This window comes from Lucilia cuprina, chromosome 3 (genome assembly GCF_022045245.1).
Source record: "Lucilia cuprina isolate Lc7/37 chromosome 3, ASM2204524v1, whole genome shotgun sequence".
In the NCBI taxonomy this organism is placed as follows: domain Eukaryota; kingdom Metazoa; phylum Arthropoda; class Insecta; order Diptera; family Calliphoridae; genus Lucilia; species Lucilia cuprina.
The window spans coordinates 49,048,418-49,120,506 of NC_060951.1; the positions used below are offsets into that span (position 1 = coordinate 49,048,418).

Below are 72,089 nucleotides of genomic sequence, written 5' to 3' on the forward strand. Positions count from 1 at the left end.
AGCCTGCTCGACATGCTACATTTCTACAGAAAAGAAGCCTACTTGACCAGCAACTTTTCTGTACAAAATAAGATTGCTTGGCAAATATCCTTTTAATAAAAAGAAGCCTGCTTATCAAGCAAGAGAAGCATGATAATATATATAAGATAAACTCTTCCAGACAAGCAACTACTCTATAGAAAAGATGTCTGCTTAGCAAACAACTCTTCTATAGTAAAGAAGCCTGTTTAGCAAATAATAAAGAAATTCCAGCTTGGCAATCATCATTTCTATTTAAAAAGACAGGGAGCTAAAATTTAACAATATTCTTAAAATAAAATTTAACTCTCCGAAAATTTACATAAATTGCTTTATCTCTAACTAAATGCCGAAATTATCATAATTCAGTAAAATGTCATTTATAATTTATAAGGTTTGTTAGCAAATTTTCTATAAAGCTCTCTACAATCATTATTAATATTTAAATCATAAACGTAATTATCCTATGCTATTGACAATAAATAAATTTATTGTCTACTATTATAACGATAGGCAAAAGTACAAAAATATACAATTGCTATTTTTGTCTTAAAAAAACAAACATGCAAATTTTTACAAACTGACAAAAATATATATTTTACCAAAAACCTAACAAATGTTAGTTTTGCTGAAATAATCGACTACTGTAAAGTGTTGAGCCAAATAATTGTCATTTTAGTTTTTGTTCGTTGGTGTCAAAATGCCATAGAAAGAAAACCTAAAAACCAACAATAATATCGTAATTGTAAAATATTGTTGTTACTGTGATAATTGTAGTTGTTGTAGTAACGCCATTAACATAAATATGTTAGTAAAAATAAGACCCCCAGTTACAAATGTAGAGTGTATAAAGTTTCGCTTTATTACTGCTTTTAACTGTTAGCAGTTTCATGTTATTGTTGGTAATGGAAAGATAGCGGATTTTATTGTTTTTTTTTAGAGTCTGTTTCAATTATGAAAGCTGTGATTGTTGGTTCTTTTTTCTATTTAAAATACAAAATACAAATAACTGCAAAATACAAAACAGTTTTTATCTAACATTTGATAAAGGTAACTGCCATAATATTTTTTCAACTTTCATACACCAACAAGTACGTTTTTTGATGTTTTATCTCATGGCCAAAAAATATGTGTATTTTGTTTTCAAATAATTTCTATTTAAATAAAAATTTTGCGAATAATTTTCACAGAAATATTTTACGTTTTTTTTTTTTGATAATAAGAAACGATAGAATTTCATTGATAATGCTAATATGAGATTTTAATTCTTTTTTCTTAATACTAATAATTATTATTTATTATGTTAAAAACTAGCACCAAATTTAAAGACAAATCAAGTTAAAAATGTAAATGAAAGCTGTGATTGTTGGTTCTTTTTTCTATTCAAAATACAAAAAACAAATAACTGCAAAATACAAAACAGTTTTTATCTAACATTTGATAAAGGTAACTGCCATAATATTTTTTTTACTTTCATACACCAACAAGTACGTTTTTTGATGTTTTATCTCATGGCCAAAAATATGTGTATTTTGTTTTCAAATAATTTCTATTTAAATAAAAATTTTGCGAATAATTTTCACAGAAATATTTTATGTTTTTTTTTTTTGATAATAAGAAACGATAGAATTTCATTGATAATGCTAATATGAGATTTTAATTCTTTTTTCTTAATACTAATAATTATTATTTATTATGTTAAAAACTAGCACCAAATTTAAAGACAAATCAAGTTAAAAATGTAAAGACGCGCGGGTCCGACCATACGCGATTCTGAATCAAGGGATATAGTACTAATATTTGAATGTTTTGCAATTATTAAAATATTAGTATAACAAATAATAACCTTTCCACTATAGTAGTGTACTTGTAAAACGCTATTATATAGAAAACAGTAGCTTGCCAAGCAACTTTTCTATAAAAAAGAAGCCAGCTTGACAAGCAACTTTTCTATAGAAACGAAGCCAGCTTGACAAGCAACTTTTCTATAGAAACGAAGTCAGCTTGACAAGCAACTTTTCTATAGAAAAGAAGTCAGCTTGACAAGAAACTTTTCTATAGAAACGACACAAGCTTGACAAGCAACTTTTCTATAGAAAAGACACAAGCTTGACAAGCAACTTTTCTATAGAAAAGACACAAGCTTGACAAGCAACTTTTCTATAGAAAAGACACAAGCTTGACAAGCAACTTTTCTATAGAAAAGACACAAGCTTGACAAGCAACTTTTCTATAGAAAAGACACAAGCTTGACAAGCAACTTTTCTATAGAAAAGAAGCCAGCTTGACAAGCAACTTTTCTATAGAAAAGAAGCCAGCTTGACAACAAACTTTTCTATAGAAAAGAAGCCAGCTTTTTTCTATAGAAAAAAAGTTTCAGTTTTTTGTTTTAAATTTCAGCAAAAAATAATTTATTTATAGAAAAAACAACAAAATACTGATAAAACCGGATCAATGTAGTTTCAATTTTTTAAAGATAAATATTATAAATTAGTCAGCAAATCAAAACAAGAATTGGACCAAAGTATTTATTTTAAAATCATGACATTTTAATACACCCTCCCATTATTAATTAGCAAAATAAAAAAATACCTACTTCGTGATTGAAATTAAAATTTAATAACTGCTTACAATATAAAACAAAAAATAATTGTGATTGAAAAATGTTTTTTTTTTCTTCATGCTAAAAAAGACCTCTCTATTTTATGAAGGTAATTGTTTTTTATTAGTTATATTTACAAATTTTTGTTTTGTGTTGTTGATTGAATTGTAAGTTTATTTCAATTTGTAATTACCGTTATTTTATTTTAAAAAATATTAGTTGAACAACAAATAGTTTACCAAAAAAATTAAGTTAAATTATTGATGGATAATGCAACTGAAATGCTTTAACAACAAAACAAATCTTATAAAAAATAGTAAAAAACAACAGAAATTAATTTCAAAGTAAATTTACAATTACAAACAAAATAACAATTTAACTTAATGTAGTGGTTGTGTTTTTTTAAGTTGTATTGTTTTTGTGGCCTGTAATAAATTTTTAGTAAATAGTAAATGATATTTACAAAATTAAAAAAAAAACCTTGGGCTTCTGTTACAAATTGAATATTTTAAATTTTGTTTTCTGAAAAACCCAAAATAGTAGAAAACAAATGTTAGTAGAGCGGTCCTGGATATTTTTAATCTCTTAACAGAGTAAACTATGTTTTCAATAATGAAAACACTGCATTTTGATTTTATATTTTTCTGTATATTAAACTAATTTGTGACCATTCCAACTTCAAAACAAAATCTGCGGATGCAAATTACAGTGGCTAGTGGTAATTAATTTCCAAGAAATTAATAAAATAAAAGTTTTACCAAAAGAAAAACGCTAAGGTTTCTAAATAACATAACATTTGTAAAAACTTAAAAAAAACAAACAAAATTTGCAAGTATTATATTACTACATAAGAGCTACTCTCTTTTGGGCAAGCAGACAATGAAATTAAACAAACTTGGCCATATGGCTAACACGCTGGCAGTCTGGCCATTTAGCTAGCTGACTAATATATCTTCTTGTAAAACGATCAATGAACGTAAAAAAGCGTAAAAAAACAACATAAAATTCAATTTCATGCAAACATCCATGTTTCATACATACCACGAACGTTTAGCAGAAACAGCATGCCAGACAGAGCCAGCTTCGTAAGAAAATTTGTATTAGTCAGTGCTGGGTATTAGTATGTTTAGTAGTAAGTAAGTACATACTGCGGGTATTATGTACCAATCTCAGACAGTAGCAAATAACGTAACAAATTTAACATAACATCAAATGACTAATATTCAAACATTAATATGTATCTAAAATAAACAAATATTTTAAACTAAAAATTTTATTGTTGTTTTTTGAAGTTATTAGCCAGAAAACATTTTTTTTAATTAATTATATTATCTCTTTTTAATTCATGATTAATGCTGTTTTTTTCCTAATTTCTGTTTAAAAGAGAAACATGAACATAAAAAATGTGTTAGATCTATGTACGAATATTTAATTCGTTGTACCGGTAAAAGTTGTAATCAAAAAAACAATTAAATATAATTAATCTCTTACATATCATTTTTTTAATTATTCAACATCCTTTCAGTATAGATATGAACTTCATATTATCCCCACCTAATAGGTATACAGAATATTCTGAAAATGTACTTTGTGAGGAAGATGTCATGAAAAAGAAGTCTGCTTGACAAGCAACTTTTTCATAAAGAAGAAAATCAAATTTTTTTATAAAAAGAAAGTCTGAATGAAAAGCTACTCATCTATAGAAAAGAAGACTGTTTGTAAACAACATTTCTTTAGAAAAGAAGCCCGCTCGACAACTTTTCTATAGAAAAACAAGTAGGAAAGTTTAGTCGGGCATGGTCGACCATATAATACCCTACACCATGAGTATATTTTTAAAATTTTTACTTTTTTATAAAGAAACATTTATGTTGAATATTATTCCAAAATATTTAACCAATTTATTTATAAAAAAAACTAAAATTTCTAAATCAGGCTTTATATAGGTCAATATGGGCCGATCCTCGGTAAATAACAGTTAGTTTTGTTGAGTTTCGTTGCGATACAAATGGTTACAAGTCAATTTTAGACGTTTCAGACATTTCTTATGGGCCGATCCTTACGAAAATCTGCAGTGTCATTTGTACTTATAAAAAAAAGTTCAAATCGGGAGGTACGGTTGTATGAGGGCTAGGTGAAATAATGTACCGATTTCAACATGCTTGGTCCAAATTTCATCAAATTATCTTGAACATTGCGGCCTGTACCTTGCGCACAAGTTTTAGATGAACAGCCAGCCAGCCGGACGGACGGACCGACATGTCTTAATCGACTCAAAAAATGATTCTGAATCGATCGGTATACCTTAAGGTGGGTATTGGACCAATATTTTTGTATGTTACAAACATCAGCACAAACGTATAATACCCTCCCCACCATAGTGATGTAGGGTATAAAAACGTAATGGAAAATCAATTTTTAAAAGAAAAGAAGTCCGAATGAAAAGCTATTTTCTATGAAAAATGAGCATACCTACTTGGCAAGCAAATTTTATATAGAAATAAAGCTTTTTGACAGTCAATTCTCTATAGAAAAGAAGCCTCTTGTCAACATTTTTGTAAAAAGAATCATGCTGATTGATTGACTAGCAATTTTTCTAAAAAAATAATTGGTAAGATACCTACAGTCATATAGAAAATAAGCCTGTTATTCAATTGTCAGTGTGCTATAATCTTGGTCATAACTGTTAAGGAAGTGTAAAGGAGCGTTGGTCTGTATTTAGTTTTTTTCTATTTCGTTTTTTTTCCTAATTTTTGTTATTGTTGCTGCGGTTGTTTTAACAAATGTTTTGGGTTAGTTAGAAGTGCAACATTTGGTTGACTTCTCTTGGATGACTGGCTAGCTGGCAACAAGATACGAAGAAATGCAAAAAAAAAAACAAAAACAATTTTCAGTAATATGCAACAGGAATTACTCTACACCACAAAAGCGGGAAGACAACTTTCGCTCAATTATTAAAGATACAAAAAGTCAAAACACACAGTTAACAGCAGACAAAAAACTCCAGCCAAACGAAAGAAATATACAAAATCTCTGATACCGAAAAATAAGACATTTTGGGAATAAGAAAGAAAACGAATAATAAAGAAAAAAACGAACTATATACAAAACTTACCTATTGGAATTACAAAAAATACCATAAGTATTCTCCAGTTAATTTTTTTTTTTTTGTTACACCAATATTCCTTAGGGATTTAGAAAATGTAGAAACTACAGCACTCGGTTTCTGAATTTGTTTTGTTGTTTTTGTAATTTACAAACAAGTAAAAAGAAAAAAGCACTTTTAAAATATCTTTCAAAAAGCACTATTTAGTTATTTTACAATAATTTATTATTAAGTTGTTATGGTTAATTTTATCTTATTTTGTTATTAAGAATTTTTTTTCACTTTTGGGTAATAGCGGCAGTGCTAAAACAAATTAAGAAAAAAATAGTTTTTGTTTCATGCAGTTTTATCTTTCGTCACTGTGTATTCACACAGCCATACTCCCATCCACACACTCACTCACTTTTCGTTTTCTTCATAAATTCAATAATTTTATTACAATTCTTTTGCTTTTTCTATTTTTTTCGTTGTTTCCAATCAATTTCATGTACCTACGTTTAATTTTATTTAATAGATATTTTTGTTTAATTATTTTTCTTTCACTTTTTCGTAATTTTTCCGAAAATAAGAATTTTTTGTATTTATTTTTTTCTTTTTTTCACTTTTTATTCCTTTCTTTTGCACTCACTTTTTGACACTGGAAAATTAGATAGATGATGGTCGTGTATGGAGATGAGAAGTAATAAAGTAAAATATACGACGACGATGATGGACAAGAGTAAAAGAAAACCACAGAATTTTTCAATTTCAATACACCATCTTTTTTTCCATTTGGAAAATTTCGTTGTTACATTTGTTTAAAACTTAATTGCAGTATTTGTTGTTTCAACATTTGTTAAGTATATATTTATATTATTTAAATAGCACAATATTTTTATAAAATTTTTAACTAAATACACCTTTTTTTATAAATCGATTGCATGCGCGTATATATTGTACATGGCGTTTGCAAGGAAAGAAGAAAAACTTATGAACAAGAAAAGAAATGTGTGTGGAAAAAATCATCGAAAATGGGAATAAGAAAAATATCGACGAGTTTATGGCATGGCCATGTTCACAACAAATTATGTAGAAACGCCCATTGTTATGAAAACAACTTATAACAACGCTAAAATTACCAACAACAAGTGTTTTAAAGCAAACAGCTTTAATATATGACAAACAATTTTTGATATGGCAGTTCTTGCAGTTGTTTTCTGTATGGTGAATTTATTAAAATAGTAATGTCAATTTAAAAACAAGTATATGTATTTTAAACATTCAATTTAAATTGAAAATATTTTTGTATGAAAAATCTAAAATTTAGTCTGATTAAAACTGTGATAGTTTCAATTGATCACTCTTTTTTCTACCAAAATCTTTAAATTCTTAAATAACGCCCAAATTGAAATTTTTAAATAGTGCAAAAATCTTTGATTACTTTATTTCGCTGGAAATCATTATTAACGCACTAATGAAAAAGAAGAAATATTCTTTTTTCCAAAGTTGTTCTTTTTTAAATTTTTATTTTTGAAACATATTAAATACTCCCTCTATTAAATTATCAATAAATATTCATAATAAAATTACAATAATTTAAAATAATTTACATTTTAAAACGATTTGTGAATGATGGCTGTTTTTTTTATTTATTTAGTAGACATTACTTTCTTAAAGGGTGAATTTTATTTTTATACCCTACACCAATATAGAGAGAGTATTATGATTTAATCAGATTCTTCTAACCTTAAATCACCTTAAATGAATAATATTTTCAGATATTTAAGACATGTCACATACGTTTTTTTTCGTTCATAGAATTTTAAATTTATCCATTTCATTTTATATAGACCCATACAACTGAACCCCCAAATAGAGCGCTATTTATGTTAAATATTCTTTTTTTTATTATTGTTTATTTATTAATTAAATACATATTCAGATTCATAAATTTTATGTCTGAGCGTCCTATGGACATTATCGAGAAGAGTTGACAATTTATAATTACATAATCAAATATTTATTTATTTACATAAATAATTTAATTCAATTAAAGGTTTGTGTTAGAAAGTATCATATTAATAACATTTCAAGATTAGCTAATAAAAAATCTTTTATGGAGTGTTTAAAATTTGTTATTATATTTATATTTTTAATATTTTCCGGTAAATTGTTAAACTCCAAACTACCAGCATATTGAATATTTTGTTTCGTGGTTTCAAATGGATTGGATGCGCATGTCATCCCTGAATTCTACGAGAGGACTTCCCCCGGCTCGCACAGAGGCTAGGGAATTGTTATTAATTGACGCATCACTGTGATAATTTTTCGTTGTTAATGTTTATTATTTAATACAATTTTGTATTTTTAATTTTGTTTCTAGTCTATGAAACTGTGATTTTAACTGTTAATTATGATTTGATACTCAGTATTAGGTCTACCGACTTGTGATTTTTTTATATTTGTTCACCTTTTAAATTGGACAGTTCGTTTTACTCAGTGTTAATCTCAGTTAACATACTGTAATTTATCTGTTTTTTTATTTAGTTTTAAGTGTTGCCTATTTGTAGTTTTTATATACAGAATATAACTCTGTTCGTTAATGGTTATGCCGGGAGCAAGCATATGTTTAAAATTAAATGTAAAAATACTTTTTAGTATTGTATCTTCTCTGTCTAGCAAGTTGCTTTTTCATTATTAACTTTTATTAGAGCAAGATGTAAATAGTTCTAAGAATAATATTCTATCGTTTAGTAAAAAAAATCATTGTAATTGAAAGAAGAAAAGACTCAATAAACATTTTTACTTACTTACTTTCGTGGTTTCAAATCGAGTTCTAAAAACTGTCTGATATCTTTCAAAATGTATTATCACCAATGCTATAAAGAGATTTAAATGCAAACAGTAGTAATTGTAGTTTGTATAATCCATTAATAGGTAAAATATTTTTGACAACATCTTTATATAGAGAATAAGTTAAAAATTTTATTGGCAAATTGAAAACCGTTTTGAGTGCTTTGTTTTGTAATCTCTGTAAAGCATGCAACTCTGTACTGTTTTTAGCAGTGTATACCAAAGCCAAATAATTTAGATGACTTTGAATTAATGCTTGATATAATATCAATTTCGTACTTTCATTAAATTTATGTTTAAACTTATACAAAATTCCTATTACTGGATATATTTTGGACTTTATTTCCTGTATTTGTAAGTTCCAAGACAAATTACTTTGAAGATAAACACCCAAATACTTTGTAGATTGAGATTCAAAAATTTCCCTACCATCAACAAAAATACTAAAATTTTCATAATTTCTACTCCGATATGGATTAAATCTCATGACCTTGGTTTTAATTAGATTACTAACTAGTTTATTCAATCTTGCATATTCATCTGATATAAACGCTGTCGAATTTTCGACATAATTGGGCGACATTTGACCCCCGTTCCCATACAATTCACCCTCAGAAAAAGACTTGAATGTTATGGAAAACGAACAGCATATTTTTTTGTGTGTTTTTCTGTTTTGTAGTCAAATTTTAAAAATCATTAATTTATTTAATTATTTTCTGAAAAGAATGAATAATTTATATATCAGCGATTTTTAATATTAGCTATTTTTATATTCCCCCAAATTAACATTACTTTTAAGTATGGTGAGTTTTATTTTCTCTTTATATATTTACTGGTTTCTCACCTCTTTCCATTCATTCATTTTTTTGGTCAGACTAGTGTTGGACTTCGCCGAGAATAGAGACATAAATTCCGAGAACGACTACGTTTTCACAAAAACAAACGGGTGAAAATAAGAAAACAAAATAGAAAAAAAAAACACAATTTAGTGCAACACCTCCGCCCTGATGGATTTAAAATTATTGAAAACTAATTAAAATTATAAGAATTTTTAAAAAATTTTACAATAAAACGAAAGTGTAAGTGTTAAATAAATATGAATCATTAAAATTACGTAAGAAAACAGACAAAATCTATGTGGAAATATTAAAAATTGTACCAAAATGAAGTAAAAAAAGAATAAAGAAACACGAAAAAAAGTGACGATGATGATTTCATCGGATCGAAAAACAAAGATCATTAAATCATAAAAAATATTAAATAAAAACCAATAGTGATAATAAAGTGTATTCAATGGTTTTAATCAATATAAAATAATTTAAAAATATAAAATAAATAATTTGGTAATTTAAAATTAAAGAAATATTAAAAAAAATCTGCTAGCAAAAAAAATCACATTTAGATTTGTGTGGTTGTGTATGTACCCAGATTGCGTAGTGCCTGTTGGAGAACAAGTTAGAACGCCCACGTTTCCCTCTGATCAATAAACAAACAAGACCATTTACATATGCATACATATAATGAATGTTATGTTGTTGGGTTGATATTGCTGATCTATACTTAAACAAAAAGACATACAATTTTCCATATGCAAATCAATTGCAACACCTCTTCCTCTATACTTGGTACTTGTATGTATGTATACATATAGTAGCTTATATTGTTCTTGCTGCTAATGATGATCATGGTGGTGCATATTGATATCCATATAGGAAACTAATTTCTTTATACTTATGCCATCAATATCACCAATGACAGCTGTTGTACTTTTTGCTTATTCTCTCTCTCTGATCATCTCCGGTTTGCTTCTCTTTGCTTTTGTGTATATGTTTTTTTGCGGGATCTATTAATAGTATGAATTATTTTTGTATCATCATAAATTTATTTTTCTTTTTTAAAGATTTATTTCTGCATTTAATCTATTATTATGTTGGAAGGTAAATTTAACCCCAATTATTATGTTTAGTAATATGACTCACTTATAATTCCATATATGACCTTAATGTGTTACGATTTTATAGCACAATGTACACGTTTGCATTGTCTTCTTTTTAAAAAAAGGCACGTGCGTTATATTGTTTAGTTTTGGGTAAAATTGAAAGCTTTTAATTGACTTTTTAAATTTTATATATAAAAAGGGGTGTTTTTTTTCTTTGCCATAGGCATTTACAATATCTGTTGTTTATGTTTTTAATATGTGTATTGTTTCAAAAGATCTGTAGTACCTATATGTTTCCAATTAGAAATAAGAAAATTTTTATGTGTTTTGAAATTTATGTTCCCTCATATCAGTTTGTATTTTTAGATACTGGTACATAATACAAATTTAATTGATTTTATTGTAGAAATACTTACAATTGTGATCACTTAACCCATATTTTTAGAGAATACTAAATCTATACATTTTCTTAATTATCCACAAAACTATTGCCTATAACAAGATCAGAAAGCTTATAAAAAACATTTTTTAAAATAGCAGCTAGGTATTTAGAATCTTCCTGTTATTAAGCTGGTAGATGTAACTTTTATTAGAGAACCAAATCTTAAGTTGACAAATAACGAAATCGGACTGATCGACCTGAAATTTAGAATTTCAACTATGTATGTTGTTACAACTAGTAGAACGCAGTCTACATTACCGACATAAAATTTGGAATATGTATGTACCCCTAAAGATTTAAAATGTTCTAAAGCATTTATATAGAATCTATCCTATTATGTGCCGTATATCCCTAGTTAATCGATTACTTAAGAAGTTTAAGTCCTTATTAAAATTTTTTAATTTAAAAAACACAAATTAAATTTCTATTTCGAATTGGTGTAGTAAAAAAATTGTATGTTCTTAAACTCTCTTAAAGGTTCTTTAAAGAAACCTTTGGAAATTTTTATAAAAAAAATACATTTATTGATTTTAAATGCATATTTGTAGTTGTTTTAACTTTGTATCAAGAGGAAAGAAAAGAAGGAAGTTTATACTATTATTTCAAAGTCAACATATTGGACTTTCAGATGTCATAAGAGATTTTACAAATAAAGTTGTCTTCGAGCTTAAAACATAGACATAAATTTATAGGTCAAATTAGGATTTAGAAAAATCGTTTATATTGCTGTCTATTAGCTTTCTATTTTCTTTAAATTTTGTTGATCTGTGAAATTATTTTGTTCATTTGGGAATAATATGAATTAAAAATTTTTAGTGCTAAAAATATAAACTACAGAGCAAATTTAAAAACAACTTCAATAATTATTTATATATTAAAATTTAAAAAACCAAACATGGATATTCAAACATCCGGATTTGCCATTTGTAAATAATTTGGCAATTTTTTTAACCTAAACAAATTTGTCTCTGATATTATTAATTTTATAATCAAAAATTGTATTTTTTTCATATTTATTTTAGTTAAAACTTTAAAGCAAATAAGCTTAAAGAAGTTAAAACAAAAGTTGAGAGAGATATTAAGCTATATTAATTCTCCGGCGTAGTAATAACTTTATTAAAAAAAATTTTCATGAACCTCATTCATAAAATAATAATTTATTAAACAACAAAAATATCAATGAATCAATATATAAATAATAAACAAAACATTAGTCATCTCTTAAAACAAAGATACACATTTAGAGGAGATTCAACCAACACAACAAAACTGACAAAGAAAAACCTGTTTGTTTAAACTCGTTAAAATTGTAAGAAAAAAGTTTTTTTTCTAATCACTATAAATTGTTACAGCAAATAACCTTAATTACAAAAACAACAGAATAAAGAACATGACCTACATTACTTTTACTATTAAGTTCTGTGCTTTAAATTCTTTTGTTTTAATAAAATTCTAATTCCTAGTATGTTTTAAGACCTTAATGTGTGAATGTTTAATCAACAATCATTTTGCACAACACACCTTTATTAGTTTAGTTAGTTTATAATGAGTTTTCCTTCCTCTATATGCCAACAGTACTAAATACTAATAGATTTTCCGACTATCTGCAATCTTGACTCGTTTCGTTAGGATGGCCCAATAGCGCCATTAAGAGTTTTGTGTACATTTTGATTTTTTTTATATATTATATTTTTTCTTTATTAAAAACATCATACCTCCTCTTCTTAATTTCTTTTGGCAATTTCACTGCCACTATGTTTATTTTGTTTAATTTTATTTTATTTAAACTGTTTGTGTTTTTTATGGATGAGTCATATAGTGAATGTTAAAGTGACTTAATGTTTCATATGAAATCTTGATGAGTTTCGTATACGAAATAGTAAAAAATAACAAAAAAATATATAATCAAAATCGTCAGCAGATAAATTGCTTTAGCCAGCAAATCAACCACCTAACAAAAATGTTTTTAATTATAATTTTCTCTTTTATTATTAAATTTTTCTATCTTTCTTTAATTTGCAATACAAATTTAAACACACATCTGCTGGAATTGTATTTTTAGTCATATGTATGTTTTTGTTTTTATAGTATTAAATCTTTTTGAGAAGTTTTTAAATCATTAATATATTTTTTTTGATTTCATTTCTTATTTAGTTATTTTTTGTTTAAAATTAAACATTAATTTACATGTTAATAATTTTTTGTTGTTTTAGCAGTTATGTATGTTAAATATGCAGATTTTAGCAGAAATATTTAAAATAAACTATTTTTCGTAATTAAATTGGGAAAAAAGAATAAATAAATTTAATTTAAAATTTAAAAATTATCACCCAATTAAATTTTTTGAGGTCAGTTAAAGTTGCTTTAAAAAATATTATGTCATGTATGAGGAAAAAATCTAATCAAATAAGTTCCGACAATAATTAAACTTTTTATATTAATTGCTAATAGAATTCCAAATAATATGTGATGTTAGAAATTTTAATTTTTCTACACTTAAGACTGATCTATAGTCAAGACAATGGACTGGACTGTAGAAGAGACTATAAACTATATGGTATGTAGTGAATAGTTTAGACGGATCTATTGTTAATATAAAATAATTTATAATCTAATCTATAGTCTGATCTCTAGTCAAGATTTTAGACTGATTTAAAATCAAATCTCGAAACTGATCCATAATCAGATCTATAACCAAAACTGATATAACTAACTGATTTATAGAGGAGACTATAGTATTACCTATAGTCGAGGCTCTTAAAGTTATCTAAAGTTATAGTGGATTTTATAGAATGATCTACTCTATGTCTACAAAATTCCTTTAAATTTCTATTTATTCTTGAAATGTTTGTTTACTCAAATACTTTTATCAATAACATTAAAATTACAAATATATTTCCGCAACACTTTACCGTCGGAACCTTTTTTTTGCACTAAATATGAACACATTAAAATTTTAAAAGAAATATAATATTAATAATCACCTCTGACGTCATACATTATTATTGGTGACTAAATTTTTTTCGTTTTTATTTTGTTTTGTATTTAAGCAGTTAATAATTTATAAACACTTTTTTCCATATCATTCTACTTTTAGTACTCGAACGAAAAATACGAATATATATTTTTTTTATCACATATTATTTTGCCCGTTTGCCAAAATAAACATGATTATTTCTTCCACAAAACGCCTGTATACACTGGCGTTGTTAGCCTTTGTCTTCACTTGCTGTGTATTTTCTGTTGAAGCCCAGTTAGCTGGTAAACTTATACAAAATCCTTGTGTCAATAAACGCACCTGTCATGAATGTATACAAACACAAAGTTGTGCCTGGTGTATGCAACCGGATCATGGTGATAAACCTAGATGCTTCCAACACAGTTATTCCAATGTTTGTCCTGAAGAATTTATCTGGAATCCAGATACAGTACAAAGTTTTACCATAAATCGTGAACTGACTAGAGCCGGTTATGCTGCTGGAGCTGCTGGCGGTCAAATGTCCTATGGCGGTTCTTATTATGCCAATTCTTCATACAGTAGTTCCTCATCGGGTTCATATTCAGGATCATATGGAGCTTCAGGAGCTGCCGGTGCCGCTGGTAGTTTTAGCGGCAGTGATATTGTACAAATTAGTCCTCAAAGAGTTTCTTTGAAATTACGTATAAGTAAGTTTTAAAATTATATGATATATATACATATTTAATGAGAACTTTACAAAAAAAAATAATAATTTGTTTTATAGATGAAGTCCACAGTTTAAATATGCGTTATTCTCAAGCTGAAGATTATCCCGTTGATTTATACTATCTTATGGACTTGTCAAAATCTATGGAAGACGATAAAGAAAAACTTTCGGCTTTGGGCGATTTACTCTCCGAAACTATGCGTAACATTACCTCTAATTTCCGTTTGGGTTTTGGTTCTTTTGTCGATAAAGTTTTAATGCCCTATGTTTCGACTATACCCAAAAAGTGAGTAATGTTTTTTCTTTTCTTATTTTTCTATAATTTGTTTAAGTATTTGGCTATATTGATAATGAAAGTGTAATTTCTTATGACTTATTATTGCAATTGTAAAATATTAAAATTTATTGTTAATGTTGTAGTTTTAAGATTATAGTACTTATGTTAATTAATGAGTAATAGAGATTTAAAAAGGTTTATTTTTCGAACGCGAAACTTAATATTCTTCATCATATTATAATTAATTATAATTACAATATTATTGTTCTTTTTGTTAACATATGTATTTGAACATTTCAAATTAAACTATTTTCAATTATAATTGGAATTTTTTTATGTTTTAAATTAGACATTTGTTAATAATATTCGTATGTATATTATTTCGTATTTTACTTTTAATTAATTTTTTATGGTTAAGAATATGTAATATGCTCATGAGTATTGAATTTTATATAAATTAAGTTAGAGATTTTTATATTATAATAAGTGTAGAGTAAAATATGAATAGAAAGATGTTCTTGAAAATGAAGAAAATATTTAAGTATTTGGTCTCAAACATTTTCTTATTAGGATATAATTAATCTAACTTTTATAAGTATAAAATGAAAATCAAAATTTTGCTACACTTTGACCCACTCTTGCAAAAATACTGTTGACTAGGGTTCTATAAATCGACTTTCGAACAATCGACTTTTTGTCGAAAAAAGTCGAAAAGTCGAACTGGAATATTTTGTTTCAAAAAAGTCGATAAGTCGACTATCGTCTGTGAAAAAGTCGACTTTGGAAATAAAAATTGAAAAAAGTCTAAAAGTCGAAAAAAGTCAATAAATCGGAAAAAGTCGAAAATAGTCGAAGAGTTCGACGAAAAGTCGGAAAAAGTCAAAAATAGTCCAAAAAAATCAAAAGTCGAAAAGTCGGAAAAATTCGAAAAAAGTCAAAAATAGTCAAAAAGACTGTTATTGTCGAAAAGTCGAAAATAGTCCAAAAAAAAACGGAAAAAGTCGAAAATTCAAAAATAATCGAAAACTATAGAATCGTTTCAACTATAGAACCCTACTATTTTTACTTCTTTAATTTGAGATACTAATCTAAAGACGAAACTATAGAATAATCTATAGCTGAGACTATATACTAATCTAAGGTTGAGGCTATAGTCTAACCTTTATCTTAGACCATACACTGATCTATAGCTATGAATAAGGTCTAATCTATAGATAAGGCTCGACTTTAGCCTTATCTATTGATATACAAATTTATAGCTTATTCTATAGTCTTGACTATAAATTAGTCTAAAGCCTCGAATATGGATTAGTTTTAAAACTCGTCTATAAATTAGTCAACAGTGCCGACAATAAATTTGTCTATAGTCTCGACTAAAGTCCAGACTATAGTCTAAATTTGTCTCAACTATAGACAAATACTATAGAATATAGACTAATCACTATAGGCTAATCTGTAGTCTCGACTATAGACTAATCTAAAGTTAAGACTATAGTCGATCCTGTAAACTATTCTATGGTTAAGACTTTAAACTAATCTACAGCATAGAAACATACAAATTTATATCTTCACTTATTATTATTAATAATATTTTTAATTTTTAATTTTTAATTTCAATATTTAAAATTGGCTTTTATAAAATTTAGCAATAAGACTTTTTTATTAATAATTTTAACATGTTAATTTATTTTTATTTTTGATAATCGCTTATATTAATTTAAATTAAGTTGTATTTTTTTATAATTTCGTTCGTTATTATATTGCTAATTTTATTAATATTTCTTTTTTTTACTTTAAACAAATTCCAAACCACTAACAATTCGCAATAATTGAAAAAAAAATAATACTAATCAAAAACAAAAACAAACCTCCATCATCACTTACTCAAAAAATAATCCAAATTAAACTGCACCTCTCAACTACAACAAAACAGACTTGAACATCCCTGTGAAAATTGTGAAGCTCCTTATGGTTATCGCAACCATATGCCCTTGAGTACAAATACCGCCGAATTCACTGTAAGATTCAAATACTTTGTTTTTCATTTTCTCTCTCAAAACATTCAAACTTATTATTTTATACATGTTTATGATTTATATCAATACATTACACCCTCTACTCCATACACTTTTTCGTTAAAAAAAGAACTTAATTTTATGTTGCCTAATTTTTGAGTGTTTTAATTTTATTATATTTTTAATTGTTTTAACTTATTTCTGTGTTGCATTATTTGTGTTGTAATTAATTTAGCTTTAGTTGCTATATGTTAATGAAAGAGATTTTTTCAATTATTTACTAAATTTAAAATTTATTGCCATAATTTGTATTGTTATTGTAATAAATTTTAAATATTAGATATAATTTTCACAAATCTCTTTCATTAAGTTTGTTGTATTTAGTTGTGGCTTAACCGATGTGTTTATTGATATTGTTTTAACTTTTTATTTGTTATTAGTTTTAAAAATATTATAATAGTTTTCTCTTAATATATTGTCTAAGGGTAAGATTGTTGTAAATCATTATATCATAGAAATATTATATTGGTGTTGGTGTTGTTAATCTTAAATTATACATTACATATTATTGATTGAGTAATTTTAAGTTGTTTTCTAATTCGAAATTATAATATGGTTTTGTAAAACTAACGTTACAGTGGTTTAACCACCACAACATGTTTGTTTTACAAAACTCTTAATAAGTATTCTAATTTAAAATTTTTTACATATTTCCTTCATTTATCATATTGTTTCTATTCTTCTTGTTTTTCTTTCTAAATTTTCTTTCATATAATATAAAATTATCAACTATTCTTTATACAAAAAAAACATATCTGTCTGCCTTAAATATATCATTTAAAATAATCGTAAACAAAATTAGCATGATCGAGCCATGTGCAGGCTGTGCTGCACCTTATGGTTATAAAAATGCAATGCCTTTAAGCACGGATACATATCGGTTCTCAGTAAGTTAATGTTGTCGTAGTTTATTTTAGTTTTATATATAAATTCATACATAGTTTCTTTTCGCATGTAGTTTGTAATTATTTTACCCAATCCCGTAAACCAACTCTTCAAAATATATGTATATTATAAAGCATTTTTGTTGCTGGAAAATGTTAATGTTTAAAAGGAGTTGGTTTTCTTAGTTTATTAAAAATATTAAGTATTGGTGCATGGTTTTATTTGAAAAATAATATTATTAATGCATGTTGTTATGTGGTGTTTTGTCTGCATGTCTTGAATATTTTTAATATGTTTTCATTTTCCCCTTTTTAATCACCTACATTTCAGTGATCATTTCATATTAATTTTAAAGGTACACTCTTGTTTATTTAATTTAAAATTTTATTAACTTTTTTAACCTTTTGGATTTTTATTAATGTTAATGTTCTGTTTCATGGTTTCAATTAAAAAATATTAAATTTAGTCGAGCAATTATTTGTTTATTTTATTTTCTTATCTTTTTCCTTATTTTTTTTTATCGCAAATTTTTAATATTCTTAAAATTTGAGTCACAAAGCCAAACGTTTTGTGTCTTTTTATCAGTTTGAAAGATAAGTTTTAAGATAAGCTCAATAATACCGTTTTATTGTTGGTACTGTATTGCTATTTTTAATGCAAAATATTAACAATTTAACAATGAAAATAATTATTGAATTATTATTGTTGAAATGATAGATAGAGGTTATATTAAAACTAAAAGTATTTTTATAATTAAGAGAATTTGGTACCTCGCACCCAATCACATTTGACTAAGGATTATCACAAAGGAATGTTTTTTCTTAAAATGTCTAATTTAATTTCAAAATTTTTCTAAATATTTTTTAAATTTTAACAGACTTTTTTTCGAACATATATTAAAAAGCTTAGATTTTGAAAATTTTTTCGAGGAAGATTTTATTATTTTTTTTTTTTTTTTTAAATTTTGTAACTTCGAACTTTCGAACTAATGTAACTGAAAAGCTTATTTAAAAAAAGTAACTAGAAAACTTCAATCCCCTGTAAAAACTATTGTAGTACATGATCCATCCCTGTTTTACATGGGATCATATTGTGGACCGAGTAATTCTATAATTTAAACAAGGGAGGAGTATTGGTATAACTCTGATGTATTGTATAGATGGATTTCGTGGACAACACAAATCAAATGATGTATGTTTTTTTCATATAGTTGGATTACTCTTGGACCAGTCCTAGTCCTTTGAGGAGTACTTTTTGCATGCGTGTGCAGAGTTGTATTAATTATATCAGGATTTTTATTAATAGACATACCCTACAAAGAATTTATACAGTTTTAAATATTTTTCTAACATTACTTCGATTTTTCAAACACATCTTAAAAAATCTATAAAAATTTTACAAATATTACATTTTAAAATCGTTGAATATTTTAAAATAATTAAAAATTTTGTAATTTCGAAATAGAAATTGCAAAAATGATCTTAAATGAAAAATAAATTACATTTTTATTAATGCCCACGTTCTAGAGATTATTTTAATACCTTTAAAAATTTTTCGAACATAACTTCGAATTTTAGAACATACCTTAAATTAAATAACTTTAAAAAATTATGTATTTAAGAAACAATTTTAAATTATACAATTTAAAGAGGATAGAACTTCGTTTGGATATCTTCATTAAAAGAAGAAAAGATATTTAAGAAACCATATAACGAAAACAATTACTTTTAAACTAATCGCTTTAAAAACAAAACCTGTACAGATGTTTTCTAAACAACAACTAAACAAACCATAAATTAAAATAAAAAATTCTCATTTGAAAATGTTAAATTAACTAAAAAATGTTTAACAAAAAATTAAAATCAACAAGAGTGTACCATAACCAAAAAATAACAATTTGAAAAATCACAACAACGATACTAAATAAATAACTTTTTTTTGCTGTAAAACCTATAAAAACACAGACTGAAGTAAAAAGAGCCGCTGTCTCTGGTAATTTGGATGCTCCCGAAGGTGGTTTTGATGCCATTATGCAAGCTATAGCTTGTCGTCAACAAATCGGCTGGCGTGAACAGGCACGTCGCCTATTGGTATTTTCAACAGATGCTGGTTTTCATTATGCCGGTGATGGCAAGGTAATTTTAATACATGTTTTATTTAATTCATAGCTTTTTTAAACAAATTTACTTTCTAGCTTGGTGGTGTTATTGCTCCCAATGACGGTGAATGTCATTTAAATTCAGCTGGTCTCTATACCCACTCGGTTATACAAGATTATCCTAGTATTTCTCAAATTAATCATAAAGTTAAGCAAAATTCTATTAACATCATATTTGCTGTTACCGCCAGTCAACATTCAGTTTATGAGAAATTATCTCAACATATTGAAGGTTCTTCAAGTGCCATTTTATCAAATGATTCTTCTAACGTAGTCGATTTGGTTAGAGAGGAATATAGTGTAAGTTGTTGCAGTAATTGTTACAATAGACACACTATTAAATTTGTAATTATCTTTATAGAAAATATCTTCTTCTATTGAAATGAAAGATAATGCTACCAGCCACGTTAAAATCACCTATCACTCTTCCTGTTTGAATGGTGGCTCTGAAATTCCCACTTCTAAATGTGATGGTCTTAAAGTTGGTGATATTGTCAATTTTACTGCACAAATTTTGGTTACATCCTGTCCCACCGATCCCGCTGAATGGAATCAAGTTATTCAAATTTATCCCGTGGGTATTAACGAAAGTTTGGTTATCGATTTGGAAATGTTGTGTTCCTGCCCCTGTGAAAAACCCGGCTCAACTGGCTATCAAATCAATTCTCCCGTTTGTAATAATCATGGTACCTATATGTGTGGCATCTGTGAATGTGATGACATGCATTTCGGTCATAATTGTGAATGTTCCACTACTGATGTCCATTCGGAGAAGGGTAAAGACTTTGGCTGCCGTGCTGATAATGTTACAACAATTGATTGTAATGGTCGTGGTACTTGTTTGTGCGGTGTCTGTGATTGTGAGAAACGTGCTAATCCTGAGGAAATTATTTCTGGTCGTTTCTGTGAATGCGACAATTTCTCCTGTGATCGTCATGAACAGCAATTGTGTTCGGGCCCTGATCATGGTGTATGCGAGTGCGGTAGTTGTGTGTGTAAACCTGGTTGGACTGGTACTGCTTGTGATTGTCGCGATTCAAATGACACATGTATACCACCAAATGGCGGTGAAATTTGTTCAGGACATGGTGAATGTGAATGTGGTGTGTGCAAGTAAGTTTCCGACATTTTATAGACCTTTCATTTAATATATAAAGTTTCTCGAGAAAAACTTATGTGAAATATATTGAGAAATATATACATAAATGGTTTTAAATAGAAAAGTTTTGGAAAAAATTTACAACTAAATTATAAACAAAAATAACCATTTTTTTAATTTATTATCTTTCCCAGATGTAAATCCACCGAAGAAGGACGTTATTCTGGCAAATACTGTGAAAAGTGTCCTACATGTTCTGGTCGTTGTCACGAGCTTAAAGACTGTGTACAATGTCAAATGTATAAGACTGGTCCCTTAAAGGAGGATAAAGATTGTGCCGCCAATTGCACAACATTCGTACCAATCGGTGTTGAAAAGGTCGAACTTGATGAAAAGAAAGAAGAGAATATTTGTATATTCTATGATGAAGATGATTGTAAATTTGCCTTCAAATACAGCGAAGAAGATGACAAAGTTGAAGTACATGCCCAACAAGAACGTGAATGTCCTCCTAAAGTCTTTATGTTGGGTATAGTTTTGGGTGTTATAGCTGCTATTGTTTTAGTCGGTTTAGCTATCTTATTGTTATGGAAACTTTTGACTACCATACACGATAGACGTGAATTTGCTAGATTCGAAAAGGAACGCATGAATGCTAGATGGGATACGGTAAGTTGTTTATTGATTCAAGTTAAAAATATAATAAAAATTTGTTTTCTTTTTTGCTTTTATTACAGGGTGAAAATCCTATTTACAAACAAGCCACCTCTACATTTAAAAATCCTACATATGCTGGCAAATAAGTAACGATTTTAAGTTAACTTTTTTTCGTTTTAGTTTTTATAAGGAAACAATATGCCATAAAAAACGAAACGTTTTAAGCAATGTAAATTCTCTTGGTTTTTAACAAAACTAATCTTTATGTGTTTAACTGCCAGTAAAAACCTAAAATTGTTTACAACTAAATTCTGCAACTTAACCAAAACTTAACTTTGAAACCCTCCATTTTTTTGTTTTATTTCTAATCTATTTTCTTTTTTTTCTATTTTCTGTTTTCTACTTTTATTGACAAAAGTGTATTAATTTTAAATATGTGCCTCAAAACAAAAACAAAAAACATCAACAACAAAATAAGAAAAAAAATTATTAACAATATTTATATATTTTTACACTCAAATATATTTTGTACTTTTTTATAACAGTAATGAAACAAAAACAAAAAAAGGAACAAGCGATTTTTTTATTAATAGTTTTTAAGTAATAGAAATAATAGTAATCCAAAATGCCTTGCAACCAAATTAAAACATTGAAATTATAAAACATTTTATATATTTTCATCATATATATAAAAAAACGCAACAATATTGCAATATTTGCCCAAAAATAAGAAAAATTTAATTATATTTAAATTATTTATTTACTAAATAATTTAAAGTTTTACGTTTTAAGACTTTATTGAAAAAAAAAAAAAAAACAATGTGTATTTCTTTCAGCTATATTTATAAGAAACTAGCAAGTGTGTAGCTAAAGTGCTAACCATTTTAGATTTTTATTATAAATATAGTTAGTTAGAGTTTATTTCTGTATTAACAAATTAATTTCTTGTTTAATTTTGTTCTACTGTCCTTGTGTGTGTATTTTTTTTAGTTTATTTCTACATAATTAAGTTCTATGTATTTAACAAGTAAGTTTTCTTTTTTTATTATTATTCTTTTTTTTTTAGTTAATACTTTTTTATTTTTGTAAGTTTTTTTTTATAATTTGTATAAATTTTTACGTTTTTGTTTTTAAGTTTAACTTTTGATTCAGTAACTTTTTAAAGAAGTTTAATTTAAAAAATTTTTTAAAAAATATTTTTAAAATGTTTTAAAAATATAATTTTCTTTTAAAATACTAAATCAGAAAGTCAGTTTTATTTTTTTTTTTCATTGTGTAATTTGTACTGATTAATATTAACAATAATAAATTAAATTAAATAAACAAATACAAACACCAGTAAAATTATGATTTTCTTTGAGCCGGAAAAGATAGAGAGAGAAAAAGACAACAACCTGGTTTGAATACTAATTAAGTAAAATAACTTGATACGAAAGGGGGAGTTAGTATATGTTACAATGAAATAAATCTATACAATATCAACTTTATTAAGTCGTGCCTTAAATGCATTTTTTCCTTATACATACCACGACGTCATTGTGGTGACTAAACTTAATAGCTTAGTAAGTAAAATAATTCACATTATAAATTATTAATAACATGCTTTTAAATCATTCGGTTTTCAACATTCAAACAATTCAAACGATAATTTATTATAATAAAAAATAAATGAATAAAAATAAATCATAAAAATATGATGCCTTTTAATAAAATAAAGACCACAGTACTATTATTAGCCCTTGTCGCTGCATATGTAATATATTCGGTAGAAGCCCAATTAGCTGGTAGTAAATTAATACAAAATCCCTGCCTAGGCAAACGTACTTGTCATGAGTGTATACAAGCAAAAAATTGTGCCTGGTGTTTGGAGCCGGATAATGGCAATAAATCAAGATGTTTTCCTTCAAATTCTACAGATTATTGTTCAAAATCGTCTATTTGGAATCCCTTAACGGAACAAAATTTTACCATAAATCGAAAATTAACTTTAGGTGGTTATACAAAAACTGGAGAAATGAATAATGAAGATATTGTGCAAATAAGCCCACAACGAGTATCATTAAAATTACGCATAAGTATGTTAAAAAAGAAAAACGATTGCAAAAATATTTCAAATTATAAATTAATTTGTTTGATTTAGACGAAGTCCATAGTTTAACTCTGCGCTATTCTCAAGCTTTAGATTATCCAGTTGATTTGTACTATCTTATGGATTTGTCCAAATCTATGGAAGATGATAAACTTAAACTATCTGCCTTGGGTGATTTGCTCTCCAATACTATGCGTAATATTACCTCTAACTTTCGTTTAGGTTTTGGTTCATTTGTTGATAAGGTTTTAATGCCATATACTTCGGTTCACCCAAATAGGTAAGTAGGCATTTATTTATAGAAATTTATTTGTATTTAAATATTCGCGGTTGGTTAAATATTTATTTAACTTCGTTTATGTATTCCTAATGCATATAACAAATTATGTGTAATATTTATTTTATAGGTAGACTCTGATGCTATGATTCATAATTAAAAAATATATTACACATTTTTAGAGAATTTTAAATATCGTCATCTGAAATACAAAAAAGGCGCAACAACGAAAAAATTTTAAATACCTACATGTTGTCTCAAATTTGTAAAAATCTATTGTCAAAAACTCCGATTTTATTGACATTAAATTCAAAAGGGCGTAAGAACAAATTAATAATTTCCACCAGTCTGAAAGTCTTAGAAAGCAATATAATAGACAATGTCTGGAGGTACAGTCATATTCAAAAGAGTTTATTAATGTTGGGATATAAATCATGAAAAACAAATAAATTTTTATAGCAACAATAGTTTTTATTTTATTTAGTTTTTTTGTCTCTCCTGTAAAATTTTTAAGTGTTGTTGCGCCCTTTTGTATATCAAATGACGATATGCATGTAGTGGAAAATACTTTCAAAATTTTAAGTACATATAGGTTCAAAGCTTTTATCAGCTTTACGCTAAGCCAAAAAAATCATTAAATTTTGAGACTAAAATTAAAAAAATGCATTTGTGATGAAAAAATATGGGTTATATATGGTATATATTCTGAGTCCTTATTAGACTCTGAGACAATCTAGACATGTTCGTCTGCCTATCTGTTGAAATCAGGATAGGGACCACATGGAAGGAGCTAGGCAGTTGATATTTTAAAGGAATATTCTATATTGATAAGGTTTATTTGGTATTATTAATGGGCATAATTGGTCCACGTTTTCACATAGCCCCCATATAAATGGCCCCCGGAAAACAGTTTTAACTGTCAAAACAGGTTTAAAATACCAGTATAACTATGCAGTTTTACATAAATAAGTCTTATGGAAACATAAATCTCTTAAACAAATCCCCATCAGAAAATGCCATTAACGCTAATTACTGGCTCAGAAATACGAGTACAGCAATGAAATTCAGCATAAATAAGTTTTGTATGAGCCAAAATCTATCTACTAACTTTTGCAAGGAACTTTTCATTAGGGTTCTATAGTTGAAACGAAAAGTCGACTTTTAGACTTTTTGCATTTTATGTAAAGTCGACTTTTCGACTTTTTGCATTTAGTTAAAAGTCGATTTTTCGACTTTTTTAATTAAATTAAAAGTCGATTTTTCGACTTTTAATATTTTATAAATAGTCGACTTTTCGACTTTTTCCGACTTTTCGACTTTTTCTGACTTTTCGACTTTTTCCGACTATTTTCGACTTTTTCCGAAGCCAGAAGCATAAATTTATAATATTGGCATTTAACATTATATTATTATTATTATTATTATTTATTATTATTATAAATAAAAAAATTTTATTTATATTTTTTCTATTTGTTGCAATTTTTTCGACTTCTTTCTATTTTCGACTTTTCGACTTTTTCCGACTATTTTCGACTTTTTCCGATTTTTTTCGACTTTTTCCGACTTTTTTCGACTTTTAGACTTTTTTCGACTCTTTCCGACTTTTTTCGACTCTTCGACTTTTTTCGACTCTTTGACTTTTTTTACACTTTTATTTACAATGTCGACTTTTCGACTTTTTTCATAGACGATAGTCGAGTTATCGACTTTTTTGGAACAAAATAGTCGACTTCGACTTTTCGACTTTTTTCGACAAAAAGTCGATTGTTCGATTATTCGAAAGTCGATTTATAGAACCCTACTTTTTATAATTTACCCTGAACCTGATATAAAACTCTCTTGAGAAAAGTACTTTAAAGCTTATTATTTGCTCACAAAGAAGAATACAGTGATAAAATTCCACATAAACAAACCTGATATAAAACTCTCTTCAGAAAAGTACTTTAAAGCTTATTATTTGCTCACAAGGAAGAATACACTGATACAATTCCACACAAACAAATTTTGTAAGAAACAAAATCTTTCTACCAAATTTTGTGGGGATTGGTCAATAATTGCTTCTACCCTTTCAGAAAATGGATTTAATACTTTCATAAATTCAAAGTTAATTCACAAGGAAGCAATTCTTTTCGGCAATGATTTGGTGGTGGGTACATAAGATTCGCAGATTCAAATATAACACTTTTACTTTTACTCAGAAATACGAGTACAGCAATGAAATTCAGCATAAATAAGTTTTGTATGAGCCAAAATCTATCTACTAACTTTTGCAAGGATCTTTTCATTAGGGTTCTATAGTTGAAACGAAAAGTCGACTTTTAGACTTTTTGCATTTTATGTAAAGTCGACTTTTCGACTTTCGACTTTTTGCATTTAGTTAAAAGTCGATTTTTCGACTTTTTTAATTAAATTAAAAGTCGATTTTTCGACTTTTAATATTTTATAAATAGTCGACTTTTCGACTTTTTCCGACTTTTCGACTTTTTCTGACTTTTCGACTATTTTCGACTTTTTCCGACTATTTTCGACTTTTTCCGAAGCCAGAAGCATAAATTTATAATATTGGCATTTAACATTATATTATTATTATTATTTATTATTATTATTATAAATAAAAAAATTTTATTTATATTTTTTCTATTTGTTGCAATTTTTTCGACTTCTTTCTATTTTCGACTTTTCGACTTTTTCCGACTATTTTCGACTTTTTCCGATTTTTTTCGACTTTTTTCGACTTTTAGACTTTTTTCGACTCTTTCCGACTTTTCGACTTTTTTCGACTCTTCGACTTTTTTCGACTCTTTGACTTTTTTTACACTTTTATTACAATGTCGACTTTTCGACTTTTTTCATAGACGATAGTCGAGTTATCGACTTTTTTGGAACAAAATAGTCGACTTCGACTTTTTTCGACAAAAAGTCGATTGTTCGATTATTCGAAAGTCGATTTATAGAACCCTACTTTTTATAATTTACCCTGAACCTGATATAAAACTCTCTTGAGAAAAGTACTTTAAAGCTTATTATTTGCTCACAAAGAAGAATACAGTGATAAAATTCCACATAAACAAACCTGATATAAAACTCTCTTCAGAAAAGTACTTTAAAGCTTATTATTTGCTCACAAGGAAGAATACACTGATACAATTCCACACAAACAAATTTTGTAAGAAACAAAATCTTTCTACCAAATTTTGTGGGGATTGGTCAATAATTGCTTCTGCCCTTTCAGAAAATGGATTTAATACTTTCATAAATTCAAAGTTAATTCATAAGGAAGCAATTCTTTTCGGCAATGATTTGGTGGTGGGTACATAAGATTCGCAGATTCAAATATAACACTTTTACTTTTTTAAATTGGAGCGTTATTTAAAAAACTACAGCTGATCTTTTGATCTGCATTTTGATATAGAAAATATGAATATTTACAAATTAATGTTTGCATTTTTTATTATCTAGAATCAAATCACCTTGTTCGGGATGTGCAGCACCCTATGGATTTAAAAATGTGATGTCTTTAAGCACAGACACAAGTCGATTTTCGGTAAGCACAATTTAACTGTTAAATTAAACAAATACATATATAAATGCAGTTTTTTTTATAAAAGACAGATGTAAGAAATGCTCCTGTTTCTGCTAATGTGGATACTCCTGAAGGTGGTTTCGATGCAATAATGCAAGCAATTGTTTGTCGCGAGCAAATTGGTTGGCGTGAACAGGCTCGTCGTTTGCTAGTATTTTCAACTGATGCCGGATTTCATTATGCTGGCGATGGAAAGGTAACCTTTACGCTTATAATAAATTTTGTGATCTATATATTTATCTTAAACTTAGCTCGGTGGTCTTATCGAACCGAATGATGAAAAATGTCATTTGGATTCAGAAGGATTTTATACACACTCACTTATTCAAGACTATCCTAGTATTGCTCAAATCAACTGTATAGTAAAAGAAAATTCGATTAATTTAATATTTGCTGTAACGGCCAGTCATCAGTCAATATATAAGAAATTATCTAAAACTATTGAAGGTTCATCGACTGCCATCTTGTCAGATGGTTCTTCTAATGTTGTCGATTTGGTTAGAGATGAATTTAATGTAAGTTTTCATTCAATTCAATTAATTTTTGATATTAGTATACGAACGTATGTAAATATGTTATTATAGAAAATATCTTCTTCAATTGAAATGAATGATAATGCTACCAGCCATGTTAAGATCAGCTATCACTCATCCTGTTTAAATGGTGGCTCAGCAATACCCACTTCTAAATGTGATGGTCTTAAGGTTGGGGACGTGATAAATTTCACAGCTGAAATTTTGGTCACATCTTGTCCTACTGACCCTGCCGAATGGAATCAAGTTATTGAAATATACCCTGTTGGCATTAATGAGACTTTAATAATCGATTTGGAAATGATATGTTCGTGCCCCTGTGAAAAACCTGGTTCAGTTGGTTATCAAAAAAATTCACCTCACTGTAATAACCACGGTACTCAAATCTGTGGAGCTTGTGAATGTGATGACTCGTATTTTGGCCGCAATTGTGAATGTTCTCTTGATGATGTTGATGCTAAAAATGGCAAATATTTTGGTTGCCGTCCTGATAATGTGACAACAATAGATTGCAATGGCCGTGGTAACTGTTTTTGTGGTGTTTGTGAATGTGACAAGCGATCCAATTCAGAGGAAGTTATTTCTGGAAATTACTGTGAATGTGATAATTTCTCGTGTGATCGTCGTGATCAATTACTGTGTTCGGGACCAGATCATGGTATATGTGAATGTGGTAGTTGTGTTTGTAAATCTGGTTGGAGTGGTGCTGCTTGTGATTGTAGAACTTCAAATGAAACCTGTATTTCACCTAATGATGATAAAATTTGTTCAGGAAAGGGCGAATGTGAATGTGGAGTTTGTAAGTAAGTAATAAATTTCATTATACACATATATGTATATTGCAAAAATTTAGAAATTCTTTTTCAGATGTTTAACAACAAAAGAGAGACGTTATACGGGTGAATTTTGTGAATCTAGTCGTTGTCAGGAGTTAAAAGATTGTGTTCAATGTCAAATGTATAAGACTGGTCCGTTAAAAAATCTCACAGATTGTACAACTAATTGTACAACGTTTGTAACAAAAGGCCTATTAAAAATCGAAATTGACGATGAAAAAGAAGAAAGTTTATGCACATTTTTTGATGAAAATGATTGTAAATTTAATTTTAAATACAGCGAACACAATAATATACTCGATGTATATGCTGAGCTTCAACCTGAATGTCCTTCACAAGTATTTATACTAGGATTAGTTTTGGGTATTATTGGCACGATGGTGTTGGTTGGTTTGGGCACCTTATTTTTGTGGAAAATTTTGACTACCATACATGATAGACGCGAATTTGCTAAATTTGAAAAGGAACGAATGGCAGCCCAATGGAATGCAGTAAGTAAACTCTTGCTTAAAGTTAATATTTACTTTAATATTTTTATCTTTAGGGTGGAAATCCACTATTTACGCCAGCCACAACAACATTCCAAAATCCTACCTATTCGGAAAATATAAGTTAATTCATAAAATATACTAATTTAAACTAGTTTAACCAACATTCAACCCAGTTGGTATAGAGTGAAATTAAAGAATTTATCCCTTTTATCGAATTCACTTTAGTAAATAAGTAAATTAATGAAATATAAACTTGTGTACTTAAATTTCGAATTATGTACAAATAAATAAAAATACATAAATATTTACCTAAGATTATGCTTATTATCTTCTTAATTCTATATTTCCAGAATCAATATTGTAAAAGAAAATGTAAGAAGTACTATTTAATAATTTATGTTAATATTATAGAAATTCTGAAAAAGTGAAAAAGTTTAATTAAGATTGTACTGGTCAACAAAGTTTGAACCATAGTTTCCAACACCGTTTCTGCTAAACCACACCTATATATTTGTTATATCATCTGAAAGTCCAATCTGTAACAAAATTTAAAAAAACTGTCAAAAATATATATATTTTTTGCTAATACTCCTTGAAAATGTTTAAAAATCTTTGTCTTGAGATATATTTGCCTTTTAAAGTTTTTGATGTAAAATAAAGGCAAAATAAATGTTTTTGGAATCGATAATAACTTAAGATAATGTGAAGAAAAAGTGATTAAACGTTTGACATAACAGATTTTCGCACTTTTATATAATCTCAAATAAGGCCAAAAATATATATTTTTGTCAAACTTAATAATACGATGTCTGACCCGTATTATTTACATAAATTCTTACCAAGGTAAGTATATTTACTGTTTAAATGCACTTTAAATTTATGAACAGACAACAGGGCCGATAGAGGCTAAGGTGTATTTCTTCACATTTAATCCTTCTTTTAACTTAACTACAATGAAAATAATCCATGCTTAACTTTACGAAAAAAAATTTGTAACTTGTATTTTCCTAATTTTTACAAAATAAGAATTTTGTAATATTTATTTCTTAAATTTTAATGAAACTAAACAAAATAATATTAATAATGCTAGCATTAAATAAAACTACAATATTTTTATAAAATTTAAAAAAAGTATAATATTATTCACGAATTATTTTCATAAAAATATTTGCATAAATGAATATTTGGTAAATTTTACAATATTTATTGAAAATTCACTTTTTTCAATTTATGTAAAATAATATTTCGTACAATTTCGTATATATTACGAAAGAATTTCGTGGTGCGAAACAACCCTTTCATAATATTTTGTTTGTAAATTAAAGCGAAATTAACATAATGATATTCATTATATTATTAAATAAAGCTACAACATTTTTATAAAATTTAAGAAAAAGTATAATATATTTTGCGAACTATTTTCATAAAAAAAGAAAAAAAATTGTGCGGATGATAATTTGTTAAAAAAAATAAACTTAAAATTAAAATTTTTACATAAATTAATATTTCGTAAATTTTACCATATTAATTCCAATTTTACATTTTACAACTAATGTAAGTTAATTTTTCTATGATTATTTTACATTATACAAAATTATTTCGTACAATTTCGTATATATTACGAAACAATTTCGTGGTGCGAAACAACGAAAGATAACGAATTTTATTCTCAGTGTAGTAACTAACTACTTAGACCAGGTTCACACTAGGAAACTTTTTATGGGAAACTTCTGATTTTTTGTGTGAGAGAAACTGCCGGTCCACACTAGGAAACTTTTTTTGTGAAACTATTGATTTTGCATGAGAGAGAAAGAGAAGGAATATTATTCATCTCTCTCACGGTACGGAGTTTCCCGTACTCGGAAACTTGTTTTGTTATTCTTCTCATTCGTTTCTGAAATAAAAGTTTCTATGTGTGGACATTTAGAAAACTTCATAAGAGAATTAAGAAAAAGTTTCTCTACGAAAGTTTCCTAGTGTGGACCGTCACAAAGAAATATCAACCATCTCCTTCTCTCACACACAAAATCAAAAGTTTCTCAACAAAAGTTTCCCAGTGTGAACCAGGTCCTATAATTGAAAATATTTTACAACGATATATTGTTGTATAGCGTTAATTAAAAGTGAATTAATTTACTAATAATTGAGAGAGTAATTCGTTATAATCATGTTAAAATAGAACATATGCATGTAATTGTGTAATCTTTAAAATTGCGCATAAATACATACATTATATATAAATATGTTTAATTAGTGCAAAAAATATTTTAATTAAAAATTATTTGTAGTCTAGACGAAGTTCATAGTTTACCTTTGCGGTTTTCTTAATTTCGTGGTTCTGTGTCCTTTTTAAAGGACTTTAAAGTTTTAAAAAGTAGATATTAAAAAATATATTTTAATATACTTTTACTGATCAAGCAATGCTGAATTTGATGACAATAGAAAGAAGATTAGAAAAATATTTATCATGATAAAGATTTCAGTTTTCAGTGTTTTTATATAAAAATAATATAAATAATTATTAACGTATTCATAATGAAAAAGAATTAGATATGAATAATAGAAATAAATTATAGTAAATAATTATAAATAAGCATTTTATTCTATTCTAGAGAAAGTATTTATTTAGTAACTAAATACCTTAAGCGAGATTGTCAATATTCGGCAGTGAAGAATAGTATATACTTATGAGCTTTTTAGTAAAAATTCTACTTTTTGGTTAAATTAATTTTGTTGATTGACAATTAATGGGTATATCTGATACTGGAGGGGATCCCAGCTGAAGCGTTTGGGGGAGGGGCTTAAATTTATTTTTTACTTATATTTTTCCCTTTTTTCATTTTTATATTTTGTATAAAATTTTTCGGTTTTTTTTTTTTGGGGTGAAATGGTTCCCTTTTACACCCCTCGTGGATCCTCATCAACCAGTACTATATACTGGTTGATGAAAACAAATTTACATTAGCAAATACAAAGAGTTTTTGGAAATGTATACCCTACATGGTGTGATTACGGTCGGTGTAAGACCAATATTCTTAGGTGTTACAAACATCAGCACAAACTCATAATTACCTCTCCACTATAGTTGTGCAGGATATACAAATTGCACATATTGTGACACATACAAAATTTGTTAAAAAATTACATGCACATGTGTATCGAGTTTGATCGGATTTAGACATAGGAATATCTAGGTTTCTATCAGTCCAGACTAGAACAGTAACCACTTTATCGAATATAGAATTGCAAAGTAAACTAATTTTTAGTATACAGGCCCTACTTATATTATTTAAACATTTAGATTACTTTCACCGTGCAGTGGATGTGAACCACCTTATGGATTTAAGAATGTGATGTCATTAAGCACAGATACAAATCGGTTTTTAGTAAGTACAAAACATTTAGAAACAGACATACGAATGTACGTAAATTAGACGGACTTATTCTGTATGGAAAGCAAAATTTACTATGCATTGTTATTATTATATTTTTAATCAAATTTTAAAAGTATTTTATAAATTAGAAAGTTTATAATAATTGTAAACATTCAAAAATTACTTATAATAGAGTGAAGTAAGAAATGCTCCTATTTCTGGTAATTTGGATGCACCTGAAGGTGGTTTTGATGCTATAATGCAAGCTATTGTTTGTCGTAAAGAAATCGGTTGGCGTGAACAATCTCGTCGTTAGCTAGTATTTTCAACTGATGCAAGTTTTCATTACGCTGGCAATGGCAAAGTAAATGAAAAATTTTTATATACAATTAAAGTTTTAATAATATCGATTATTTTCATAAATTTAACTTTGCCGGTTAATTGAACCCAATGATGAAAAATGTCATTTAGATTCAGAGGGAATTTATACATATTCAAATAGGCAAGACTATCCTAGTATTGCCTAAATAAATCGTGTAGTAATAAAAAATTCTATAAATTTAATATTTGCTGTAACAGCGAATCAACGGCTATGTATAAGAAGTTATCTAAAACTATTGAAGGTTCATCGACGGCCACGTTGTCAGATGATTCTTCAAATGTTGTCGACTTGGTTAGAGATGAATATAATGTAAGTTTTGATATAATTAATAATTATGTATATTAAAGTTTTAAATTATTTTAAATTAATCTAACTATTGTAGAAAATATATTCTTCCATTGAAATGAGAGATAATGCCAGCAGCAATGTTAGGATTACTTATTTCTCGACATGTTTATATGGTGGCAATGAAGTACCCACTTCAAGATGTGATGGTTTAAAAGTCGGTGATATTGTTAATTTTACTGCCCAAATTTTAGTTTCTTCATGTCCCGTTGACCCCAATGAGTGGAATTAAGTTATTGAAATATACCCTGTAGGCATTAATGAAACTTTACTTATCGATTTAGAAATTATTTGTACATGTCCCTGTGAAAACCCAAATTCAGGAGATTATCAAAAAATTTCTCCTCTCTGTAATAATCATGGAACCCAAATTTGTGGTACTTGTGAATGTGATTCTTTGGTTGATGTGAATGATAAAAGTATTGGTTGCCTTGCTGATAACGTGACAACTATAGATTGCAATGGACGTGGCATATGTTTGTGTATGTGATAAACGATTTGATCCGACAGAAATTATTTCCGGAAAATATTGTGAATGTGATAATTTTTCATGTGATCGTCATGACCTGTTATTGTGTTCGGGGCCAGATCACGGTGTATGTGGACTGGTGATGCTTGCGATTGTAAAGCTTCAAATGAAACATGTATTTCACCTAACGACGGTAAAATTTGTTCCGGACAGGGTTAATGCGAATGTGGTGTTTGCAAGTAAGTATTTAAAGACATGAAAAACAATATAGAAAAATTATAATTTTTTTTCTATAGATGTAAAAAAATCAAAGAGAATAATTTTTCTGGTCAATTTTGTGAATCTAATCGTTGTCATGAGTTAAAGGATTGTGTTCAATGTCATATATTTAAAACCGGTCCACTCAGAAATCTTACAGATTGTATAGCTAATTGTACGACATTTGATAATTGATAATTAAATAAACATATCAAACGTAGATCACTTTCAAACTGTATAGATAATATAATTAAAACAGAAATTTTCCTTTCCTCACAAAATTCAAATTTAACTATAAAGTAGAAAATAAACTGAGAATAAACATTATTAATATATTAAACGAAATAAAATAAATTAAAATCCTCAATAATTACTTTAAAATTTTACCTAAAAATAATTTTAAACAAAAAATAAATAAGTACACTATTTCAACCAAAATGTGTTTTTTTTAATAAAAAAAATCTTTTATTTTTTATATCATTTGATAATGATTAAATAATGAATACATAAAGATTCATATAAGTTCTCAATCTAAACATGAAAAGTAAAAACTTAGAACTCAACTGTCAGGAATTAAAAAAAGATTAAAAAATACACAAAACTGACCATTATGTAAAAACAAAACTCTGCCTTTGGAAAGCATTTATGAGCTCAATTAAGATTACATTAATGTAACACAAGTTTTGATAAGGAGAATTTCGAGTCCATTCATTTTATGTTGAAACAATTACCAAAACGTCAATGAAATATTAAATCAGCATCGGGGGCACCTTTTTGATGTTTAAATTTTGGTTTATTGGGACGAGCGTAAAGATTGGCTTGATTACCACGTTGTGATTGCATTAAAGACTCCTGATAGTCTTCCTCTTCAATGCGATCGGTTATGTTGAGCGTTAAACGTTTGACCTTCTCCTTTTCCTCGCGTATTTTTTCTTCTTGCAGTTTTAAATTTATGGCCAACTGAGAATCGGAAGGTGCAGCAAACTGTTTGAACTGCTGTTTACCACCCTTACCGCTACGTACCATCAGCACAAATGGTATAGCAGCAGTATTAGTTGTTTTTACATCATTACTGGGTGGTGGAGTTGTTTGAGATGTAGCAGCAACTACGGAAGCTGAGGATATTTGTTCGTAGGATTTTTTATTATTTCTAACCATCATGGGTACGGGTATATCTTTTGTATTAGGTTTAACTGTTTCCTTTAAACGTTCCTGGTAACTGTCCTGGGCCATTTTCTCAAACATTTGCTCAAATTCTAAATCTTCTTTAGTTCTTATCACCGGTTTACAGTCATCCTCAGGCATACCTTCATTTTCAGTCCAATCGGTGGTATTTGCTTGATTTGTACCATCTTCAGTATTTTCATCATCCTCATCGTTGAATTCTTCATCGCCGCGTTCATCTCTAGGTCTTCTATCTAATTCCGAGGATGAATCATCACTGGCCTTTAAAAGTAAATTGTAATTTATAAAAAAAAACATTTTTTCGAAATAAACCCGTTAACTTACTGCCTCATCAAATTCACTGTCCTCCGGTATAGGATGTAAATTGGAAGAATCTTCAGTATTCAATTGTTCTGTCAATTCCTTGAGCTGTGGATATAATTTATCTTGCAACTTTTTAATGGCTTCCTTGGCCTGTTCAAGATTTTTGTAAAGTTTTAATTTAGGCCTAACATTCGACAAACAATCACGATACATGTGATCCACTAATATAGGAAATAAGTCATGGGTATCTTGCACTTTTGAAAATATTGGATTTGATTTTTTAAACCAATAGTAATGTTGAAAGAACACCAAAAAGTAATCCAATCTAAAAAGTAATAATATTATAACTGCAGGAATAAAATTATATGTGTATTAACACAACACTTACTTTTGCTTGCTAGCAGAACTAGTAAAATAAGGACCACAAGTGTCTAATAGTACACAAGCTAACTTCAATCTAAACAAACTATCGGGAGGATCTAATTCCGAAATCACTCCCTCCTCAGTGGAAACACCCAAGGAAATAATGGAGTATAATGTATTTAAAATATTAGTAGATTCTACCAGTTTGTAGTTATAAAGTTCACCCAAATACTTGGCCATAGCTATACGACGTTGTGCCAACTTGGGTGAATGTATCTCCAAACCAGCTCTTATATCCTCGAACACATTGTCTATAACCATAGTAACCGCTTTCTCTTGATATGAACTCAAACCCGATAGTAGATCAGCCAGACAGCGAATAAGTGGAAAACGCAATAGATATGCTTTTGACAGACATTTAATAACATAGTTACTAATAGTGGAATCATGCCAATTAATGCGTCTTAACATTTTAATGCAACGCTCTACATTTTGCTTATTTAGCTCTTCAAATATTAAATGCCTTATATACTCATGTATAACAGGCCTTAAAACCACATCCTGTTTCACCGTCTCTGGAGGTTTAACCAAATAGAATACATTTTCCACCTGAGCTGCATGCCTAGAGTCTAGAGCAGTAGCAGTTTTTAAACGCATCATTTGATCGAGAAAAGTGTTCATGAGCCAGCGGGTATCTTTACAGTTGTACAAATAAATACCGGCCACCTCAATGAAAGCACAAGCCATTTCAATTTGATGATGTTGAAAATCTCTGAGTAGAACTTTTAAACAGCTTAAAGCATCAAATTTCTTGAGTAAGCCAAATTTAACCATTTCACCCATAAAGCGCACAATTTTTATTTTAGACTCAATATTCAATTGATTTTTCATGCGTATGTGCCATTTGAATTCTTTTCGCAGTAATTCCGATAAATCCAAAGCAACGTCAGTATTGCAGAGATTTACAATGGCCACAAAACGTGATAAGAAGGGTAAAAGATCTAAGCGATTTCTAAAAATATATCAAAATATTTATTCCAGGGATTTTATTTTTGAATGCTGTCTGTAATACCCACCTATGTACGGCAAATATAGACTTAGTTAACTTTTTTCGATTATTTTTGGTATTATAATTCAAAAGAAATTCTATGGCAGCCGAATCGATTAGTTCCTTATTAACACAATTATTTAAATTCTTTAAAAATTGAGCGAATTGCTGTTTATTGGAACCTGGTGTTTGATTACTTTGTCGCCCCACTTCCATCAAAGCATTGCCAATTTTATCCGGTAACTTTTCAGTTGCTCCCAAAACATCATCATTATCTACTTGATCTTTTTCATTTGGGGGATCTGAGGTGGTTGAGGGTGGATCATCTAAATCGATATCATTGTCTATGTCAGCATCCAATGCTTCTTCGGTCATTTCTGATGTGTCTTCTATTTGTTCAGGATCCACTTTTGGTGCCGAAAAATTTGGCAGAAATTGCCGAAGATCTGGTAGATCGATGTAGAAACTTTTTGTTTCTTCATCACCCCATGGATCGAGCTCACCAAGAGCTGCATCATCCATCATATTTTCAATAACTGCACCAGGATTACAGATCTCTGTTTCCATAGCCAATTCGGGTAAAGGTTCATCCAATAAATCCGACAAAGTTTGAGCCGACGATAGTAATTTATCAAAGTTTGCTTGCATTAGTTCACATTTCTCTTTTGTTTTTGTAGAAATTTCACCTTGGATTGTGTAAGAAATATAAAATTAATTTCCATTTAGGCTCATTTTAGTTCAGTTATGATATAAGAATGGAATGTTTAAAACAAAAATATGCAAAATGCAAATAGGCATTTAATTTTATGAAAAACATATCTATTCAATTTAATTTGTAAAACACATTCATGTCTTCAGCTTCAAAAGACGAGTTTGGCAGTCTGTTTGAATTTCTAATTTTACGACACTATAAGAATTTTTAATAGACTATTCGGAATATTAAAGACATCCCTGCAAGAATTTTACTATTTAAAACCAGCAGAGTCGGTTTAGAAATATAGGACATGCTTATCTTACATATGAAAAATCTTATTACATATATGTATTTAGCTGTAACTTTTCTATAAAATTGTTAATTTTTAAAAAATGTTTTTATGTAAAATTATTACCTTTGGAAGCCATAGCTTTTTTAAGATTATTCGTCATGTTCTTCAGTTCTGCTTGTTCCGAAAGTAAATGTTTACACAAGTTCTTAAAATAATCCTTTAATAGTTTTCTTAAATTCTCTTGTTTATCGGAAGGTAAAAAGTCTGACTTTGGTATTTCTGGATTATCATACTTTTCAGCTAAATTTATCATTTTCCTAGGTACTAAACCCGCATACTCCTCACCACAATGGCGACAAAATGATAATATTATCGAGAAGTTACTGTGATCTTCTTTGTCCTGGGAAATTACATTGGTCAGTACATTGCCCAATAGACTTAAGCCCTGTTTACTGGTTATTACACCTGAACTTACAAGTTCAGCAAATAGACGCAAGTCTACGCGTAGCTTACTAGGGTTTGAAATTTTTTCTCCCGGTTTCAGCAACAATGTCTTTTGCCAAGCTTCAAAGAATTCGTTATCGAAATCTGCATAGGTTTGATGCAATTTAGAACACAGTAATACGACTGCCGGAACATCGGTCATTTTAATTTTAGCTTCCGACAAAGCTGAACATATTTCCGAAATATATTTGCTTAAGTTTAGGCCTTTCATATCTTTCATTAGTGGATCTAATTGTGCGGCAGTAAATTGTTTCAATTTCTTAACAAAAGCTGTATTCCGTTTTAGACTTGAATCCAATTTGGCAAAGTATGATTCTTCGGGTAAATCAAAATTAGTATTTTCATAACGCAAATGAGATTTAGCTGAAATTTTAGCTTTCAGTTCAGTTAGGAAGGCATTTAGTTCTTCTCGTTCTTGGCGTTCCAATTCTTCAGGATCTATTACTGCTTCATTTTCTTCTTGGCCGGTGGCAGTGGCATTGTTTTCTATATCATTACTCATGTTGAGTTTTAAGTTTTTCAGTATTAAATTTTCACAATAACTATAAATTATATACACTTTTTTTAAGAAATAACTTGTATTTTCGCAAAATAAATAAAATAAAAGGTTTTTCTGTTTTTTCACATTTCCCACTTTCACATTTGACGTTTAAGATGTGTTTTTTCTTTGTAACAGCTGACTAATACCGGTAATGCAGTGTTTATTTGTTTATTTTTTATATTTGTAAAGCAACACTGATAGAAATTTTGGAATTAAAAATCGCTTATATTAGAATAAATAATGAACATCATCATGAATTACAATTTTACAAACTAAAAAATCACATATTATGAAGAAATAGTTGACACGGAATTAAATAGTTGAAAATCTTTTTAAAGCTGCTAAAACAATTTATTTATTTATTTATTCAATATAGCAATACAAAGCCTTAAATTTCTGGAAAATCAAATTTTTTAAATTTATTTAAAATTCGTATTATATTTTAAATATGTTTATATTATTGGAAAGCGCTCGGCTAGATTAAAAAAATATTCTTTAGTGTGCTATTTATAGGTATTTAAAAATTTGAAATAGAAATATTGTTCATATCTTACGTACACATGTGACACACAATTTTCTTTTTAACAGAGATTCATCATTAGTTTATCAAATTTTAGTAGGTCCATTTTCGAAATTTAAACCAGAATATTCCTTTGCTACACAGTAGGGTTCTATAAATCGACTTTCAATTAATCGAACAATCGACTTTTTGTCGAAAAAAGTCGAAATGTCGAAGTCGACTATTATTTTTACAAAAACGTCGATAACTCGACTATTGTCTATGAAAAAAGTCGAAAAGTCGACTTTGTAAATAAAAGTCGGAAAAAGTCGAAGAAAGTCGGAAAAAAGTCGAAAATAGTCGGAAAAAGTCGAAAATAGTCGAAAAATGTCGAAGTCGAATATTCGAAAAATGTCGAAGAAGTCGAAGAAAATCGGAAAAAGTCGGAAAGTCGAAAAAAGTCGAATATAGTCGAAAATCGAAAAAAGTCGAAAAGTTAGAAAAAGTCGAAAAATCGACTTTTAATTAAATGAAAAAAGTCGAAAAATCGACTTTTAACTAAATGCAAAAAGTCGAAAAGTCGACTTTTCATAAAATGCAAAAAGTCGAAAAGTTTTAATTTTAAAATAAATTTTTTTGGCACATGAATAAACAAGTATTTTTGAAAAAGAACCAATTTCCTAGACATTAAATTTCCTGTTGCGAAGGTCACCAAATAATAATTTGTTAGTAATTATTGTTGTTGTTCTCAATATACACTAACATACATATGTATGAACATAATTTTAATAAAAAAATATAAAAATAAATAGCGATTCGTTACCATGATTTCAAAGACATTTAATCAATATTTTCAAATTCCTATGGGAAAACAGTTTACAATTTTGCAATAAGTAGTTTACTAACTACCTTAATACTAATAGTCTTACACTTACCCCCGAATACGTTAGGTCATATTTTGTCGTTACATTAAAAATAATTTTAAATGCTTTGTTGGGAAAATGAGGATAAATTTCTTCAGCAACGTTATCCAACATTGTATCCTAAAACAGAAACATTAAAAGATTTATTATTAAAATCAAGTGTACCAATAGTGAGTTCTTAAATTGGAAAAAAAGGAACAAAATAAAAAATCACTATAAACATAATTCAAATTTTTATAAAGTTTTTATTAAAATAAGTTACTAAACAAAATGAAATATTTTAAAGATGTTTATATAGAAAATCGTTTGTTTGATCATCGTCTAGTTAAAGATGATTTAATCGATCGTTGGCCCTGTGACAAGGGTGATCAATATGTGGAACGCAAGGATTATAGGAATTTAATGGAGTCATATGTATTCATTCATTTTATTATTTTAATTCAAATCACACTTTATCGTAAAATTACAAAGTCACTTTTATAAAAATCCAAGTAGATTCCCATTTTATTATTAACATTTTTTTTGATTGTTTTATTAAATATTTTTTTTATTTTTATTGATATAATAATATTAAATCTTTTGTTAAAATTTAACTATGGCAAAATTCGAACAAACTGTTATGTATTCTCAATTACAGCCATGGAGTACGGCTGGGGCACCACCATGTATGGAACCAATTTCCGGTCCTACAGTTCCGCCTCGTGTAGGAACATCTTACCAGGTGTGCATTTATAATTTTGAATACTTTAATATATCGATTAAAAAATGTTATACATTTAATAGACTTCCCATCCGCATCCATGGAGACCTACACTTAGTTATGAAATGATTGAGGTTAAAAATCTAGCTGAACAACCTGTAACAAACCAGCTGGTGAAACCACGATTTGCTCCAGCAGGCATGACAACAGAACCAATGACTTTTCCTAATCTGGTGACAGGATTTCAACGTAATCCCCAACATGCAGCCAGAGCCGCTCTCTATACACGTTATACATCCGGAGAATGGATGAATAATAATTTATCGAAATATACTGAATCGAACATTAATAGGTTGGTAGGAGATTTTTGGGGATTTTAAACAAAGCTAATTTTTCATTAAAATTTCAGAAATCAATCAGAACGTTTACGTAATGATGCCGTCCGTTTGATGCGTGAAACTGATGAGAAGACTGCTCAGGGGCAACGTGATGCTGGTCGACGTTTGGGTGAACGTATTACAGATGTAACTTTTTGGCGCAATGAATTAAACACTGAATTGGAAAAATTAGTTTCGGAATCATCAGCCTTCACCGAACTTAAACGAAAATGTGGCAAAGCTATGCTTGATATAGAAGCACCTTTGCACATTGCCCAAGAATGTCTATATCATAGAGAGGGACGTGCAGGAGTCGAAAAGGTTCATGATTGTGTAGAGAAAGCTTTGCTATTAGAAATTGATAATTTGCGAAATTCTCGTGAAAAACTTAAAGAATTGCACGACAAGGTATTGTATAAAAATGTTTTTTTTAGTCTACAAAAAAAAATTTACACCTTAAATTCAAGATAACCAAACAAGCCAATGATTGTCGGGCAGCTCAACATTTATTGGAAGAAGATGTCTCATTCAAAGAGTCAACTCTGGGCATTGATTCTGTGTGTCATCAATTAAATAATTACAGCAGAGGTATTGCATATTATGGCGGTATCGAGAAATATGATCCATCTGTAAGTACTCAAGAGACTTGGGCTGAGGCCAGTAGTCAACGTGTCAGTAGGTATGCTTTTTAAAATTAAAATTAATTGCTATTTATCATTAATATATTTTTGCAAACTTAAAGATCTCAGGCAGAGCGTTCTAAACTTTCTCAGCTGCGTAGTGATGCTGAGACTATCGTTAATGCAATTGCCACATCTATGTGGGATCATTGGAGTAATACAAATAATAGTTTTGATCGTAGATCTCAAGAAATGGCCGAATCGAAAAATAAAATACAATTACATTTACATAAGGTACAACAGGAATTGTTTGATTTAGAAAAGCATATATTTTTACTGCAAAAAGCCATACAGGATAAATCGAATCCTTTTAAAGTGGCTCAAACACGTTTGGAGGCTCGTAGTCATCGTGAAGGTGTAGAGTTATGCAAGTAAATTAATTAAAATTCTAAATTTTACTTTCGATAAAATGCTAATTAATTATTTTTTTATTTCTAAGGGACTATGCTCAATTACGCTTGGTGCAAGAAGTAGATGATCTGAAAAATGTGGTGAATAATTTACACCATAAATTGCAAGAAGCTGAAGCGCAACACCAGAGCCTATTGAAAACTCGATCTAATTTGGAGGTTGATTTGCGCAATAAAGTCAATGCTCTATTTATTGATCGTGAGAAATGTATGGGTTTAAGGCGTTCTTTTCCCGTTAACAACATGATTAAATATTAAACAAATTTTTATATGTCTGTATGTTAAACCCTGTTTGTGTTTTTAACAATTTTAATGGCAATATTTCAAATTAATAAAGTACTTTATTAAAAAAGTTTTTTCTATAATAATCAATATTTTTTTCTATAATAATCAATAATATAATTACCTGTTTTATGCAAAAATTTTATATAAATTCAGAAAAGTGACAAAAAAACTGTTTTTCTAATATCATTACAGATTTAAACTTAAACAATTTTATGTAAACAAATTCCGTAGTAATCTTTAAATTTTAATTCCATTTTAAAACTTATATACAGAAAAAACTTTAAAATTGAACTAAATCGAGAATAATTTACAACTTTTAAATTATATAATGTTAAAATATTTTGACATTTTTAAACTCTTTTGATGCCAAATTTAAGCTTGTTTAGACTAACAATTTCGAATATTCATTAAATTATTCTAATAATTTACGTTTTTAATTTCGATAACTCAAAATCTTAAATTTTAGAACTTTGACTTAAACAATTGGCACTAGGGTTCTATAGTTGAAACGAAAAATCGACTTTTCGACTTTTTGCATATTATGAAAAATCGACTTTACGACTTTTTGCATTTTATGAAAAGTCGACATTTCGACTTTTTGAATTTTCTGAAAAGTTGACTTTTCGACTTTCGACTTTTTACATTTAGTTAAAAATTTATTTTTCGACTTTTTTCATTTAATTAAAAGTCGATTTTTCGACTTTTTCCGACTTTTCGACTTTTTCCGACTTTTCGACTTTATAAAGTTGCCAGAAGCGTAAATTAATAATGTTGCCATTAAACATTATATTATTATTATTATTTATTATTATTAATAAAAAAAAATTATTTATATTTTTTCTATTTGTTGCAATTTTTTGAGTTTTTTCGACTTCTTTCTATTTTCGACTTCTTCCGACTTTTTGACTATTTTCGACTTCTTCCGATTTTTTTCGACTTCTTTCGACTTTTTCCGACTTTTCGACTTTTTTCGACTTTTTCTGACTTTTATTTAAAAAGTCGACTTTTCGACTTTTGGAACAAAATAGTCGACTTCGACTTTTCGACTTTTTTCGACAAAAAATCGATTGTTCGATTATTCGAAAGTCGATTTATAGAACCCTAATTGGCACAAAAATAAATTTAGCGATTTCTTACAATCAATGATACTACATTACCCACGAAACTGTATTATCATATATTTTATAAACAACAAGATGCATTATTATAAATCTTAAAAAGTTATACATACTTAAATTTATTAAAATGCTTTTGAATTCTTTAAAATAACGGACAACACAATATTTTTAGTCTATGCACAATATAATGTAGAAATAACCAAATTTTCAAATAGCTACTAAACTGGTCACAAAATCGCTAAATAAGATATAAAATTAGCACTGTTGAAAACACTGTTTAGTTGTCAAATCATCACAAAGAAAAGTGGGGTAAGTTCAAGAGAAGCCGGTAGAATTTTCTTTATCAACATATTTTTTTCTTTTTTTTGCAAAACTATTTTAAAATATATTAAAGATACTAGTTCAAATTGTTTAATATACCTTTACAATTTAGTTAACAATAAAAAGTGTAAGTTCCCGTGTTTCTAATTAAATCCTTAATTAGGGAAAGTTTTGTTTTTTAACTTGCGAAATAATGGCGAATTATTGTGTTGCTTTTGTAAAACATTTAGGATTTTTGAAAGAATATTTGAAGGTGGAATACTATATTATAATTAAAAACAAATAATTTTTTGTGTTTTTAAGAAATTGCGAATTAAAATTTGTTTGAAAATATTAAATAAATAACATTTGTTGTATAGATTTATATTAGTACACAAATTATGTTTTAGCTGTTTGGACGACAGAATGACGTGTACAAAGTTATTTACAATTTGTTTTTACACCCTACACGACTAGTGACGAGATGAATTATATGTTTATTATGCGACATACAAAAAGTACCCAGCAGTTCGACAAAGAGTCAATGCATACGAGAAAGACAGTCATTTCCACTAATAGTTAACCACCTAGATGATCGTAATTCGTATGTTTTGGGTCATTCGTCACGAATGTACCTTTTGTAATCGAGAATGAAGACAGTCGTCACTTTAGTGTCCACTTTGTAAGTGAGAGCGGAGACAGTCGTCTCTTTACTGTCCTCAAGTAACCTAGAGATTATACTCTTAAAAGTAGTTTTTTTTTGTTGTACTTCCGTTGTAAAATACCCTATATCTTTTGGAGAAATGATTATTACTTTCTACTAATATGCCACCATCTGGTTGACTCAAATTTATATCTTTCGGTTCAATAGTCACATTATTGCCCCATAGTATTCTAGAGATTAGACACTTAAAATTTTTAAATTTTAGTTCCATTAATATCTTACCACCTGGCTGACTCCAATTCGTATGTTTTTGGTCTTTCGTCACAAATAAACTTTTTGTAAACGTGAATGAAGACAGTCGTCACTTTAGTGTCTCCTTTGTAAGCGAGAGCGGAGGTAATCGTCTCTTTACTGTCTCTTTGTAGGGTGTAGAGAGACGATTGACTTCTTCGTAGGACAAGCCTATGTTAAAATAATAATTGTCTCTTTGTAGGCTTCCTCGTAGGACAAGCCCATGTTAAAATGGTTGGTCACCTAGGTAGTCAGGTGGCTAGGGGCCACCACAAGTGGTAGGTTAAGTGGTCAGTTCGGGACTGTTCCGTCGAACTGCTGGGTAACTACATACTAACAATACTACCTAATATCAGTATAAATAACTTATGTAAGCGTAAATCCCTCTACCGAAATTTTTGATTATAGGCCCATCAAAAAGCCCTTGCACCCATATATCTTCTCTTTCAGAATATATTTTTTTTGTCAAATAATTGAAATTATAAATTATTAAACAAGAATGCATAGTCGGTCATGCCGGAGTATACATTCTTGTTTTTTGCAAATGTATTTTCCTACACTCTTAGCGAATTGTTAATGTAATTTTGATTAATAGCAATTAGTACTTGAAATTTTTTGTAAAGGTTAGAAAGAATTTTTTACGATAAATATTAAAATTGAAAATTATTTTAGTCTGCATGTGTCAAGTGGTAGGTTAAATAGGTCAGTCTCTTCTTATTGTACACAGTACGTATACTAAAGGGCCAAATTCAAATTCAACCTACTTAACTACACATACAGTTTTTAAATTTTAAAATTTAATTTGGACCAGTGTGTTTCTAGTATTAACCCATTTTTGGGAAAACACATAAACACTAAAGCGAACCAGGAATTCCAGTTATTCTTTGTAGACGTAGCATGCATTTCTTAAAAAATACATTACATTTTCCAACTGTTGGTTATTTCTTAATTAAATTAATTTTTTACATTTTATTTTTTCCCAGTGACGCAAAAGCTAAATTGATATTTGTTTGACAATGCGTTTGGCAATATTTTTATTAATATTCTGCATATTTCATTATGGTTTTGGAGTAGATCCAACAAATTTCAAAACATGTGAACAAAGCAGTTTCTGCAGGTAAGTGTAAAAAAATATAAAAACTGCTAAAAATAAAAAAAACCTAAAAATTTCAATCTTAAAGACGTTGCCGCAAAGTACAACCGGGAAATTCGAAATTCGCTTTGGTACCGGGCTCTATGAACACCTATTCAAATGCTATAACAGCTGATTTGATAAACAAAGATACTCAACATTTATTTGTTTTCAAATTGGAGGCTTTAGTGGTCAGTTAACTTAATAAATTGTTTAAAGAATTAATAAAAGCATATTCCCTTTTTATTTTATTAGAATAACAGATTCCGCATATTAATCGATGAAAAAACTCCTTTAAAGCCCAGATACAAAGTGGAACATGTGTTAACAGGTGAACCTCAGCCAGACACGTAAGTTAATTTTTTATAATTTATTTATTTTACATCCTAAAATATTTCTCCTTTTAGTCTTACTGTTGAGAAGGAAGATAAATCCGAAATAGTTTTAGCATCTGGCAATAATAAAGCTGTCATTGCAGCCGATCCCTTCCGTGTTGATTTCTATGAAAATAATGTTTTAGTTGTTTCCGCCAATGCCCGAGGTTTAATGAATTTCGAACATTTACGCAATAAACCTCAAGGGAATCAAGAAGATGGTCAAGAAGCTGAGGGCGAAAATAAGGAAAATCATGTTGTAAATACACCAGAAGATAGCGATCCTGGTGCTTGGGAAGAAAACTTTAAATCTCATCATGATTCAAAACCCTATGGTCCTGAGGCTGTTGCTTTAGATTTCTCTTTCCCTGAAGCTGAGGTTCTCTTTGGTATACCTGAACATGCAGATAGTTTTGTTTTGAAATCGACTTCCGGTACTGATCCGTATCGTCTATATAATTTGGATGTTTTTGAATACCTTATTGATAGTAAAATGGCATTGTATGGTTCAGTTCCAGTACTATATGGTCATGGGTAAGTGTTATTTCTTTAAGTTGCTTGTTGAATGTTAGTTTGTAACTGAAATTTGTATACCTTTTTACAACAAATTAACTGAAAATGGCAATCAATAATATTTTATGTTTTGAATTTTTAAAAACTCGAATTTCTAAAAGATTTAAAAGATGATAAAATGATTCATGCATGATTCACTTGATACCTCTTGCCAATTTTTTTCCATTTTTCCATTTCTTATTGAAAAATTGATTTTTTCTAAAATCAAAATATTTTTTTAAAATAATCGAATTTATTTAAAAATCTTGTTTTAAATAAATGTATTTTTGATAAAAAACACGATTTTCATAAAAAATCTAACAATTTTCAAAAATTTTGAATTATCAAAAAATTTCAGAATTTTGAAAAATATTCAAGGTTAAACAAAAATTCCAAATTTTTTTATTTAAAAACGAAGTTCTTCGCCAAAAAAATGAAATTATACTTTTATTGTATTTAAGCGCACAACGTACTGCTGGCGTTTACTGGCAAAATGCTGCTGAAACCTGGGTAGATATTTACACCGCCGAAACAAATGTTGTTTCATCTATTGTCAAATTTGTATCGGGTTCTCGTAAAGTTGATCCTCCAGCTGCTCATTTCATGTCTGAGTCTGGTATTATTGACGCCTTCATTTTAATGGGTCCCACCCCCATTGACGCATTCAAACAATACACTTCCCTAACCGGTACCGCCAACTTACCACAGCTCTATACTTTAGCTTATCATCAATGTCGCTGGAATTATAATGATGCTAAAGATGTAGAAACTGTATCCACTAAATTCGATGAATATGACATACCCATGGATATAATGTGGTTAGATATTGAATATACCGATGGTAAGAAGTACTTTACTTGGGATCAATTTAAATTTGCCGATCCCTTAAGTATGATTAAAAATCTCACCGATGTGGGACGTCATTTGGTGATTATTATTGATCCTCATATTAAGCGTGATAGCGGTTACTTCTTCCACAACGATTGTACCGAAAAGGGTTACTATACTAAATTGCGTGATGGCAAGGATTATGAAGGTTGGTGCTGGCCTGGTTCTGTAAGTTATCCAGATTTCTTCCGTAAAGATGTGCGTGATTATTATGCTGAACAATACATGCTGTCAAACTTTAAAACTGTTACCTCCGATGTCATGTTTTGGAATGATATGAATGAACCTTCGGTATTCAATGGTCCAGAGGTGACAATGCCTAAGGATTTAATTCATCACGGGGACTGGGAACATCGTGATGTACACAATTTATATGGTCATATGCATATCATGGGTACTTATGAAGGTTTGATTAAACGTGATCCCAACCAGAGGCCTTTTATCTTGACCAGAGCTCATTTTGCTGGTTCTCAACGTTATGCCACTATTTGGACTGGTGATAATATGGCCGATTGGGGTCATTTGCAACATTCAATTAAAATGTGTTTGTCGGAAGCCGTTGCTGGTTTTTCAAATTGTGGTGCTGATGTTGGTGGTTTCTTTGGCAATCCGGATGCTGAATTGTTTGAAAGATGGTATCAGACTGGCGCTTTCTTACCCTTCTTCCGTTCTCATGCTCACATTGATACCAAGAGACGTGAACCTTGGCTATATCCCGAAAAGACTCGTTTGGTTATACGTGATGCTATACGTAAGAGATATTCTTACTTGCCTTTGTGGTATACCATGTTCTATGAACACGAAATTGATGGCAGTCCTGTTATTAGACCTATGCTGGCTCATTATCCCAAAGATAAGGATGCGTTCGCCATTGATAATCAATTGTTGTTGCAAGATCGCATATTGGTTAGACCAGTTATGGAACAAGGTGTTAGCAAAGTTGATGTCTATTTCCCAGCCATTGATGACAAGAAAACTGGTGATTTGTGGTATGATGTGGATAATTTGCAAAAACACGACAAGGTTGGAAAGGAGACTATTCAAGTTGATGAGTATAAGGTAAGGAAAACTTGGAAAATTTTAAAACTAATAGTAATAATTCTATTTTGTTTTCCTGTAGATTCCTGTTTACCAACGTGGTGGTTCTATTGTACCCAAAAAAGAACGTATACGCCGTGCTGCTACCCTCATGAAAAATGATCCTTACACTCTTATCGTTTGCTTAGATCGTAATGGCAAAGCTGAGGGTACGCTTTACTTGGATGATGAGAAATCATTTGATTATCGTCAAGGCAAATACATTTATGTTAACTATAAATTCGATGGCACTAAATTGACCAACCATTTCGTACAAGCTCCAAATTATGATTCAAAATCATGGATTGAACGTATTGTTATAGCAGGTCTGGATCGTCAACCCAAATCGGCCACCATCACTGTCGATGGTGCAAAACAAGAATTGGAAGTATTACCTTATGAAAAGGGTTACGCTATACGTAAACCAGCTGTAGCTATACACAAAGATTTTGAAATTAAACTTAATTATTAGATTTACTTAAACTAATTTTTAAACTAAGTTGTTTGTCCCCCCCAAAAAAAAATAGGAAAACAAAAAATTTAGTTATTAACTATATAAACAGGGTTTTAGAAAAACGTGATTATAATTTTATTCAAAATTCCATTTTATTTTGTTTGCCTGCAAGCTACTATTATACTCTTCAATTTGTATTTTAAATATGTATGTAATGTTTTTTTAATTATCTTGAAATAACACTAGTAAATCATCTCAATACAAGAGAAATTTACAATTTGTAGCTAAAATTAAATAAAGACACTTCACACAATTCAACAGGTGTTTTACTTTCCAATTGTTTTAAAATTTTTTGTTTTACATTGGCATTTCTTGGAAGTTTTTCGTATTACAAAGTTTAGCCCGAAAATAACTTTCTATTAAAAATATATGTATCCAGTTAATATTTAAGAAATAATAGCATGTTTGATCGGTCAACAATTGGACAAAATCGGAAGTTAATTATATTTGAAAATTATTTAAATTTTTAATTTTTTAATTCAATATATGTATTTTTATATATTGTTGCTACACAGCTTTATTGATACATATTTGTTTGACAATGCGTTTGGTAATATTTTTAATAGTTTGCATATTTCATTATAGTTTTGGAGTATATCCAACATATTTCAAAACATGTAAACAGAGCAGTTTTTGCAGGTGAGAGTAAGAAGTAAGTAAGAAAACATAAAATTGCTTTTAAAGGCGTTGTCGTAAAATACAACCGGGAAATTCGAAATTTCCCTTGGTACCCGGTTCTCTAAAGACCTATTAAAATGCTACAATTGCAGATTTAATAAACAAAGATACTCAACATTTATTTGTTTTTAAATTGGAGGTTTTAGTGTTAAAACGACATAAGTAATTGCTTTATGAATTTGATATGTAATACATTTTTCATGGATCATGAATTAGGAATTCAAAAGAATAACAGATTTCACATATTAATCGATGAAAAGTCGTCATTAAAACCGAGATACAAATTGGAACATGTATTGATAAAAGAACCTCAGACAAAAACGTAAGTTTATTTTCCTTTTTAATTAACAATAACTTTATTTTGAATATTTCCGAAATATTATTAGTTTCTGGCATCAATAAAGTAGTCATTGCTGTCGATCCCTTCCGTTTTGATTTTTATGAGAACCATGTTTTAGTTGTTTCCACCAATGCCCGAGGTTTAATGAATTTCGAACATTTACGTAATAAATCTCAGACTAAACTAAAAGTCTGATCTTGGACCGAAAATTTTATATCTTATCATGATTCGAAACCTAATGGTCCCGAAGTTGTTGCTTTGGATTTCAGCTTTCCCGAAGCTGAGATATTCTTTGGTATACCAGAATATGCTGATAGTTTTGTTTTGAAATCGACTTCGGGTACGGATCCTTATCGGCTATATAATTTTGATGTGTCTGGATATGTTATTAATAGTAAAATGGCATTGTATGGTTCTGTTCAGTGTTATATGGCCATGGTTAAGTTTTTTACACAGATTCTATCATAAGCTTGTTTTGTTTATAACTCAAGTATGATGCAATTACGGTGGATGGTGCAACACTATATTTGGAACAATCAACTTTTAAAAAAGGGTTTACTATACGTCCACAAGCTGAAGATATACACAAATAATTTGAAATTAAACTTAATTATTAGAACTATATAATAAAACAATTTGAAAAATTGTAATATTTAAGTATTACCGTTTTGTTTGCAAAATTTTTGTAATTATAATTTTCGATTTGAATTTGAAATATGTTTGTATTATTTACTGAAATAACTCTAGAAATCATCTCAATACACATAAAATCTACTATTTGCTGTAAAAATTTGAATAACGACACCCAACATAACTCAACAAGTGTTTTACTTTCCAATTGTTTTCTTATTTTGTGTTTATACCATCATTTCTTGGAAGTATTCCATATTACAAAAACCGCAGAATCATAATCAAGCACCACCTACACTGGAAGTTTCGTTGTAACATTGTTGCTTTTTTATTGGCAACGTTTTGGTTCCTTTTTTATTATTTATGAAAGTTGTGGGTGATTTTATTTTTGTAAACTACTTTTTTTGTGATGTTGTTATGAGATATTAAGGGCTAAGACTTGCGCACTTGTTACATTGCAATAGGAAATAAAGTATAAAATGCTGGACAATTGAATTGCAGGGTTTAGAAGAAATGGTTTATTTGAGCATTAAGTTGTTTATGGGAAGAGTTGTTTAAGGCTAAATTTATGTATTAATAAATACAGCTTAAGGAATCATAGGAATAATAGTAAGCTGTGGACGACTAACTAACTAACTAACTAACTAACTAACTAACTAACTTACTTACTTACTAACTAACAAACTAACTTACTAACTAACTAACAAACTAACTAACTAACTAACTAACTAACTAACTAACTAACTAACTAACTAACTAACTAACTAACTAACTAACTAACTAACTAACTAACTAAATAACAAACTAACTAACTAACTAACTAACTAACTTACTAACTAACTTACTAACTAACTTACTAACTTCCTAACTTACTAACTTACTAACTTACTATCTTACTAACTTACTAACTAACTAACTTACTAACTAACTAACTAACTAACTAACTAACTAACTAACTAACTAACTAACTAACTAACTAACTTACTTACTAACTTACTATCTTACTAACTAACATACTAACTAACTTACTAACTAACTAACTAACTAACTAACTAACTAACTAACTAACTAACTAACTAATTAACTATCTAACTATCTAACTAACTAACTAAGTAACTAACTAACTAACTAACTAACTAACTAACTAACTAACTAACTATCTAACTATCTAACTAACTCACTAACTAACTTACTAACTAACTAACTAACTAACTAACTAACTAACTAACTAACTAACTAACTAACTAACTAACTAACTAACTAACTAACTAACTAACTAACTAACTAACTAACTAACTAACTTACTAACTTACTAACTTACTATCTTACTAACTTACTATCTTACTAACTAACTAACTTACTAACTAACTAACTTACCAACTTAACTAACCAACTAACTAACTAACTAACTAACTAACTAACTAACTAACTAACTAACTAACTCACTTACTAACTTACTAACTTACTAACTTACTTACTTACTAACTTACTAACTTACTAACTTACTAACTTACTAACTTACTAACTTACTAACTTACTAACTTACTAACTTACTAACTTACTAACTTACTAACTTACTAACTTACTAACTTACTAACTTACTAACTTACTAACTTAATAACTTACTAACTTACTAACTTACTAACTTACTAACTTACTAACTTACTAACTTACTAACTTACTAACTTACTAACTTACTAACTAACTAACTTACTAACTTACTAACTTACTAACTTACTAACTTACTAACTTACTAACTTACTAACTTACTAACTTACTAACTTACTAACTTACTAACTTACTAACTTACTAACTTACTAACTTACTAACTTACTAACTTACTAACTTACTAACTTACTAACTTACTAACTTACTACCTTACTAACTTACTAACTTACTAACTTACTAACTTACTAACTTACTAACTTACTAACTTACTAACTTACTAACTTACTAACTTACTAACTTACTAACTTACTAACTTACTAACTTACTAACTTACTAACTTACTAACTTACTAACTTACTAACTTACTAACTTACTAACTTACTAACTTACTACTTACTTCTAACTACTAACTACTAACTTACTAACTTACTAACTTACTAACTTACTAACTTACTAACTTACTAACTTACTAACTTACTAACTTACTAACTTACTAACTTACTAACTTACTAACTTACTAACTTACTAACTTACTAACTTACTAACTTACTAACTTACTAACTTACTAACTTACTCTTTACTAACTTACTAACTTACTAACTTACTAACTTACTAACTTACTAACTTACTAACTTACTAACTTACTAACTTACTAACTTACTAACTTACTAACTAACTAACCAACTAACTAACTAACTAACTGATATAAAAAAACTAATATTTCTTGTATGTATTTATTTATTTTACAAATATATAATTTACATTTTTTACAATTGTATGTATAACTGTGTGTAATATTTTATTATTATGCTTCATATAAAGCAATAACTTTATTATATTAAATTTTTGTTGTTTGGTTATAAATTTATTTTATTCAGCATATTTCTAGCTTAATTATACTGTGGCATTGTTGGTTATTTTCAATTAAATTTCCATTAGGACATACACAACAACGAATACGTCTATGAAAATAATAACAACTGCGATAGTGACAACACACCAATCATATCATAAACAATTTACAAATATAACTACTAAAACATATAGGCATATTAGGATGGCTGTAATTTCAGCAAATTTCTATGTTCTGCTTAAATAAATTTTGTACTTTTTAAAATGGTTTTTAATATTCGTTCGAAATATTAACCATTTTTGTTTTTAAATCAAACTATTTTTGTGTGACCAACTTAATACATATATATAATCAAGTAAAAATATATAAATAGGCAGATTTGTATATAAACAAATGAGGCAAAAAGTCAATGACAGTAGTCAGCAGTCACTGCGCCACAATTAACAGCGACTACTACAACAAAAAAGCCGACAACAACAACAATAATAATGTAAATCGTTTTATATGTGTTAGAGTATAATAGAATAATATTGGTTGATAAAAGGACTTAAAAACATTTGTGAGTTGGTTTTGTTAATGTTTTTTTTTTAGTAATATATTTTTTCAATTAACACTAAGTTCAACCGATTTTGAGGGATTTTAAAAATATTTAATTTATGCATTATTTAAACCAGTTAGAATCTAAAACTGGATATGACCGACCATATGATAGCCTACACAAGTCAGCATGTGCTAGGGTTAAATGAGATATAAAAAATTGGTAGTATTATTTAAACTTTTAGAAAACTAGGACCTTTTTAGATATCCTTTAATATTTAAAATAATTATAAGCTGAAAAACCATATTAGGGGGATACGGTTGTAAGAAGGCATGACAAAATAATGATAATAATTCAACCTTTCTCAATAGGTTATTCCTTGGTTTAAAAGAAGAGCATTTGCCAATTAATCTTGGAAATTAAGACCTATAGCCTGCGCACAAGGTTTACATGAATACAGAGGGATAGACGGATGGATGGACGGACATATGTACATAGATAAATCGACTCAGAATGTGATTGGTATAATTTAAGAACCATTAGTTTGAGATGTTACAAAAATCAGCCAAAAGGCATAATAATAAATATAAATAAAATTAAAAACATTGCTTGTAATTACCAGAACCTCATTTTCATAAATTTCATAAATCCTGCAAAGTTTAAATAGTGTTAATGTGGTTTATAATGATGCGTATTGTTTGATTGTCTGCACTTATTGTTTGAGTATTGTATTATAGTAATGTTAGTTCAAATTGACAACTTCATTAAATTGACTCTTATTATAAGAGAAATTCGAAAAAAAATTATGAAAATCTAATTCATGTTGGCAAAATGAAGTAGTTTTATTAAATGTTATATACAAACTTTCCTTCCCAAAAATGTCTACACCTTCAGTTTAAATTTAACTACTATTTCAGAGCCATATTAATATTTATATATTACACATAAATGGTTTTACACCCTTTCCTTTGCATACATAATTGATTACGTATTTAAATTTTTTGTTGCTATAACTTGCCTGTGTGATTGTGTATATTTTTTTAAATGTGTCAAATTCAACTTAAAACAAATTAAATAATTATCTTGAATTATTGTGAAACATTGATTTAAATGAAACTAATTTATATAAATAAATAAAAAACAACAAAAGAAGAAATAAAACATATAAATAAATTGATTTTAAAATAATAATTGCAATAAATTTTCAATTTAAAATTAATTAAATTATTATTAAACTATTAAATGTTAATTTCTGTAATGTACATTTTATAAAAGAAAAAAAAAAAAACTACTTTGCTCGACACAATGTGGTTATGTTATAAAAAAGTGTTCGGTGGTGTATGAGAGTTGTTTTATGAAAAAATAATAATCATACGCTCGAGTGTCTCTGTGATAAAAATTTTATTTAAGACAGTTTTTAAAACTACTTATCAGTCTTGTCTATAGACTAGACTATAGACTATACTATAGACTATACTATAGACTATACTATAGACTAGACTATAGACTAGACTATAGACTATACTATAGACTAGACTATAGACTAGACTATAGACTAGACTATAGACTAGACTATAGACTAGACTATAGACTAGACCATAGACTAGACCATAGACTAGACTATAGACTAGACTATAGACTAGACTATAGACTAGACTATAGACTAGACTATAGACTAGACTATAGACTAGACTATAGACTAGACTATAGACTAGACTATAGACTAGACTATAGACTAGACTATAGACTAGACTATAGACTAGACTATAGACTAGACTATAGACTAGACTATAGACTAGACTATAGACTAGACTATAGACTAGACTATAGACTAGACTATAGACTAGACTATAGACTAGACTATAGACTAGACTATAGACTAGACTATAGACTAGAAAACAGACTAGACTATAGACTAGACTATAGACTAGACTATAGACTAGACTATAGACTAGACTATAGACTAGACTATAGACTAGACTATAGACTAGACTATAGACTAGACTATAGTCTAGTCTATAGACTAGACTATAGACTAGACTAAAGACTAGACTATAGACTAGACTATAGACTAGACTAGACTAAAGAATAGACCATAGACTAGACTATAGACTAGACTATAGACTAGACTATAGACTAGACTATAGACTAGACTATAGACTAGACTATAGACTAGACTATAGACTAGACTATAGACTAGACTATAGACTAGACTATAGACTAGACTATAGACTAGACTATAGACTAGACTATAGACTAGACTATAGACTAGACTATAGACTAGACTATAGACTAGACTATAGACTAGACTATAGACTAGACTATAGACTAGACTATAGACTAGACTATAGACTAGACTATAGACTAGACTATAGACTAGACTATAGACTAGACTATAGACTAGACTATAGACTAGACTATAGACTAGACTATAGACTAGACTATAGACTAGACTATAGACTAGACTATAGACTAGACTATAGACTAGACTATAGACTAGACTAGACTATAGACTAGACTATAGACTAGACTATAGACTAGACTATAGACTAGACTATAGACTAGACTATAGACTATAGACTATAGACTAGACTATAGACTAGACTATAGACTAGACTATAGACTAGACTATAGACTAGACTATAGACTAGACTATAGACTAGACTATAGACTAGCTATAGACTAGACTATAGACTAGACTATAGACTAGACTATAGACTAGACTATAGACTAGACTATAGACTAGACTATAGACTAGACTATAGACTAGACTATAGACTAGACTATAGACTAGACTATAGACTAGACTATAGACTAGACTATAGACTAGACTATAGACTAGACTATAGACTAGACTATAGACTAGACTATAGACTAGACTATAGACTAGACTATAGACTAGACTATAGACTATAGACTATAGACTAGACTATAGACTAGACTATAGACTAGACTATAGACTAGACTATAGACTAGACTATAGACTAGACTATAGACTAGACTATAGACTAGACTATAGACTAGACTATAGACTAGACTATAGACTAGACTATAGACTAGACTATAGACTAGACTATAGACTAGACTATAGACTAGACTATAGACTAGACTATAGACTAGACTATAGACTAGACTATAGACTAGACTATAGACTAGACTATAGACTAGACTATAGACTAGACTATAGACTAGACTATAGACTAGACTATAGACTAGACTATAGACTAGACTATAGACTAGACTATAGACTAGACTATAGACTAGACTATAGACTAGACTATAGACTAGACTATAGACTAGACTATAGACTAGACTATAGACTAGACTATAGACTAGACTATAGACTAGAGTATGTGCCAAAGTTCATTAAATTATCTTGATAATTACGAACTGTAGAGTCGCGAACTACGTACAAGGTTTACATAAACACAGACGGACGGACGACAAACAGACAAAGCTAAATCAACTCTAATAGTAATTCTAAGCTGATTGGTATAAAGTGAATGTATGACCAATTTTTTTGGGTATTACAAACATCAACACAAATGCAAAAAATTTTTGTGGAGAATTTGATTTTATTTCGATTTTTAGACAACTAGGTTTTGCATAAAAATTTATCTCAAATATTTTTGCTGTTAAAAAGAATTGCAAAGTTAAAGTGCCTCTCCAGTTTATACTTTTTTGATTCATAGTTGTAATCATAATCTTCATTTTCTAAAATTTATATTAAAATAAGTGTGGCTTATTTCCGGCCACACTCATACATATGTATTTCTAAAAATGTATTTTATAATTGCTCGTATTCATTTCCAGCATCTGCTTTAAGTGTGTCGGGCTATAAAAGTATGTTAATTGGTTTGAAAGGAATAAAACCAAACAATTAAAACTCTAACGTAAAATGTTGGCCAAAAGTATCATGTACATATTAGTATTGTTATATATAAAAAATTATGTTAAAATAAAAACACAAAAAAGTTAAATTATGATTTTTGCACTTAAATGTATAATTTTTGAATTTAAAATTTTTTATTTAAATAATTAAATTTGATTATTAACCTTTATCCGGTAATATGTATAACTTTAAGTTCAAAAATCCTATTTTTTAATAATTGATGTCTCTTTTTGAATGTCTATATAGGTAATTTTCATGTTATATGAATATATAGTTTCAGATAAATTTCCATTACGAAAAATCCTTATCAATTATTAAAAAATAGCCTAGAAAACGTTTTGCGAAATTTTACTCAAACTACATACACTACACTATTTTATTTGCATACATGTGTGTTGTAGATTTTTAGTAGACTTGTAGGATTATTGTCTGTTGTAGTAACAGATCTTTTTATATTTGTAACATTAAACGATACAACAACATAAAACCATTGTAAACATAAAATGAACAATAAATACATAACAAAAAGAACAACAAAACTACTACAATACAGATATAAACATTTTACTACAATTGCTAGAAATAGAATGAATGTAAAAAATTGCCAAACAACTGAATTGCATACAATACAACAAAAGCAAAATAACAGCAAGAAGAACAAAAAATTCGTACGGTTGTATACAAGAGTTGTAAAAGACCACAAAATGTTTTTAATCCCCGCAACAATATTACGAACAATTAAATGTTACAAGCAACTACATCAACAATAAACATAAAAGGAGAGGAAAGAAGCGAGATATTACAGACTGCCACAACAACAAAAACGGAAATATGAACAATCATGTGAGCAATGTACATACATACATATATGTTAAGGATTTTGTAGGAAATTTAAAAATTTTTAATTGCATTAAAAATTTGTTTATGATGGATTTTACAAGTGATCATGTCTCAATTGAAATTTATATTTAATGAAAATCTTTAAAAATCATAGATAACTGTTATCTTAATTGGAGCGCTACTTATTTTATGTTTTCTATTTACAAAAACAATTCTGACACAAAATTGAAAACCATAGGCTGAATAAATTTTGAAGAACGTCGAAAACCGAATACCAACTAATTTTGATTTTAAGATATCGTGTCCTGAAATTAGAAATAATGCGCTTAGATAACTTTATTTATATTTAAATATTATAATGTTTTTAAAAACTACAGTAGAAATTTCTGTTGTAAAATTGTATTAATCACATTGTTTTCTTGATTGAAAGGTTATTGTAATGTTTTTATAGTCAATTTTGAAAATAAGTTCTAGTCATAGATTTTTATTCATTTTTTTATTACTTTCAAATCACTTCTACATCAATATAATATCAATTAAGGACCCTTCACACTTTCACACTTTGCGTACGTAAAGTCTAATGACAAATTTTAATGAAATTCCATCCGTATAACAAAAATAAGTATGAATTTATAGTTGGACATTGCCGACCATATGATACCCTACAAAAGTCAGTATGTTAAAATTGTGGATTTTAAATAAAGTAATTAATTTGTTTTATTGTGGAATATTTTTACTTACTGTTGACAAAAAAGAGATTTTCTACAATAGGGCTCATAGGGGAGAAGGGGTAAATATGGGCCTATCCTTATATATATTGGTAGATGAATTTACGCCTACTTCAAAGTCATTTATGTAGATTTTAATCGTTTATTAGTAATTATAAGTTATTTTTCACCTTCAAGTCATTTTCTGAAGGGGAGTTTGTATGGGGGCTAGGATCAAATGAGGGCCGATCACTATAAAAATTAGTATTGTCATTTATTGTTCTATAAAACAAATTTTTGCCAATTTAGACATTTAACGTAATTATGAGCCTAAAGACCCGATTCGGGGGGTACGGTTGTATGTGGGCTAAGAGAAATAATGAACCGATTTTAACCATTTTCAATAGCGTTCGTCCTTGAACCAAAAAAAGAATATGTGCCAAATTTTATCAAATTATCTTGAAAATTGCGATCTGTAGCGTGCGCACAAGGTTTACATGGACACACAGACAGACGGACGGGCGGACAGACGGACATAGCTAAATCGACTAAGAAAGTGATTCTGAGCTTAATACCCTCCCCACTATAGTGGTGTAGGGTATAATAATACAAGTCGTATGATTTATTTTTGTTGTGTATACACGATTGGTATAAAACAATAATAAAGTAAGATGGAAAGAGCTGTGTCACTTTTTATATGTGTTTACCTAAAAATACATCCCTGATGTCTTGTCTATTGAATCATTTCAAATCCATGTCAACTTTTCCATCCGTATTTTCTCTCAATGTGTAATGTTTTCATTACATATTGCGTTTAGGCGATCCATTCGTACTTTTCTACACAAAATTTTGACAGATCATAATACTTGTGTGCTCGTGTGAAGGCATCTTTTTATATACACTTTTCATTCATTCAATCTCTCGTTTTCTCTTCTTATTTCACTTACTTAACCAAAACCTTTATAAGTGTGTCGAAGATTTTAATATGAAATAAATATTATGATTGCCTGCTATTATGTTGCTGTTGTTTTTGTTGCTACATATTTGTAGTACTCATACAATGGCAACAATGATGATGTCATGAAACTTTCTGTTTGTTGTTATTTGTTATCAGGGATTTTTCATTATATAAAATAGTAAGAGTTTTTTGCCACAACTCTTTTATACAGTTTTAGAAACAAAACAAGGGATTGGAGAACAGCTTAAACAAAAGTAAAGACAAATGTGCAAAAACACCACCAACAACAGCAACAATGAAAGTAACAGAAAAATAAAAACAACAACCAAAAAGGATTTTAAATGGCAACATATTTTTGCTAATTAATTGTTACTTTTTTATACTAGAAAACAACGGCACAAAAACACAAATATGAATATAAAGTCGGGCATGACTGACCATATGATACCCTACAGTATGTTAAAAAGTGGATTATTGAAAAAAAAGCATTTAATTCGTTTTTTATTAACATTTATAAGAATTAGCCCATATCCTCCCTTATAAGCCCTCCCCCTAGAAAATCTTTTTTGTCAATAATAATAAGATTTTATACAAGAGGTAAATATGGGATAAGTCGAGTCAGTAAGAGATTCTGAGCCGAATCTAGGACAAATATTTTTTGGTGTTACCTATACTGGTGTAGAGTATAAAAAATAAAGTAAACTTTATACAATACAATCTGGTTGGTATTTTGTTAAACAGGCGAGTGTATGTGTAACATTTCATGGTCATGTAAGCATACAAATGTATGTAAATATGCATATATTGTACATACATATACTATAAAGAGAAACAGAATTTGTAAAAGCAGTAGTATGACTATAGTTCCTGCTGCCAGGAATCAGTTTCGTGTATTTTTTCACAGTTCTATAAAAGAGTTTTTGTTGCGGCAACAAAAAAAAAAAAAAAAAATTGAGAGAAAAAAACAAATAAAAATACGTTGCAAATATTCACGCTATAAAATCATTCTTTTTAATACTACTACACTGCCACTGTCTGTGTTGAATTTTATTTTTGCATTGTTATTTATATAAATGTTGCTGTTGTTGTAATGTTATGATCTTAGTAAAGATGAAAAGGGTATTTTTTTATTCCCAGGGATTAACAAGTTTGCATGTGAACGAAATGTTTTTAAAGTGTGCATGTAATTGTGTATTCTTGGAAAGAGGGAGTAAAAAAATAAAAATAAAATCTGTTTAACATTTATAAAGATACATTCAAAAATTAAAAAAAAAAAACATTTTAAATAAATTTGGAATGTAGTGTAAAATAATATAATGTAGTTGCTTTAAGTTATACATTAACAAATAATTGTGTAATTTGTACTAAAATGACGGTCTCGGAAAATTAATCTACCAAACGAGACTTCTTGTTGATATGTGTTAAAAGCATCAGCACAAACTAAAATATGTAAATCCATTAAAAATTCTAATAAAAATTTAAAATCTCATTCGAACAAGGTCAAATTCATCATTCGACAATAATTGATTACATCAAATAAAAATGTTGTTTACAACAAAAGATTTAATAACTAAGCAAAATAGCAAAAAAAGAAAACTTGAATCAGTAAATTAACCATGTAATCACTTAAAAATCATTTAGTTTATTTTTTCTTCATAAACCATTAAATTTCTCAACAAGACAACAACAACAAAAAATAGCTTTTCTAAGTCAAGGAGAAAAATGTAATGAAAACAAACTTTTTATTTTTCAACATTCACAAGAATAAAACAACTTACTCATCAAGAAAAAAGTTATACCCAGAACAAGATGAAGATGATGATGGAGAAAAAAAACAGCAAGAAAGAAGATCGTCATCAGGGGACACATCAAAAGAAAAACTGTTTTCCAATTTTTTGTCTTGATTTTTGTGAAAATAACTTTTCAATATAAAAACAACAACATACCTAGAAATAAAAAAGAAAAGAAAATATAAAAAATGTAACATTGAAAAACATACCAAAAAAAGTGAAAATGTGTGATTTTTAACACAAAGAAATCTAAATGAAGATGGGATGTTTTTTTTTGAAATCGGAAAAAACTGTGAAGAACCAATGAAGAGTGAAGCTAAAAATTGTTCATACTTATAGCTACAATATAGAATATAACAAAAACAACAAAGTTGACAAAGTTATTTTGTGGAAAAATCAACAAACACTAACGCTTACACAGCGGAATTGTTGCAAAAGTTTTGTAGCAAAAAATTAAGGACTAAATGGGGGAAGAAACGATGAAAACTCATCACACAAGACAAAATGAAAATTGTAGTTGTCAGTCAATCATATTGGTATTTGCAAAGATATTTAGTCTTTCAATATTTTTGTTGGACAAATAAAGAAATGGAGAGTTTTGTATTTAGAATTACTATTGACAAGATTATAGGCAGGATCACAATCTGAGCTATAGTCAGGATAAAAAGCTATATGAATTGTATATTGGGCTATAGACTATAAGCTTTACTTTACGGTATAGTATGAACTGTAGATTATAGTCGGTACTACTTACTATAGTACCGACTATGGACTATAGTCTGGGCTACATACACTATTTTCTTTTATACTATAGGCTAGACTTTAAGCTGGACTATAAACAAGAATAGAGACATGACTAGCATATAGACTATAGACTAGACTATAGACTAGACTATAGACTAGACTATAGACTAGACTATAGACTATACTATAGACTAGACTATAGACTAGACTATAGACTAGACTATAGACTAGACTATAGACTAGACTATAGACTAGACTATAGACTAGACTATAGACTAGACTATAGACTGAACTATAGACTGAACTATAGACTAGACTATAGACTAGACTATAGACTGGACTATAGACTAGACTATAGACTACTTAGACTATAGACTAGACTATTGTCTTGATCTGAATTGTATTATGGGTGGTAGACTCGGGTCTGTCAGAATAAACTTTATATATCAGACTGTAAATGGTCCTTCAGAGAAGACATATTCGGAGTTTACAAAATCGTCGGATAAAATATACATATTATTCTTAAATTTTGAGAAATTAAGAAAAACAATTCATATGAAACTCCCCCGATTTGCAATCGCTTAAAATACTACTTTCCATCTTCTTTAAAATAAAGACACTCTATATTTTTTAATAAATATAGACGAGCAATAGTGGTGATGAAGTGTTGATAGCATTAAGCATAAAAAGGACTTGAACGTAAAAAACATTTTTTAGGGGTAGGAATAACACCGATGTTTGGAATATACAAAAAAAGAGAAAACATCATAAAGAAAAATATATGATAGTTAGAGTGGAAGGAAATTGGTATAAAATAGCCCTCTAGGCACAAATAAAGTCATTATGGGCAAAAGGGAATAAAAGTGGTTTTTACACTCCATTCACTCAAACATTCACCAAACATCATCACATGGACAATACAGACGACTTTCAATGAAATTTGATGATACGATATGATGAACGCTTTTCATTTCAATTTCTACTTTATTTGTATTTTTTTCTTTACCCCATTTCATTTTGTATATGTATATAAATATTTTCATTTTTTTTATTACGTTAAGAACTTTTGGTTTTATTTCTGTATATTTTTTCTTTCTTTTTCAAATGTATGTGAATTGACATTGTAAAGTGATTGAAAACAAGCATTATGTGATTTAGAAATAAATATGTGTAAAAAATTGTGTATTACAAGGAAATTACAAACATGTTTTCTAATTAAAAGTGTTTTGAACATTTTTTTGTGTACGTGCAAGTTTGTATGGGCATTTGTTTGTTTAGGAGAGCGTATGATTGATAATTGGCTCTTTATGAATTTCACGCGTTAAGTATACGCATGCATGTTTCATTCATACACTCCTTATCAAGATATTGGAATATTAATGAAATTTTATCTAAGGCTTTTAACATTATTAAACAATTTTTTACATTGCTTCAGGGATATTATACTTTTATTAATAGTGTTAAAAAGAAATAGTCCTTTGTAAATGTCTATTGGTTTGAAAGATAATTTAAAAGCATCAATACTTCATTTTCGAAGTGGTACAGATTTAAGGGGTCAAAAATAACATAAATTTCCTTTAATAATGTGAATGATCACAATGTAAGCTCCTCGAATATTTAATACCGCCAATACTAACAATTTGGCACTAATCCAACGTATACTTTTTACTTTGAAATATATATGAATTATACGTCTGTTGTTTAGAAATAAGTAAGTTATTTAAATTGTTAGACAAAAATTGTTTATTCTCAATTACAATTTATATTTGATTTTATAATAATTTTTCGACTTTTGGAATTACAATTCATAAAAGATTAAAAAACTGGAGTCAAAATTACACAAAAACAGTAGCTTAACATACTCATTTTTATGGTTATCACCGATAAACCCCTTAAGTCAACAAACCTGTTACTTATAAAAAACATTTTCTGAAAAGATATGTATAAAATCGTTTTGATTTCTTTATATTTAGTATTTTTTTAATGGCTTCTTTTTTGAAAGTGATATTTTTGAGTTTGCTTCTTATTATTTATAATCATAGATTTTTATATGCACATATGTACATTTTACCCACAACATCATTTAAAAATTCATCAAATGTTTTCATATGTAAGTTGTTTTTGCTTTTGTCATTATTGTTGGCTTGTGGTGTTTTTTTGTAGTTGTAGTTGGAGTTTTTCTCTTTATTTTTCTGTGTTTTTATACATATTCTGTTGTTTTTTTGTCTTCTGATAAATGCTAAAAGCCATCAGAAAAATTTATTATTCGAAAAACGCACAAATCAGTTTAATGGTCCTGCTGATGCGCTTAACAATAACAACAACACTTACTCAATCATATTGCAGAAGAGAAGAGTAGTATGGGTTATGGATGTATAGGTGGATTTTTATGTACAATGTTAGTTTTAATATAGAAAGTAGATATCGTTCATTTACTACAAAAAAGTCGTTACGACAAAAATGGCTTTGAGGGAGATGGAAAAATGAAAACATTTTTAGATGACAGAGGAAAACTTGTATCTCATATAATTTTTTTATCTAATAATCGCGAAATCATAAGTTTAAGTCCAAATACATATTTACAAAAAAAAAAAAAAATGGATCACATACCGAAAGTAATAGAAATATTGAAAACTTTTATAGTTATTGCATTTTTTTAATGTTTGGTATTTTGGATTATGCAAGTCTTGTAGTAAATGACACGTCACGCTTTTTTAATGCAACAGTACAAATTTTGAATTAGGACAGTCTTAAAGTAAATAAAAGATATGGGTACTAACTAACTAACTAACTAACTAACTAACTAACTAACTAACTAACTAACTAACTTTTTTCGTACCTGAAACATTTTTTACAAAATTTCTAATCTAAAGCTCAATTATCTAACAATTGCTGAAATCAATGACATTTTGTTATCTCGGATACAAAGTTATGTATATTTATATGAAACATGTGTTTTCAAAGGACTTTTTAATTTTCCACAAGAAAAATGTTTTGGCAATGTTATTTTTCTTTGGTTTGTTATTCAATCTCCAAAAAACGGGTGTTGTTTCTGATTGTTATAAAAAAGTTACAAATTCTTAAGTATTATAAGAGTGGCCTCCGGTAGGTTAGTGTTTAGTGTGTTGGTATGGTAGACCGGATGTGGTGGGTTCGATTTCCACCCGTGGTACTGGTTAAGGAGCGCACAACAGGCCCAATAGAGGTCTAGGTGTATTTCTTCGGATTTGATGTGTATACATCCTCCTTTCAAACTAACTAACTAACTAACTAACTAACTAACTAACTAACTAACTAACTAACTAACTAACTAACTAACTAACTAACTAACTAACTAACTAACTAAGTATTATAAGGTGTAGGGGCATCAAACTCTTTATAGTATTCATATTTGCAATTTTCCCATCTCTGAGATTTTTTTTCATATTTTTATATAATATTCAAAGAGTTCAGGGAATATTATTGTTTCAATATGTTTGATTTTGTTTACTTTCCTACATATAGCTATGCTTGTTAATAATGTACATATTGGATTTATAATTTTTTATTAACATACAAATATTTTATGAACATTTTGAATGTAAATATTATAAAATATTTAAATATAAATTATAAAATATATCAAAGAAATTCCATATAAGTATGTATGTACATTAGGGTTACATCTTTTTTTATGAGAAAAACAATTATTTTTGTCAAAATTTTTGCATTTTTATGACATTATCTTAAAGAAAATATGAAAATGATTAAAATATATTTAGTAAAATAACAAATAGAAGCTCTCGATGCGTGAAGTTTTATCCCCAAATTCAATTAATAATAACATTTTATTATTAGGACAGTACTGGCAATAATGTAAGGCTTTGGTATTTAGCCAAGCGAAAAAAGGTATTACCCTAATGTACATAAGTTAACACAATATTATTATTGAGAAAATATTACTGTCTTCTTAAGATTACACATTTATCAACATAGTAACACATTTATAAGTGTTACATGCGTATGATTGATATTTAAATGAATTTTTATTAAATATTAAGTATACGCCATTTATTTTATGGACATTATGTAGGGCCAAAACATTATCCCCCATATTCATAAAGATATTAATCGTTTATTTTAGGTTTATTACACACATTTTCCATACAAAATTCCTACTACAAACCATCAACAACTTTATTGAGCATTTATGAATATGGGGTTATTTCTTTAATGTGCTAATAATTTTGTTTAAAATTGTTTAGGTATTAAAAACTCAAAATTAAACATATTAGATTTCCTTACAGTTTTTAAAGAAAACAAAATACATATTTAAAACTTCCAAAAATTTAAATTTGTCAGTGATTAAGAAAAAAAAATATTCATGAAAATCACTGAAACAGATAATATTTAAGGCCAGACCAACCATTATGTCACACCGAACAACAACAACTGCAAGAAAAAATAAAACGCCAAAAAGATTTTCACTGGTAATGTAAGAAGTTAAAACCCACTGAAGTATTCACATTATTTATTACCTGAATAAAAAAAAGTACAAATTTCGAAGAATAAAAACTGAAAAATATTGCCATCAACAGAAACCGAAGTAGAGCATTTTAATGGTAAACATAATATATAAGTGTTTTTTCCTACGTTAAACATCATTGTCAAGGATATCACAGATTTCAGGAATTGCGTTTTTTTGTTATTTGTTGGAAGAGTTTGTATACCTTAACTTTGCATACTTTTGGTGTAGAGATACATTTTTTTGTTATTATATGGTAAAACTCTACAACATTATTTACACCATTTTTAATACAAAACCTAAACAAAATTTATAAAATTGTTTTTATAAGAGAAACTTTTTCAGAGTTTTCTTCCAAATTGTAGTTTTTTTTAAATTAACTATAAAAATATGTATTTTATAAAAATATTCCAAATAATGATATTCAAGAAATTTTTGTTTAAGAAGTGAAATTTTAAAATTCTTTATAGAAAGAGAATTAATCGAAATTTCTCTGTAAAAAAGAATTAGCCAAGAATTCTCTATAAAAAGTGAATTAATTGAAATTTCTCTATTAAAATAGAAATTATCCCTAAAAAAGACAAACAAAAAAAATTTATCAAAACATTTCTATTAAAAAACTAGGATTCAACTAAAATCCTAAAACATAAAATTCTCCATAAAAAGAGAATTAATCGAAAGTTCTCTATTAATAGAGAATTATAAAATTATAAAAAGACAAAATTATAAAAATATAACATTATAAAAGATATTGAAAATTTTCATTTAATTTTTTGCCAAAATTATCTATAAAATGTCTGTATAAACAGACAAAAGATAATTGATTGAAAAGAAAAATAAGGAAAATTATATTTTCTAAAAATGTTTATTAACATTTTTTATCAAATTAACAAGTAACAAATTTTTATAATGCTGCATGTGCAATGAATAGAAAAAAAACAAACGCCCTTCCCCAAATGTTAAAAAAGAGATTAGAGATTTTTCTTTCGTGCTATTTAAAGGAAAATAAATATGGCAGTAAAGAATAAACAAAAAAATCTGTGTATATAGAAAATAAACATAATTTATTTTTTAAACAATTTTACTACACCACTAAAAAGAACCTAAAAACATACATATATTCAAAATATAATTTTTACTTCATAAAAAATTTTATTATTTTTTGTAAAAGAATTGCTTTTAAAAGTGTGTCGTTTTTAATGTTTTAAAATATATACATGTGTATACATGTGTGTGTTTAACCTTTGTAACCAATTGTTTTATCCATTTCCATTTATTTTATTTTTTTTACTTCCTCTCAAATGAATTTTATATGAAATGAATTGAGTGTATGTGTTTTTTTTTTGTTATTTTTAATGCAAACACTTAAAAACTAAAACTACTTTCAATTCAAAGCTTATGCCAAGTGCATTACTCTATGCTCTCTGATTCTTTATTATTTCCACTTTTTTCTCTCTCTCTCTCTATTGGTATTATTTGAAATCCAACAAAAAAATAAATAAAATTATAAAAAAAATGATAAAGATAAAACTGGAATAGAAAACCTCTGCATTAAATTCTATTTTCAATTTCAAACTGCGGCTGACAATAATGGTTTTTATTGCTCGAACTAAAAACTGCAAATACACTCACACGTTGACAAGAGGAAGTGGTGTAGGACCGGGAAGAAAGTGATAGGGTGAAGTGGTAGGGCCCTGAATGAATGTATTTTAGAATGAAGAGAAGAACATTAATGATATTGCATCATAAATAAATGGTTACATAAAAGTAAAAAAGAATTTATGATAATTTTTTCATTAAATACTCTTTTTTTTTATAAAATTTTTTGATAAATTATTTTTTTTTGAACAGTTTTTTTATAAAAAAAAATTTGTCATTTTATAGAAAAATTATCGAAATTATCTTTTTTTTATAAAATGTTTTCTATAAATTCTCATTTTATAACGGGCTTTCGGTTTAAAAGAGAATCTTTTAACCCTTTCACATACAAAAATAAAATTTTCCTAAAATATTCTATAAAAAGAGAATTTTCAATAAATCATCTTTTAGCAAAAGTGTTTTACAAATTGTCTTAATATAGACAATTTTTTAAAAATTATCTTTTTATAGAGAATTTTCGAGTAGTTCCGTATAATAAAAAATTATTGTTATTGAATTTTCACAAAATTTTCTTTTTATTAATAGAGTTTAACAAATTGTCTTTTCATATATACAACTTTCGATAAATTCTTTTTTTGTAAAAAATTTTAATAATAGCGAATTTTCAATAATTTTTTTTAGCGAATTTTTCATAATTTCTCTTTTCAAAACGAATTTTTGATAAATTCTCTTTTTTAAGCGAATTTTCGATAACTTCCCTTTTTTAAAGAAAATAGGTTGTTGGGAGAGGACATAGGAAGTAGTGTTTGTCGACATTTGATTTAAATCTTTTCAAATAGAAAGTGGTGGGGAATAAATCTATAGGAAAGTTTTTCCACTTACGAACAGTGCGGCATTGGCTGATCGATCACAAATGGATGTGTTTTGATGAAAGTCGTGTGCTGCGTAAAAATATGTATATGATTATCTGGATCGAATTCCCTTATATCAGAGGAACATTTTGTAGCCGATAAGTACCTTTGCCCATTTGCTATGCGTTTATGTGTTAAAAAACAACATTGAATAATTTCTTTATTTTATTAATATTTTTAATTGACTTTCTATTTATTAATATGTTTCATTGTTTTTTCAAAGAACAAAGGCCCTAATATAATTTAAAAATAATTTAAATATTACCGTTTTTCTGTCCGATTTTTTGATTTTAAAATTCTGTTTGTAACTAACTGACTTTCCATAGGTTAGCAGGAATTTTTATATACTGGCTTACTAGTACAATACACACGTACACACAAATACTATAGAATCTATGTGACTTTAGCCACTATCATTTAGAAATCTATGAAATTGTTGTGGCTTTTTCACTACTACCGACTATTGTATGGGTTTGTAAGTATTGATACCATATGTGTATGTATGTAGTACACTACCACTATCTCTACCGCCACCACCATCAGTGTTTATTATGTGGTTGCAGTTGTTATAGTAGTGGTAGTCCTTTGTAGCATGACAATTCATTTGATGGTTTTTATTTCAGTATTTTATTTTGTTTTATCTCCGGTGTAAAAAGTGATTTTTTCCAACCTTTATATATTTTTATATATTTTTTTGTTTTAATATTTGCTCAAGTATTCTTTTTTATGCAGTTGTTTTTATATTGTGTATCGTACTTTTAACAAATCCAAACAATTGTATTTGGTGAATGTTGTGTTTGGATTTTTCATCAGGTGCGGATGCTTTATTCAAACTATCATTGATGCGAAAGAAATAATTACTTCCGCCAGTGGGTGAGATGTTGATGAAATAAAAATATAAAATTTTAGATCAATAGAAACACCAAATAGAATAATAAACTGTATAGAAATGAGAAAAAATATATATACATACGTATTTTTAAAATTATTTGTCCTGTTATTTGTGTCTTGAAGTGGTAAATTAAGAACAAAGCTTTTGTTGTGATGATGCATGTAATTGAGGGTACTTGTGTTTAGGATATTTCTGATTTGGGCTTTTAGAACATACGAATTTGACGAATTGAAGTTCTTTAAGGAATTATATCAAAATTTTCATGAGTGGAACATTTTCTAAGAAAACTGAATTTTTACAAAATTTTACCATATTGGAAATCTTTTTTAAAATATAATTTTCCTATGTTATAATTAATTGCTCTAATATTTAAAAATTCTAATTTATAAACATTTTTTATTGAAGATTTTATCGAAAG

At 28.2% G+C, this 72,089-nt stretch overlaps 5 protein-coding genes and 1 pseudogene across 8 annotated transcripts; 5 read left to right on the top strand and 1 right to left on the bottom strand.

The window, feature by feature from the left end:
• The first annotated feature begins 9,432 nt into the window (after positions 1-9,432).
• On the top strand, positions 9,433-22,229 carry LOC111675723 (integrin beta-PS). Of its 3 annotated transcripts, none has more exons than XM_023436534.2 (9): positions 9,433-9,637; positions 14,037-14,605; positions 14,683-14,911; positions 16,836-16,920; positions 19,827-19,997; positions 20,057-20,320; positions 20,382-21,133; positions 21,314-21,788; positions 21,857-22,229. In XM_023436534.2, exons 2-9 carry the CDS (start codon positions 14,107-14,109, stop codon positions 21,920-21,922), a joined length of 2,541 nt encoding a protein of 846 aa, XP_023292302.2. In that variant the 5' UTR covers positions 9,433-9,637; positions 14,037-14,106; the 3' UTR covers positions 21,923-22,229. The 3 variants fall into 3 exon arrangements, with proteins under 3 accessions (XP_023292302.2, XP_023292304.2, XP_023292303.2); XM_023436536.2 differs by lacking the exon at positions 16,836-16,920 and adding an exon at positions 17,780-17,864; XM_023436535.2 differs by lacking the exon at positions 9,433-9,637 and adding an exon at positions 12,230-12,248.
• An 812-nt stretch (positions 22,230-23,041) lies between these two features.
• On the top strand, positions 23,042-29,898 carry LOC111675728 (integrin beta-PS-like). The gene is made up of 8 exons (XM_023436544.2): positions 23,042-23,851; positions 23,917-24,145; positions 27,602-27,686; positions 27,751-27,921; positions 27,977-28,240; positions 28,310-29,061; positions 29,126-29,585; positions 29,639-29,898. Exons 1-8 carry the CDS (start codon positions 23,470-23,472, stop codon positions 29,708-29,710), a joined length of 2,415 nt encoding a protein of 804 aa, XP_023292312.2. The 5' UTR covers positions 23,042-23,469; the 3' UTR covers positions 29,711-29,898.
• A 492-nt stretch (positions 29,899-30,390) lies between these two features.
• Positions 30,391-34,608, top strand: LOC111675729 (annotated as a pseudogene).
• Positions 34,609-34,839: 231 nt separating this feature from the next.
• LOC111675727 (regulator of nonsense transcripts 2) lies at positions 34,840-39,458 on the bottom strand. The gene is made up of 5 exons (XM_023436543.2): positions 38,422-39,458; positions 37,341-37,998; positions 36,290-37,276; positions 35,923-36,226; positions 34,840-35,859 (listed from the first exon to the last, which is right to left on the bottom strand). Exons 1-5 carry the CDS (start codon positions 39,302-39,304, stop codon positions 35,152-35,154), a joined length of 3,540 nt encoding a protein of 1,179 aa, XP_023292311.2. The 5' UTR covers positions 39,305-39,458; the 3' UTR covers positions 34,840-35,151.
• A 1,817-nt stretch (positions 39,459-41,275) lies between these two features.
• On the top strand, positions 41,276-43,297 carry LOC111675733 (tektin-3). The gene is made up of 6 exons (XM_023436547.2): positions 41,276-41,486; positions 41,549-41,817; positions 41,875-42,250; positions 42,310-42,521; positions 42,585-42,893; positions 42,962-43,297. Exons 1-6 carry the CDS (start codon positions 41,361-41,363, stop codon positions 43,188-43,190), a joined length of 1,521 nt encoding a protein of 506 aa, XP_023292315.2. The 5' UTR covers positions 41,276-41,360; the 3' UTR covers positions 43,191-43,297.
• Positions 43,298-44,591: 1,294 nt separating this feature from the next.
• Positions 44,592-50,380, top strand: LOC111675737 (neutral alpha-glucosidase AB). 2 transcript variants are annotated; one of them, XM_023436564.2, is made up of 7 exons: positions 44,592-44,644; positions 46,574-46,707; positions 46,772-46,913; positions 46,978-47,072; positions 47,130-47,630; positions 48,110-49,595; positions 49,657-50,380. In XM_023436564.2, exons 2-7 carry the CDS (start codon positions 46,607-46,609, stop codon positions 50,083-50,085), a joined length of 2,754 nt encoding a protein of 917 aa, XP_023292332.2. In that variant the 5' UTR covers positions 44,592-44,644; positions 46,574-46,606; the 3' UTR covers positions 50,086-50,380. The 2 variants fall into 2 exon arrangements, with proteins under 2 accessions (XP_023292332.2, XP_023292331.2); XM_023436563.2 differs by having other exon boundaries at positions 44,644-44,783.
• The last annotated feature ends 21,709 nt before the right edge of the window (positions 50,381-72,089 follow it).

Bases quoted from the DNA above. Each gene is read 5' to 3' on its own strand.
- LOC111675727 (XM_023436543.2), bottom strand. From the start codon at position 39,304: ATGAGTAATGATATAGAAAACAATGCCACTGCCACCGGCCAAGAAGAA. The intron at 37,999-38,421 runs GTAATAATTTTA...ACACAATCCAAG, and splicing joins AAAAGCTATGGCTTCCAAAG to GTGAAATTTCTACAAAAACA. The intron at 36,227-36,289 runs GTAAGTGTTGTG...ATTACTTTTTAG, and splicing joins AGTTCTGCTAGCAAGCAAAA to ATTGGATTACTTTTTGGTGT.
- LOC111675733 (XM_023436547.2), top strand. From the start codon at position 41,361: ATGGCAAAATTCGAACAAACTGTTATGTATTCTCAATTACAGCCATGG. The intron at 41,487-41,548 runs GTGTGCATTTAT...TACATTTAATAG, and splicing joins GTGTAGGAACATCTTACCAG to ACTTCCCATCCGCATCCATG. The intron at 42,894-42,961 runs GTAAATTAATTA...TTTATTTCTAAG, and splicing joins GAAGGTGTAGAGTTATGCAA to GGACTATGCTCAATTACGCT.
- LOC111675723 (XM_023436534.2), top strand. From the start codon at position 14,107: ATGATTATTTCTTCCACAAAACGCCTGTATACACTGGCGTTGTTAGCC. The intron at 19,998-20,056 runs GTAATTTTAATA...TTTACTTTCTAG, and splicing joins ATTATGCCGGTGATGGCAAG to CTTGGTGGTGTTATTGCTCC. The intron at 21,789-21,856 runs GTAAGTTGTTTA...CTTTTATTACAG, and splicing joins TGAATGCTAGATGGGATACG to GGTGAAAATCCTATTTACAA.
- LOC111675728 (XM_023436544.2), top strand. From the start codon at position 23,470: ATGATGCCTTTTAATAAAATAAAGACCACAGTACTATTATTAGCCCTT. The intron at 28,241-28,309 runs GTAAGTTTTCAT...ATGTTATTATAG, and splicing joins TGGTTAGAGATGAATTTAAT to AAAATATCTTCTTCAATTGA. The intron at 29,586-29,638 runs GTAAGTAAACTC...TTTTATCTTTAG, and splicing joins TGGCAGCCCAATGGAATGCA to GGTGGAAATCCACTATTTAC.
- LOC111675737 (XM_023436564.2), top strand. From the start codon at position 46,607: ATGCGTTTGGCAATATTTTTATTAATATTCTGCATATTTCATTATGGT. The intron at 46,914-46,977 runs GTCAGTTAACTT...TTATTTTATTAG, and splicing joins TCAAATTGGAGGCTTTAGTG to AATAACAGATTCCGCATATT. The intron at 47,631-48,109 runs GTAAGTGTTATT...ATTGTATTTAAG, and splicing joins CCAGTACTATATGGTCATGG to CGCACAACGTACTGCTGGCG.